This window comes from Myxine glutinosa, chromosome 3 (assembly GCF_964187855.1).
Source record: "Myxine glutinosa chromosome 3, kmMyxGlut1.1, whole genome shotgun sequence".
In the NCBI taxonomy this organism is placed as follows: Eukaryota; Metazoa; Chordata; class Myxini; order Myxiniformes; family Myxinidae; genus Myxine; species Myxine glutinosa.
Window position 1 is genome coordinate 142,503,009 of NC_136263.1, and position 71,644 is coordinate 142,574,652.

Sequence of the window (71,644 nt, forward strand, 5' to 3'; positions counted from 1 at the left end):
GTTTTTAAATCTGTGAACCCCAAACACAGAATCCCACAACTTTTTAGTTGGGGCTTAACTTTTGTGTGTGTATAATGGGGATACGTTTTTAAATCTGTGAACCCCAAACACAGAATCCCACAACTTTTTAGTTGGGGCTTAACTTTTGTGTGTGTGTGTATGTGCGAGTGAGTCATAATAATATACAAACCCATAACCCAACCCAAGCCCTAACCCAACCCCATCCCTAACCCAAACCCATCCCTAACCCAACCCATCCCTAACCCAACCCCATCCCTAACCCAACCCCATCCCTAACCCAACCCCATCCCTAACCCAACCCCATCCCTAACCCAACCCCAACCCTAACCCAACCCCATCCCTAACCCAACCCCATCCCTAACCCAACCCATCCCTAACCCTCACATTCAAAATCCCAACCCTAACCCAATCCCATCCCTAACCCAACCCCAACCCTAACCCTCACATTCAAAATCCCAACCCTAACCCAACCCATCCCTAACCCAACCCCATCCCTAACCCAACCCCATCCCTAACCCAACCCCAACCCTAACCCTCACATTCAAAATCCCAACCCTAACCCAACCCCATCCCTAACCCTCACATTCAAAATCCCACCCAAACCCTAACATAATCTTTCTTTTCTTCTTTTTTAAATACGTATTTCTTTTTTTTTTTTCCTCTTCCTCCAATTCTGTCTTTCAAGGCTTTTAAGTTTGAAGAAGTAGAAATGGGAAGAAAGAATTTTCCAGCATTTTCTTCCTCGAACTTTCTTGATATTGCTTAAATCAAGCGTCATTAAATAAAGAACATTGTTCATTGCTTTAGAATCCAAAGAGTCTCCAAGAGGAACCCCACAGGTAGAGTCTCCAAAATAAAACCAACTTTCCAAGTTCCCAAGGTATAACCACATTCCTGTTGAGCCTCCAAGATAGGTATCACATTCCGAGTCATCAAAACAAAACCCCCATTCCGAGTCTCCAAAAATATAACCATCTTTCCAAGTCCCCAAGGTAAAACCACAATTTTCAGAAATATTGGGGGTTTCCGTGATAAGTCTCACATAGTATAACTGCGGACCATCAGGGAAAACTTCCCTTTCCCAATTTTTTAGGGTTTCTATGATGTGTCTCACATAGTATAACTGCGGACCATCAGGGAGAATTCCCATTTCACAATTTTTTAGGGTTTCTATGATGTGTCTCACATAGTATAACTGCGGACCATCAGGGAGAACTCTCCTTGCCCAATTTTTTAGGGTTTCTATGATGTGTCTCACATAGTATAACTGCGGACCATCAGGGAGAACTCTCCTTGCCCAATTTTTTAGGGTTTCTATGATGTGTCTCACATAGTATAACTGCGGACCATCAGGGAGAACTCTCCTTGCCCAATTTTTTAGGGTTTCTATGATGTGTCTCACATAGTATAACTGCGGACCATCAGGGAGAACTCTCCTTGCCCAATTTTTTAGGGTTTCTATGATGTGTCTCACATAGTATAACTGCGGACCATCAGGGAGAACTCTCCTTTCCCAATTTTCAGAAATTTGTGGGTCTCCAATGTATGACTTGTATTCTGGCTCATCAAGGTAGAACTTGTTCAGTGGGTTTTGTTTTGATAACTCACAACAAGTATCATCATGGTAAAACTCTTTTTCAGGATTTTGTGGATCTCCAAGGTATAACTCTTTGGCTGGGTCATCAAGGTAGAACTCGTTCTGGGGGTCTTGGTTGTTCAAAATGTCTTCAAACAAAAAAATAACTTCATCCCAAGTTGTGTTAAAAGCAGAATTTTCATTTCGTATCTCAGATACAATTTCCTGTGAAAGAAAATAACAATGTATTAATTTAATACAATATTTTTTATTTGTATAAATCAAGCTCTATGAATATTAAAATAAACTTTGTTAACTCTTACACGAGTCTCATCTTAAAAAAAAAAAAAAAAAAAAAAAAAAAAAATTAAATAAATAAATAAATAAATAAACAAACTTACCTCCATTGATAAGAGGTTCGAGTCCAGTTCATCAATCTGAAGGTTGAGTTCTACACAGGTAGTAGGACTCCATGGAATAGCAAAGTTATCCCATTCCATTTCGGCATAGTAGTCCATTCTCAAGTGAAGCAGAAAGCGTGTTTGAAAAAGCCTGTGTGGTCGGTGCCTTTTATAAGGACTGGGTGTGTCTTCCTGTGGAAATTCCCTGGGCGTGTCTTAACTGGAAATGATGTGATGGAAATTCCCTGAAAATGATGTAATGTATTACCTGGAAATGATACAATGCTGAAGAGTTTATAAAGTGGGTGGGACTTAGCAAAAGTGGGAGGAGCTTAGCAAAAGTGGGCGGGGCTTAGTAAAAAGTGGGCGTGGCTTAACAAAAAGTGGGCGGGCTTAGTAAAAAATGGGCGTGGTTTACCAAAAAGTGGGCGGAGTTTACAAAAAATGGTATGTGGCACTGGAGGCGCTCAAACAAGAACATTGAGGGAGGTTTACCATTTTATCTTAGCTCAGTTAAAATATCTTAATAAAGAACCAAACTCAAACATATTTTTTGTTAATATATTAGATGGTGAAGAGAGTTGTAGGAGAATTAAATTATTTCCCACGCATAAACAAATATTTGTAGGGTCGTTGTTTGAGTGGGTTATATTCACCAGATGATATTAAGAGTAAAAGGTTAAAAGGTCCATGAGGTCAGAAGGATCACAGGTGTTTAAGTGGTCTAATGAATAAGGATAACATGTCAAAAGGTTAGAAGGTTCGTAAAGAACAGGGTGAGAGAAATATAGGTGTTTAGGGGCAATGAGGGAGGGAAAGAATTAATATGGAAGTGAATGGGTCAATGTTTGAGTGGGTCAAAGATTAATCTGCCAGATGATATGTAGAAGAAGGATGATAGGTCTATAAGAGAAAACAAATATTTGTAGTGTTTGAGTGGTCTAATGAACAACATTAAGGATAGGTACTACAGACAAAAGGTTCATAAAGATGAGGGTGGGAGAAATAGAGGTGTTTATGATTTTTGAAAAAGACAAGGGGGTAAATGACATTAGATAGGGATTTCCCATGTTAAACGGAGGTGTCCCAGAAGCAACATTATTACACTACTTCTGTCTGTGTGTCAAAAATGTTCATACCTTACATATGTTTGTCTGTTAACATAAGTGTAGATAAATGGACGAGAATGAGGACCTTTTCTCCAGTTCCTGTAGCCAAGTAAATGTCTCGTGGGATTACTTCCCCATTTTTGTTAATTTGATATTGGAGCCATTTTGTGTCATCCCCAGGAAATGTAGACTATAGTTTTTTTATTGTTTGTTTTTTTTCACTTTGTTAAAGTGTCATGATTTTTCTAATTTAAATATTACAATGTTCTTTTTAAGATGTGGAATGTTATTCTACCTCGAAGATTTACATTATAAATGCTATAATGTAAGTAAGATGCAAAAACTATTGATATCATTGGTAATTTTGTCTCCATGTTTGTGAGCATTGACTGTAAGTCGCAGTGTAATTTGTCTCGACTATGATGCAACTCTAAGGGAAGTGCCAGTATAAGTCATCCATTTGACGACAATTCCAGGCTCATCGAGCATATAGTCTCCCAACTTGTTTCAAATTATTCTACCTGTCCATGAGATGCCTTTAATGTAGACAACATGTTTGTAGTTACTTTTTGAGTAATATAACCAAGACTGCTGTTGATAATGTGTGTGTATGCTTACAGGACAGGGAAAATGAGTTGTTGGTGTTATCCCGCCAAAAGATGAAAATCACAGTCGGTGTATATGAGCGTCTAATACGTACTCTAACATATATTTTGTGTATAATGCTTGAAAATGGCTATACTTTGGAAAATGGATTTGAAAACATTTAGCTAAAACTTGGCATATGAGTAGTACATTTCCTTAGCTTTTCCAAAACGAGCATCTGTTGATCATATCTTCCTTTCATTTAATATTAATGTTTGCAATTTTTGTTTGTGGTGCATAAAAGAGGGAAACCTCCAGTTGTGCCTGGAACTGAAAGAAGATAGATTTGGATCACAGTGCTGCAGCAATAATTTGAACAAAAACACAGTACAAACACCATGTGTATCTTGAAAGGTGTTGACAGCTGTCTATGTTTGGCTCGAACTGCTAAACTCTTCATGTAGTTGCCGAACTTAACCGGTCATCATAACCAGATTCAGAATCAAAATAGCTTTTTTATGCAATCTGAATGGCCGAATAGTTTACGACCTTGGAGTTCAGGAATACATAACATACCTAGCTAAAATGGTTGCCCATTATATGACATTTACACTGCAATTAATATGAAGACCATCCATTTAATTGGCCACCTTGTATGATCAATCAAAATAACACATGTTTCACAAAATTGTATTGTTATACTATTAATTTCTAAGACAGTTGAAGCAAGTTTAGCACTAGTTTACCCTTATAAAAGTGCCCATGACTTTCTCCAAGTACAAGATGAACTCTATAATATGATTTCAAGTACCACGTGAGTATAATGTGCCATTGCTTTAACTATGTTTCAAAGGTTTCCAAAGTAGAGCCGTTTTCATGCTTTCAAAGTAGAGCCCTCCTAATGGCACATGTTGCAAAGTTGCATTATAGTTTGGTGATACAACTTGATCAAGAAAGAGTACTTGCAACTTGCTGTGTGTGAAAACACGACCGGTGATGGAGGGCCATCGTATTTGGATGAAAGATGCATAAAGTATTAAATATAATGTGACTTTTAGTTGAACCACCATTGTATCATTCATTGTTTTATCAGGTATGTTGACATGTTAGTTTCTTGGGCATGTAAAATGGAAATGCACACACATTTTGTTTTCCAGGGATTGATGTTGCATTGAAAGAATACAAATACATTTTTATTTTCCCCTTTGGCGAATGGAATGTTTTTCTCTTTTTACGGTGTAGCCCATAGGGCAAAGCCGTCTAGAACAGTGTTTGTCTGTTTGTATATCCCCTCAAACGTACACCAATCAGAGTTGAGGATCTGGTCACATGAAAGGAGTGATGTGATGTCATTACGGCAGTAAGGCCGCTGACTCCGCACACCGCCATTTTGATTCCAATTTCGTTTGATTCCATGCTGAACATATTGTCGCGTGATCCCCCTCGGTGAAGACCGGGAAATCACGGATAGCAATCGAGCGATACTTCGAGGCGTTGTTCGATAGCGGATTTAAAATCTACGCACGAGAGGAAGAGAGAAGAAGAAGCTGGAAGCTTTTACCTGACGTGATCCCCGAGCAGTCTTCAATCCTGCAAAAAGTAACTCAAACGAAAACGGAATTAAAATGTACAAAAATAAACAGGTTTATTAAACGGCACCCGAGAACAATGAAAACGCGACCCTCAAATAAATGTCCTAAATTGGGTTGTCCCCACACCAGACTTATAATACACACAAGGGAAGAATATATGAAAATAAAGCTGTGTGTGTGTGTGTGTGTGTGTGTGTGTGTGTGTGTGTGTGTGTGTGTGTGTGTGTGTGTGTGTGTGTGTGTGTGTGTGTGTGTGTGCGTGCGTGCGTGCGTGCGTGCGTGCGTGCGTGCGTGCGTGCGTGTGTGTGTGTGTGTGTGTGTGTGTGTGTGTGCGTGCGTGCGCGCGCGTGCTTAGCTCAACCACTCGGGTCTCATTGGGGATGGCGTAGGCCTTGTGTGCGCAGTCCGGATGCGGCTATGTGCACACCAAAACACCTTGGCGCCAAGAAGGCCTCGACTCGCCCTTGTTCACTCGGCCCCGATGAAGGCCTCCCGCGCGAAGCGAACGAGCGTGCAGCCCGCTTGCTTCACCGTGCAATGTCCTCATGAATTCAGCACGGAACTGCGATGCACCCAACGTCCGTATCAGAAGGGAGAGAGGGTTGGGGGTGAAGGAAGGATTGAGGGCAAGAGGTCGGAGTAGAGGAATCATGAGGGCAGTAGCCAACGAGGTCCAGGCACCAAGGGATCCAAAAAACGAGAGGGCAAAATGCCGGCCGGCCATGGTTTTTACGTCCTGTCTCTTGACATCATCGGTCCTCCCTTCCAATCAGGCCATCGCCTCTTGACCTCTAGAATGTTCTTCCCACGTCAGTCCTTCACCATTGGCCGAGCGCTTCGCGCCCTCCTCCTTATGCCATCGGTTGGTGGACAATCAGTCCGTCGTCGTCCATCCACCAATCAGCGGGTCGCTTCTCGCTCCACCCCTGGCCAATCACAAGTCCTTCCTTACTCTGGCCTTTCATTGGTGTGATCTCCCCATCAAACCCCCTCGACCAATCTGTCGCGAAGTGGGCATGGCCTCAGCCTGCCTGAACAATGTTTTATCGCCATGTTGGTGCAATGTGTGGGCACTTCCTGCCTGCACTTCCGGTGAGTTTTATTGTGGGGGAAATTAAATTAGTATGTGTGGTGCTATTGGGCCTGCCTAGTGTCTATTGGTGTAGTGCCATAAGGAACAATGGATATATCACAAGGTCTCACACACACAGGGGAATTAGCATAATCCCTATGATAATTTATTAGCACAAGGCCATCCTCGTATGAGCACAAATATACAAGCTTAAACCGACATCCGGACTAAACTTTCATCCGCAGCTCAATGGAATACTGTTCTCCCCTATGGGCCGGTGCTCCTGCCTCACACCTAGCTCGGCTTCACGCTGTTGAAACCAAAGCTTTCAGAATTATTGGAATCTCCCGCGATGAAGCTATCTCTGAGGGCCTTTCACTCACTCACCGCAGGCAGGTAGGTGGTCTTTGTCTTCTACCGACTCCTCTCCGGCCTTGCACCCCCAGCTCTCTCTGTGCTCTGTCCCCCAAATATTCCTACAGGTCGCACAAGATCTGCCAGCAACCCTCTGATGGTTAAACTGCCGAAATCTCGGCTCTCCGCTCACCTTCACTCTTTCATTCCTCTTTTCTCCCGCCTCTGGAACAAACTCCCTCACTCCCTTCAATCCCACTCCTCCCTCCAGGTCTTTAAAACAGCTGTTCACCACCATCTCTTATCTTCCCCCATCCAAAACCTTGATCTTTTCTACCCCCACTAATTCACCCCAGATCCACCTTGTTTGAAATTCCAACTTCTTTCCTGGAAGTCCTGGCAGTGTCCATATGTTTTATACCTCTCCCACTGCCCCCTTCCCACGCCCCCCCCCCAAAGCCCTCGCCCTCTCTCAGATCTCTCGATGTCTCCATGTCTCTCGGTCCCTGCTCTCAAATGTTGTGTTTGTGTCCTTCCCCCTCTCTCCCCATCTTGTCTACCGCTCCCTATGTTATATGTTTTATGTGTCGGTTTGTCTTTCTGTGTGATAAATGTTCGCTCTTTCACGAGCCTCGATATTGTATACAAAAAAAACAAAAAAAAACAGGTCCTCTACTTATTACATGGGGTGATTCTTCTTCTTCACGACAGTCGGCGCATGATACCTACACAGATCTACCTGATCTATATATCACTCTACCCCAAAATTCACAACAATATCGTCAAACCTGTCATATATCACAATCACCATGCTCTACCTTTACGTTTTTTCATTCAGTGTGAAACACAAACAAACCGATTGTTAAAATGATCAAATATCGAAAGCATAGGCGTTACGGTTTTTCCAACGACACAATACTTATAGGCCTTAGGCTTCATGGCTCACCTTCAGGCCACTTCGGACAAATTGGTCCACGTTTCTTAATAGAGTAGTATTGTTTTTGTATTAATAATAATAATAGCGTTAATACTAATAATATAGTAATTATAATCATAACACCGCAATCCCTTTGCCATTATTGCAAAGTTTCTAGATTTAAGCAGTGTATGGTTGGTTCATTGTAGACTTGATCTCAATGCAAAAAAAAATTATACTTGCATTATTTGCTAACTCTTATCCCCACCCAGGTCATACTATCCTCTTCAACTAAAGTATAAAACAAGCCGGGCTATGCTGATGTTAGACTTTCGGTCTTCTTTGGAATAGCTCGGGATCCAGATATTAGAATATCTTTCGTGATTGTTCACTATTGTGAGATAGGGCCAAAAACGATACATAGCATGATGTCAAACAGTTATGGATGGATTCGGACGAAATTTAGTTGGGTCGTGATAAGAACAAGTTGATTAGATTTTGGTTAACTCCAGACTATTAGTGCGACCAAGTACCACACTATACCAAATGCCGTTTTAGTTTATATATGCTTCAAAAACTAGAAAACGATTGAACCAAAACCAACCATATTTTCCATATTGCCTAAGGATACCCCAAGTATGGTTCATGTCAGGTGCAGGGAGTTCAAGGTGGGGAGAAGACCCCAATTGTCTCTCTGTAAATGTGTATCTTATAGTACCATTCGGTGGTATCCGGTATTGCAAATCATCTTATTGTATAAATAAAGTTTTAACAACATCATAATATGCATCACGGTGATGTTAACATCTGAGGAAGAACAATGCAAAATTTTCAAAATGTTTAATTTCACTCATTTTAAGCAGATGTTCAAACCAAAGCATCAAACACTGAGCTCTGTAGTGAAGTGGAAGTGATTTTTTTTTTCTAGCGCCATATACAAGCAGCAAGGTTGGTTGATGAAGGTGATGTTAGCTGAATTCTAAGATGGAAGGTGACCTCGGGCAAATTATAGTGTAATGTTTGTGAAGTACAACACGTTGTCTTTTCATTAAAGCCATCAGCAAAGCGACGGGTACTTTTGCTATCTTGTATATAATGGGTTGAAGTTTTAAACAAGATGGAAAAGGTTCCTCGTAATTTGGATGCAAAATACATTGTGCACTAGTTTAAAAGTTGTTCTTGATGACATGCTGTATATAGTCCAGTCATTATATGAGAAAAATGGGATCAACCCACCACAAATTGCAAAAGAATTTATTTTATCACCATATGTCCCAGAAATGTCCCTAGAATAACATATAAAAAGAACTCGTGAATCCAAGTAGTGGAAGAGTGCCTAATTTGCATAAATCCAAGATGGCTGCCATGATTTTAGAAATTCACCAAATTTGCCGAATTATCGCTTCTAATTAATCATTTTTCATTCTTGCAAGGTACAAGCACTTGTATTATCAAATATATATCCTATAGAAAGAAGATGTAGTGTAAATTCAAATATTTATTCCAAAAAAATCAAAATGGATGCCAAAATATCTCCATTTTATCAATTTCTGGTTATAAATTTAACATTATTCTGTTGTTTTTCACTTTTATGTTACATTATCCAATTTACTTTTCAGTACTGAAAGCAAATGACATCAAATCAATAGACTTTTTGTGATCATAGACTAAAAATAGACTAGAAAATAACATAATACTGTTGAAACTAATGAATGTTCATTTTGATTGTTCATTGATTCGTATTATTCGTCAAATGTCTTGTCATCTTCAATGCTTGTCGCATTGGTACAGACGCCTATACACTGTCCACACCTGGTTGAACAATCAAGCCCATGCTTCCTGCAGCTACACTGTCTGGTGCTGCATCCCATTTTACAATTACACCTAACCACATCTAGGCGTTCTGCTGGGGCTGCGTCCTTATCTGTGCGGACTGGCAGGTACTTCCCATCTTGCTCATACCAGCCCCAGTCCACTGGTTTTAGGTGATATTCGCGTCCTATCCACTGTTGCACGTGTCGGTAAACACGCATGCTGTGAAATTTGGAAGCTGCTGATGTTAGGGGAAGAACACGAGGCTGAACGCAAGATGTGCTCGCACCTACTTTCTGCTGAAAGCGTTGCAGTCTGAGGAAATCCAGATTGTCACCTGATTGACCGTTGTACAGTGCGACAATTGCCAGTTCTCCTGCAACTTTTTCTTCCTTACTCTTACTTACTGGTGTTGAGTTCCCTAAATACACCTGCCTGCTCCTGAAAAAATTGCTTGGTTGAGATCAGTTTACCCTTGCCCACTCCATAGGAAATATCAGCTTGGTTGAGACCCTTGCCCACTCCATAGGAAATATGAATATTAATATACAAGGTAAATGGTACACTCTACATAGAAAGCGAATATTGTACACCGCTCCTTTCCTATGCCTTCCCCAGGTGTTGCATAACGTCATTACCGGGCACCGAAGGGGGCAAGGCAATGACGCAGTTGACGCACGCTGAAAGGGAGTACTCAGTTTTCACTCTGGTTGTTTTCTTGTTTTCTTTATTGTTTGTTACTTGCCGGACAGATTTCGGCAAGTATGTTGATTGGTTGGTTTGTTACTTGCCGGAAAAGATTCCGGCAAGTATGTTGATCGGTTGGTTTGTCTGTTTGTCTGTGTGTCTGTGTGCAGTACTACGTCTACACCATTGCACGTACAATCGCCAAACTTTACACACATATTTGTCTTGACCTGGAATAGACTGTGCCCAATTTTTAACTCTCGGCCCAAGGCCTCCATTATGACATCATAATTCGATAATTCGATAAGTACAAAACTTCATCCAATCAAGATGCAATTTTTTGAGCGCCATGTCGGCACAAACTGGTGGAGAAAAAAATAATGATGACGTCCTCGGTCACGTGGTACAGCCGCCATCTTGGAAAAACCGAAAAACTTTGCACCTCTATATTTCCGAAAGTGCTGAATAGAAAAAATTGAGACGACTCATTGGAAAGAACTCTCCATGGGGAATAAAATATGTTAATGATGTCATAGGTGCCTCCATTATGACGTCATAATTCGACAAGCACAAAACTTCATCCGATCAAGATGAAATTTATTGAGCATAGTCTAGGAATAAATTAGTTTAGAAAATAAATAATGATGACGTCATCAGTCACGTGGTTCGGCCGCCATGTTTGTCCAAAATGGCCGATTAAAAAAAAAGTACATTTCGTCAAGTCTTTGGTTTCTGACCGATTTCTAGTTTTCTTGTTTGTTTGTCTGGGCGATATCTCGGCCATCCTTTGAGCTAGGAAGCTGAAATTTCGGCACAATAGTGAGCAAGTACTTAGTCAAAAACAGAATTTTTTGTTTTTTGATTAATCAATTAATTGAGTTATTTAATTATTAGCGATTAATTAAGTGCTTATACATTTCCTTTCTCTTCTGGCCATTATCTCAGGCACCTTTTGAGATGGGAAGCTGATATTTGGACATGACAATGACCAAGTGATTTGGCTGTCCAGGCTATTTTTGATTTATTGATTAATCGATTAATTATTTGTTATTTTATTAATGACTAATTTTTATTATTTTTTTAAGTTACAGATTCGGATGAAATGGTGGTGGTTTATGTGTTATATTAGGCAATTGATTAATTATTTAATTTTTTATGAATATTATTTCTTTATTTTCATTATTAATCATTTATTTATTTTCTTTCTCATCTGGCCAATATCTCAGGCACCTTTTGCACTAGGAAGCTGATATTTGGACATGACAATGACCAAGTGATTTGTCTGTAAAGGGTATTTTTGATTTATTGATTAATCAATTAATCGATTAATTATTTATTGATTGATAAATTAATTATTTAATTTTTTTATTAATGACTGATTTAATTAAATTTCTAAAAGATGCATCTTCGGATGAAGCACTAGTGGTTTAGTTATGCTATTAGCCAATTGATTAAGAAAATATTTTATGACGATCTTTTATCGATTTTAATTATGCAATTAATCAATCAATTATTGTACACCTCTCCTTCCCAATGCAGTCTCTATGATCTGCACTGTGGTATTGCCGGGTGCCGGAGGTGCCCTGGCAATGCCGTGCTGTCGGACATTTAATTATTTGGCATGGGGGCGGTGTACTTTGAATGCATCTGTACTTGTTATTCTTTCTTTTCGGTCAAACAGAGTTCTGTTCGAGTTTCATGGTAACAATTATAACAATAAATAATAATATATTTGTGTCAATTTGCCAAAAAAAATGCATGATTTTTAACAACATGAACAACGCGATACAATAAAATGAAGCAAAAATGAAATATTTGGGCAACCATTTTTAATTTATGCAAATGGGAAAATATCGATTGGGAGCCATAGTACATATATTGTGTTTTATTGTACTAATGATCAAGCATGAAACACACTTATATATTGAAAATAGTTTGATTTGAAGTGAATATTTGGTGAAAATCAGAACATTCATAATATCATGGCGGCCATTTGGATTTATGCAAATTAGACATTGTTCCACCAATTTGATTTTGGAGGATTTTTGATGTTTTTCTGGAAGCTTTCCTGAGATGACTGGTGAAGAAATAAATTATTTTGCAATTTGTGGTGGGTCTATCCATATAATGACTGGAGTAATATTGGTGTTTACACGACTCGACTTGAACATCAAAATAATTTGGTGGATCACATTTTGCTTTGTTCACAGACAATGTTTTGTATTTGAACTGAAGATTATCTTCCACCTTAAACCGAGAGAAGGAAACAGATGGAGATTAAGGGGGACAGGCATACAGTGCCTTCAGAAAGTATTCACACCCCTCGACTTTTTCATATTTTGTTGTGTTACAGCCTGAATTTAAAATGAATTTAAATGAGATTTTTTTTTGTCACTGATCTACAGTCACGTGAAAAAGTAAGTACACCCCACGTAAAGTTTTGACTTTTTCAACATATTTCAACTTGCAGCTATTTGATCTTCATTTCAACAATATTGATAGATAAAGGTGATATAAAAAAAAGAACCGCCTTTAGAGGCCATTTTTCCCCGCAAAGCGGGGGTTGGCCTTTTTCGGGCACCGTGGTTGTTGTTGTTTTTGTTGGTCCCCTTTTTGAAGCAATGTTTTACGGCCGGATGCCCTTCCTGCCGCCAACCCTGTTTGTTGCCTTTTATGACAAACAGGGAATTACCAGTGAACTGGTACTCAATTAGCCGACCTCGGAAGGATGATCAGGCTGAGTCAACCCCCCTGGCGTTAATTCAGCGATCGACCGGGATTCGAACCCAGGATCCTAGGATCCTAAGCTGGCACCCAAGCCGCTAAGCCAACAAGGTGATATAATATAACAAATATTATGAAACATTTACATTTTGTAGTCCATTGGATACTTTAAATAAACATAAATGCAAATTTTGCATGTGGAAAAAGTAAGTACACCCCTACATTTATCACGACTTCAAATACCTAAAATTAGAATCAGGTGCACCAGCTCAGGTGCAAATGATTAGAACATCGTTAGAGAGGATCTTGGAGGAACCCGTCTTATTTAAACCTCAGACATTTAGTTTGGTTTGCTCTTTGTTGTTGAAGTGTGCGGCGTCACCTTGCCTAGATCAAAAGAGCTCTCTGAGGCCTTCAGAAAGAAGGTTATAGATGCCTATGAGTCTGGGAAGGGATTTGAAAAGATCTCCAAACAATTTGAAATCAATCATTCGACTGTCCGGAGGATCATCTACAAGTGGAGAAGATTCCAAACAACTGCCAACTTGTACAGGCCAGGCCGCCCCAGCAAGTTCAGCCCGAGAGCAGAGACCGCAAGATGCTGAAAGAAGTCTCTAAGAACCCCAGAATATCATCACAGCACATACAGGTAGCTCTTGCCACTGTTGATGGCAAAGTGCACGAGTCTACCATTACAAAGAGGAGGCTGCACAAATTTGATCTACATGGGAGGTGTGCCAGGAGGAAACCTTTGCTGTCCAGAAAGAACATCAGGGCAAGACTAAAGTTTGCCAATGAACAACTAGACACAGACCAGCACTTCTGGAACAATGTGCAATGTGCAACAAACAATGAACAATCTGGAACAACTCATCTGGACAGATGAGTCAAAGGTAGAGCTATTTGGCCACAGTACCAGAAGCCATGTTTGGCGAAAACCAAAGACAGCAGTTGACCACAAGAACCTGATACTAACTGTAACGCATGGTGGTGGAAATATGTTTTGGGGCAGCTTTGCTGCATCAGGGCCTGGGCAGCTCACCATCATAGAATCCACTATGAATTCTTGTTTGTACCAGAGGGTGCTTGAGGATAATGTGAGGCCATCTGTAGGAAAGTTGAAGCTCAACCAAAGGTGGACCTTGCAACATGACAATGACCCTAAACTTAACAGTAAATCCACCAAGGAATGGATGTAAAGAAAGAAATGGAGGGTTCTGGAATGGCCAAGTCAAAGCCCGGATATAAATCCCATCGGGATGTTGTGGGGGGATTTGAAACGACCGTTGCATGCAAGAAACCCCTCAAACATCGCACAGCTGAAAGAATCCTGCATGGAAGAGTGGGAAAAAAATTCTCCCAGTCGATGTCAGAGACTGGTAGACAGTTATAAGAAACGCCTACTTGAGGTTGTTTCTGCCAAAGGGGGAAATACCTCCGATTAGAGCCAAGGGTGTACTTACTTTTTCCACATGCGAAATTTGCATTTATGTTTATTTAAATTATTCAATGGACTACAAAATGTAAATGTTTCATGATATTTGTTATATTATATCACCTTTATCTATCAATATTGTTGAAATGAAGATCAAATAGCTGTATGTTGAAATATGTTGAAAAAGTCAAAACTTTACATGGGTTGTACTTACTTTTTCCCGTGACTGTACATATTGTTGCGGATCCGTCGCCGGCCTTCTCCCCTTATCAAGGGGGGATTAACCCCTTGTCTTTACTAGCCTGGCGTGACCCGAGACCTATTACGTCCCTTCCGGACAGCGCCAAATAGGGTTTCGGGACCAAATTCGCTCGTACCTAAGTACTAGCGCTGCCCTGGAAGCAAGGAAATAAGCCTCGCACGAACCACGTGTGATGGTGATACGCCGAGCGTTTTGCATACACATGATCCGTGCCGTTATAGATAATGTAACCCCATTCAAGCGGTTTTACCCGTGCCACGCTTAGTCAATGGAGAAATCACAAAGATGATCGAATAAGAAGAAAAGGAGGAACAAATAGGTTTAATTATTATTGCACGTATTTACAGCTCAGGACGAAGAGACACAGGACAACTTAGACAGTCTTATGCTTAATACCCCAGGACAAATGGGCCCGTCTCACTCACACTCACATGCGGTATTGCAGATGGGCAGGATGATGTTCCCCAGCGCCGCGGTGGTCGTCCAGGATCGGCCCCGTCTCACTCTCCACGGTCCCTGGCACGTCCCACGAAGATGGAGGTCGGCAAAGGCAGGATCTCATATCGTGTCGCTCGAACAAACGGGTAATAATCTCGGGGCGAACGGTAGAGGGCGGACTTAGCGCGGCTGGCGGTTATTCAACCGTGTTCACTCGCTTTGGCCAAACCGCGCAAGATATCAACGCCCTGGCTGCGCCCACGTATTCCCTGTAACCAAGTTCATACAGTCCGAATGATTCTCTTCAAGCGCGTCTCCTTTCTCCGAACTCAGAACTCCTCGACTCAACTTGACGAGCGCCTGCCTCTCCCTTCTCATAACTCCGAACTCACGAGCTCTTCCAGCACCCCTCTCCCATCTTGACGAGCGCCTCTCCCTTCTTGACGAGCGCCTCTCCCTTAACTGGACTGAGGTGGGGGCTTTGCGCGATCGGTTTTATTGCCACGCTCTTAGCCCGATCGAATGTCCCAACCACGCCCTGTGAAGCTGTGCTGCAGCCACACGCTGTGAGCCCTGATTGGTGACTCATGCTTACCGTCCTCGCCTCGCCGCTGCGACTACCTCAACCCTCCTCCACCTGCCGAGGCCTACCTCGTGTTAACTCGCGCCCAGCACAACTAGGGCTTTTTATCCGCAATGGATCGAGCCTATGGACGTGGAATGGTTGGTAGAAGTAGGGCCTATCCTCCTGTCTTTACAACAATGCAGGATTAACACTGGAAGGGGCCTACTCTCACATATACTAAGACATAACTATACTACAAATGAGGCTACATGTTGCTTGTGTGACTATCTATGGGGGGCAAACCTTTAACCTTTATTAACCTTTACTGTACCAATCTCAAAACCGTAGCAATATAATACCCCATAATGTCAGTGGAATTTTATTTTTAGCATAAAAAAAATGAAAAGCTGAACTGTCTTAAGTCAATAAGTATTAAACCCCTTTCCTATGACATTCCAAATTGAGCTCAGGTGCATTCATTTTCTTTTGATCATCCTTGACATGTCTCCACAACTTGATTGGAGTCCACTGTGGCCAATTCAATTGCTTGGGCATGACTTTGAAAGAAACACACCTTTCTAAATAAGGTCCCAGCATTGACAGTGCGTGTTGGAGCTGAAATTGGACAATGAAGTCCAAGGAAATGTTTGTGGAACTCCGGGATAGAATTGTAAGTAGGCCTAGATCTGCGGAAGTGTATAATGCAATTTCTGGAATGTTGAAAATTCCCAAGAGCACAGTCAGCTCCATCATTAGGAAATGGAAAGAAAATATGGAGCCACACAAACTCTTCTTAGAGCTGGCCATCTGACTAAACTGAGCAACCGGGCAAGAAGGACTTTGGTCAGGAAGGTGACCAAGAACCCAATGACCACTCTGACAGAACTACAGAGTTCCTTGGCTCAGATGTGAGAACCTCCCGAAAGGACAACAGTCTCTGCAGAACTTCACAAATCTTGGCTTTATGGGGGAAAGGCCAGACAGAAGCCACTCATGAGAAATAGGCACATGAAAGCATGCCTGGAATTTACAAAAAGGCATGTGAAAGACTGAGAGCATCAGGCAAAATATACTGTGGTCTGATGAGATGAAAATTGAACTCTTTGGCTTGAATGCAAATCACTACGTCTGGCGGAAACCAAGCACAGTTCAGCACCCATCTAACACCGTCCCTAATGTGAAGCATGGTGGTGACAACATCATGCTATGGCGATGCTTTTCAGCAGCAATGACTACAAGACTTGTAAGCATAGAGGGAAGAATGAATGGAGCCAAATACAGGCAAGTCCTTGTGGAGAACCTGCTTCAGAGTGAAAAAGACCTTAGACTGTGGTGAAGATTACATTCCAACACGAAAAATGATCCCAAGCATTCAGCTAAAGCAACACTGGAATGGCTTCCGAACAAGAATGTGAAAGTCTTTGAGTGGCCCAGCCAAAGCCCAGACTTGAATCCCATTGAGCATCTGTGGAAAGACTTGAAGGTTGGTGTTCACTGATGCTTCCCATACAACTTGACAACCGGGCAAGAAGAAAAATCTGCAAGAAAGAATGGGAGAAACTCCCCAAATCTCGATGTGCAAAGCTTATACAGACATACCCAAGAACACTCAAAACTGTAATCGCTGCCAAAGGCTCTTCTACGAAGTATTGACTCGGGGCTAAATACTTATGTAAATTAGATGTTTTTGTATTTCATTTTCAATTAATTTTTTTAATATTCTATAAAAAAATATCATTTGTCATTATGGGTATTATGTGTAATAGCTCACCTGGAACGAAGAACAGGGGATTTTATGTGATGGCGCATTGTCCGTCCGGCAGTCCGTCCGTCCGTCAGTCCATAAACACTTGAAACTTCTCCAAAACCGCTGATGGGATTGCGACCAAATTTGGCACAAATTATACTTGTTGTGTTGTGACTAAAGTTTGTTCATGGCATTAAAAAATGTCGGGTCTAAGTGGGTCTACGGTGGGTCAAAGTAGGTCCAGGTTTGACCCCCCAAAATAGGTATTTCCTTTCTTTTCTGAAACTACACACACAATTTTGATTAAACTTGACCACAACCTTCACCACTCGTGATGTACCAAAGATTGTTCACGGCATTAAAAAAAATCTGCCCTTTTGGGAGTCTATGGGGACTTGCCCCCCAAAATAGGTATTTGCTTTCTTTTCTGAAACTACACACACAATTTCGATGAAATTGACCACAACCTTCACCACCCGTGATCTACCAAAGTATGTTCACGGCATTAAAAAAAAAATCTGCCCCTTTAGGGGTCTATGGGGGGGGGGGGGGCAGAGGGGTTGCCCCTGAAAATAGGTATTTGCTTTCTTCTCAGAAACTACACATGCAATTTCTATGAAACTTCACCACAACCTTAATCACCCATGATGTACCAATGTTTGTTCAAGGCATTTGAAAAATTGGGGTCTTAGGAGGTATATGGGGTTGGGGGAGGGGGAGTTGCCCCCCAAAATAGGTATTTGTTTGTTTGTTTGTTTGAAGTCTTATGATTATGTTAGTATGATTCTACATGCTGCCCTGTTTTCTAGCAACCATTGAAATTGCTTTAAAATAACTTTAGTCTGTGCAGTATACTGTTTATTCTACCAGGTGAGCGCCAGGGGTATTTCCCCTATGTTTAAATTCAGGCTGTAACACAACAAAATGTGAAAAAGTCAAGGGCTGCCAAAGGTAAGAAGCCAAAGGCAAATACTTTCTGAAGACTGTGTATTCAATAACTTTGACATAATGTAGTGATGACGAAGGAAACGCTGCAGCAATGCATGTTTTAGTGGAGGCGATATAGTATAACTAAAGTAAGGCCTCAGATTTCAAGTTGAGTCAATGAGTGAGCAGGAAGAAGACAGCGAGATTTCCTTCATACCAGTGGAAATTGAGCATTAGAGATATAGTTTGTCAGCGGGGCACCAAATAGCTTATAAGGTCTCATTTGTAATTGGTTCTGCAAGCTATTTTGTGTGGTATGCGGACATGCTTATCCACATTTAATTTCTCCTGAAACAAATCTCAGAAAATAATAATGAATCTTACACAAAAGCATTACAATAATTTTTTTCTTCCAGTCGCAATTGTGCTGATGGTCTAACAGTATAGCCAATAGAGGTATGCACACTCGCCTCTGAACTGTCGAGCCTGAGTTTGAATCTATATACAATAATATATATAAAGCATGGGCACAGCCGATCAATGTCGCAGGAGTGACCTCGAGATCCTGTAAATCCAGGATGGCGTACGCCCGCCTTCCCAAAGTCGGGACCACGACAGCATGAGAGAGAGAGATAGAGCCAGACACAAGAGGGAAAGGGCCGGTCCATGGGGACTGATCAGCGCTCTGACCATTTCCGCACTGCCGTGACAAATGGGCAGCAGGGAAGAATGGGAAAGTTTTGGCCCTCGACTTGCGTTAGGGGATACAACCACCAGGAGGCGTCCCCGATAGTTGTGTAAGAGAGCAGTTGAGGAATGGGGAGATACGCAAGGAGTTGCAAGGATTACAAAAATATTAAAGAGGCCAAGTTGTGGTGGTTTTGACCCGTGATGAGAAGAAAGGATGAGGAACCAATCAATAAAGTATGGAATGAGCCAATCAGAGGAAAAATATCAAATGGATGACAGATTATGGTGGAGGGATGTAGTGGAAAGAGATTTAAAGGATAAGCTATTGAAAGAAGAAGATACAGAAGACAGAGGAAAATTGAGCGCCTGATTCCAAAAGACAATCCCTAACTGTTCTGAAGAAGGCTGAATAAAAAGATCAAAAAGGAATTGACCATGGTGCATGCTGGGTATTATGGAGGCTTTTCGTACCAGAATAAAGTGTGGTGAAGCCACCATCAACAAAAGCAACTACACATCATCAAAATAGCCAGGCATGCTTTGCCAATCCATCTATAAGGGATGCATTACAAACAAAACTCAGGATCTCGACCCCTTTTTTCTTAGATCACCAAATAACTATTGTGCCATAATCAGCTAGCTTCCATATGAACACTACGTGAGCGTGACTCTCATTGCATCATCTACCCTCCACAGAAAAGGTAAATAAATCTGTTCACTTGTATTATTATTACTAGCAATGGTACCTGCCCTATGAGCGGGGCTTCAATTTGGAAGCCCAAATGAAAAGGCAAAATATCAGAAATTTAACGCTTTTTTTATTTTAAACGATTTATATAAACATCCGTTAAATCATATCACACACAAATCATCAAAATCTAAACAGTATTTGTAGAATTTTAATAAAAGCCACATCACTGTTCATATCGGTAAATATTATTCCATCGTGTTTGGAAAAATTGGAAAAATTGGAAAAACAATAGAGCCTATTTTACTCCATGGGGTCCCAGGATTACCCACCCAAAGTTTCGTTGCGATCGGTTCAGCCGTTTTTGCGGTACCTGGGAACAGACAGGCAGACATTTGGTGAGTTATACTGTAGTAAGATTTGCAAAATAAAAATGCATCATTTAAAAATGCATCATCATTGCATCATCATCATGCATCATCATCGGCATCATAAAAATGCATCATTTTTCTGATCAACCACACCCCTAATATAAAGTCTCAACATCACAACACACAGAGGATGTCGAGTTCTATCTCAAAAAACATTCTTTCATTAACATGGGATAATTTCAGTGTGTGGGGCTCTTGGCAGTTTCCTTTGGAGACTACTTCCTTCCTAATAGATGCCTATTTCAAGGATATGCTTGATTGGATCTGCAATGTGAATCTTTTTCAAGTTTGTACTTTGACCTTTATTTCTGTGCCTCAACAGGGTAATCTTTATGCCCTCTCAGTTGATACTTTTTGAGCAAATTAGCGAAGAGACAATTCTCAAGTGTACGTTCACTACACTTGGAAAATATTTCCTTTCATTACGCTGAGATGGCACTTGAACAAAGTGCGAAGGAATGCACTAATGTTTGGTGAAATCAGAATCCAATGAAAATCAGTTCAGGAAAACTAAGCATCAACAGCTCACCATCATCTTCTGCTAAATCCAGTCAACTTCTGAGATTTTTAGGCTATTTCTGGAGCCATAAGTCATTCCCTTTATTGTATGTCCTTTCATTTACATTGTGAGTCTGTGTGCTCCTGTATTCTCTCATTGAGCCTCGAACTTATGTATAACCAGCATTATATACATGGGGAAAAAGATGGGCTTAAAATCGCTTCTCATTTTTGCATCTTTAACCGTTTTTGCATTTGCAAAAAGTAGGCGAGCTATAGCTGGAACTATGGTCAAATTCCTTCCCTAACCTAGAGGGCATGGCATCAGCAGCACAGCTGCGCTCTTAGCCAATGATGCGAAACCACAGCATTGTGCTGCATAGGACAGAAAATAAGACTGCACATAACATCATGCTTTAATTGAGGACATGAAGTAGATGGACAGTTAGTTAAGGAATAGCTTTTGTTCCTGTGAGCTACAGAAGATGGCAAAAGCACTCCCAGGAGTTTCATTGTTTAGTCTTGGTGTCCCGCTTTTTGAAGAATTTTTTTGTATACATAGTCGAGGCCTATTAGTACACTGAACAGATCAGGAAACAGCAGGAGAAAAGGGACAGTTGGGAGAGGAGGCGGAATACCAACAACAGAGCTGAAGGCCAAGATGGAGGCCGACTGGGACAAACAATGGGTTTTGGGAGAAATGGGGGGCAAGAGAGGATGTATGGGGTGGACAATATGGATGCAGAAGGAAACTCTCAGAAGGGAAAACTGGAATTTTGGAAGGAGGGGTGGGGTGGTAAGGGAAATGTTAACGAGGGTAGAAAATATCATGGTTTTGGATTGTGGACGATCTGAGATGGTGGTGAATGGCTGTCGTGAAGACCTGGAGGGAAGAATGATATTGAAGAGAATGTGGAAGATAGTTCAACAGGTGGGAGAAAAGAGGAATGATTGAGTGGAGGTGAGCCGCTTCATCACGGAAGATTCCAATAATCTTATTGGTCTTGGTTTCTACGGCCTCACGCTGAGCAAGATGTGAGGCAGGGGCACCAGCCCAGAGGGGAGAGTAGTTCTCCAAACTGCAGATGAAGGCTTTGTAGCCTGTAGGTGGATACGAGTTCAGGTGTGCTGGCAGGATGGTCTTCAAGATACAGGATGGTCTTCCTACATTTCCGTAGCATCTCGATCAATCGCACTACCCCGTATAATCCCGAAGCGAATGGCCAGTGTGAACGTTACAACGATGTGACTTGGAAGAATATTACTCTGGTTCTCAAATCACAAGGCCTATCAACCCCTCAACGGGAGAACGCTCTATCAGACGCCTTGCATTCTATACGTTCACTACTCTCGACTGCTATAAATGTTGCTCCACACGAGCGTTTATTCAATTACCAACGTCGGTCTACAAGTGGCTTCTCAACTCCGACATGGCTTTCTTCACCTGGACCTGTTCTCTTGAAACGTCACGTGCGACATTTATGACCCAGTCATTGAGGAGGTGGAACTGCTTGAGGCAAACCCTCAGTATGCTCAGGTGCGTTTCTCTGGTGGTAAAGAGACAACTGTGGCTCTGCGTAACCTGACACCATGTGGTGACGTCCAAAACTCTGGTGACATACAGTAGATCCTCCTGTCCATGACGTCCAAAACATGCCTGGTCATGGACGCAACCCGGGGGGTTCTATCACACAATCAGCTCACGACTGGTAATGAAGATACTGCAGGTTTCTCAGATGTTGGAAGCACTCCTAAGAATGTCCCTGATGCTCCTCCACTGCGGAGGTCGGGGCATGATGGAAAACCACCTGATCACCTGAATCTGTAGGGTTTACTTACTAGTTTCTTCTTTTAAGAGAGGTAAAATATCATAGATTGTCACTGCAAGTCCTCTGTACTCTAATGCATCTGTGTTGTTATAGGTTGTCCTGGTCTTGCTGAATAAAGCCTACGTTGAATGATCTCCAACAAATCAAGCCTTTTCGATACACCCTTTGGCTTATTTCAATATGCCAATGGATTATTGATCACATGCTCTTAGGTCTTTATTTGTCAAGTTGTCCTGATGCTCTTTTTGCATCCACAGAGAAGGTGACTGGTCCTTTCTGTTTCCACTTTGTAGATCCTGCACTGGGGCTTGGAAACTGTGGGTGGTGGAGTGCATTCTTTCTTTGCACTTGACCGTTTGACTCGGACCTGCTGTTTGTGTCTACACTATAGTGTACTGGATCTTGGGCATTTATTATTACTAGTACACAATATCCCCTACAGAAAGGGTCATGTTATTATTCTCTCTGGGGTATATAGATTACAGTAGATCTTGGCTCTGGCCTGTTAGTCTGTGGTGAATGCAATAAGCATAGAATGCCTCAAGGATATCAGGATTCCTCTAAATTTCTTTACGTTTCGTGTTAACCAGCAGTAGTGACTGTTTAGAAAAGGTAATCATACGTGTTTGTGGTTTATAATATTTTTTTACTTCTGGTAGGCTTGCCCCATGCATGAGAAGCTTTTTATTCATGTCCACATTTTGTCCAAGGAGGAAAAAACCCTTTGGGAGAGGGGATATTATTCGTATTAATATTGTTTTGTAATAACATTAATATTATGCTATCATTTGTGTTGTTATTATGTTATTAAAAGTGTCCTTGGAAAGCCGCCATGATTAGCTATCTTAACACGGATCATGTTGCAGGTCTACAAGATCTCCTCATGGTTGCTGTTCTTGTTGGGGTCGATTTTTTTTTTTAATGTGCACCCATTGATTGGATAGCTGCCAGACCCCACCCACATTGGTCGCTGGACTCCACCCACCATGGCTCCTAACCAAACATTTTGGTGGGCCTAAGACATCAGACCTGTAGACCTCTGCTCATTATACACTTCCCGGGTTTGTAGCATCAGATTTACATTTGCTTTGGTTGGGTCGAATGATACTCAAGATGAGGGACCCCGAAAAATCTAATCATTTGTGGAATAAATTATTAGTAAGGTTTAATCAAGCCCATGAGCAAGCACGGTACATGCGTCCCTAAAGTAATTCCTGTGGTAATTTAGTGTTCAATATCATCCGATTCCCATCGGCTTTGTTACTTATGATGCGGTCCGCATGCGTCTTTTGTTACTTCTTCCACAACTGTGTAAAATGCACTTCACTCGTGATTAAAACTGTGCAAAATGTTCTCGGTCTTCAAACAGGTCTTTTTCCATTTTCACGAGTTATGTCAGAGTGTAGATGGAGCGGACGTGAAATGATCCTGTATGCCGAGAGTTAATAAATTCACGACAATTGATCATTGTCGATTCTGTTGAGTTGCATTACCTTCCATTTTGAATGGCCCCAAATTGGGGTTAAACAATCCGTGACCGTACGATGAATTATCTCATTCTAATATAACCTTGGGAGGGATGTCATGGATGTCATGGATGAGATGTGTTGAGTTCATCTTTTAAACAGTGCATTAAATGTGTTTCCCAATGGTGCTGTTCGTCTTTCAATAACATATATAACGTGTTTCCAAATCGCACTGTTCATCTTTTAATAGTGCATTAAACGTGTGTTTCCCAATCGTGGTGTTCCTCTTTAATAGAACATTAAACGTGTGTTTCCCAATCGCGCTGTTCATCTTTATTAGCACATTAAATGTGTGTTTCCCGATCGCGCCATTCATCTTTAATAGCACATTAAATGTGTGTTTCCCAATCGCACTGTTCATCTTTATTAGCACATTAAATGTGTTTTCCTGATCACGCTATTCATCTTTAATAGCGCATTAAACGTGTGTTTCCCAGTTGTGCTGTTCATCTTTAATGGTGCATTAAACGTGTTTTTCCCAAGTGTGCTGTTCATCTTTAATAGCACATTAAACGTGTGTTTCCCGGTTGTGCTATTCGTCTTTAATAGCACATTAAACGTGTTTTCCGATCGTGTTGTTCATGTTTAATAGTGCATTAAACGTGTTTCCCAATCGTGCTGTTCATCTTTAATAGCACATTAAATATGTGGTTCCCAATCACGGTGTTCATCTTTAATAGTGCATTAAACATGTTTCCTGATCGTGCTGTTCATCTTTTATAGTGCATTAAATATGTGTTTCCCAATCGCGTTGTTCATCTCTTAATAGCACATTAAACATGCTTTCCAATCAAATTTTTCATCTTTAATAGCACATTAATATGTGGTTCCCAATCGTGTTGTTCATCTTTAATAATGCATTAAATGTGTGTTTCCCAATTGTGCTGTTCATCTTTTAATAGCGCATTAAAGGTGTGTTTCCCAATTGTGCTGTTCATCTTTTAATAGCGCATTAAACGTGTGTTTCCCAATTGTGCTGTTAATCTTTTAATAGAGCATTAAATGTGTGTTTCCCAATTGTACTGTTAATCTTTTAATAGCGCATTAAACGTGTTTCGCAATTGTACTATTCATCTATTAATAGCGCATTAAATGTGTGTTTCCCAATTGTACTGTAATCTTTTAATCGCGCATTAAACGTGTGTTTCCCAATTGTGCTGTTCATCTTTTAATAGCGCATTAAACATGTGTTTCCCAATTGTGCTGTTCATCTTTTAATAGCGCATTAAACGTGTGCTTCCCAATTGTGCTGTTCATCTTTTAATAGCGCATTAAATGTGTTTCCCAATTGTGCTGTTCATCTTTTAATAGCGCATTAAACGTGTGTTTCCCAATCTACCCGTTACCGGATTTTGCCATATGTTGTGAACACAGTGCTGTCATTCTCGTTTTAACAGTGATATGAGGCTCACTCTTGAGGTTGTACTTGTCTGGTCCTGAATGTGACATAAGTATTATCAGTTTATGTTTATGGATGGGGTTCCGATGCAAATACCAACAAGAAAGAGCAATCGGAGATTGAAAACCCTCGCCAGTATGTATTTTCAGTGTTTTTTTCCTCGTTTTATTATACAGATGAAGTTGCACCTACGGTGAAAATTTCCTGTTATTCGGACCAACGGTTGCAGAGAAAATCATATTTATTCTGTGCGGACAAACAGACAGACAAACGGACTCAAATGCAATACCCTCTCCTCAGGCGAGGGTAATAATGATCAGTGATGTGCTGTATTACCTGCATATACACCATACTCTTTGCAGTGTTAGTGCAGCCAAAGCTGTTTCTTGGGAAGGGGTATGGTTATCCTGGGTGGTTTGCAATTGCCTTCACAGCAGTCAGTTAGGGTAGGAATTTTTGAAGTTGTTGAGGTTGCTGGGGATATCTCCACCTCACATACTCTTCGTGTGGGACACCATGGGATATTTAACGTCCACCAACTAATGTTGGCAGTTATTAAAACTGCGAAGCTCAAATCCGACAGTTTCTGGATGGATCTGGATTTTAACACACTGAGCCATCCTACCAACCAATTCCATCTTTAATAGGCTTTGACTGTGTTAACATGTTGCAGGAATTATATACGAGAGCACTATTATAACCTGTGATGTAATGAAAGACAAATTGTATTAAAAGAACAAAAACGCATTGTGCATTATATTTGTGGTTCACTCACACAGGACAATCGTTGTCATTATAGAGGTACGTCATGTCGGCCCTCTTCGCCTCGCCACGCCCCATCTCGCCGCGCCACGCCCCGTATCGCAGCGGCACGCCCCTTATCGCTGCGCCACGCCCCATCCCGTTCCGCCTCGCCCCACGTGGCGCACGCCCGAACTCGGCAGATCACACGGATTCTCCAGGAGTTATCTGGAAACGACCGGAGCTTTAGGTTGTAACAAGCCCAAATCTTCGTACTTCCATCCTGAACTTCGGTTAGTGGCACGACACACAAGGAGCGGTATATTTTGGCTGGTAGAGCGAAGATTGGCTTGAACTTTGCTCGTCACATTGCCTGTTAAACTTTGTTGTTTATAATTCTTGCTAACCTGTTGACTTTTACATTGAAGTGCAGTTGCTGGGTCGTGTCCAATTTGGTCTCGTACAGAATGACTCTTTCCTAGCTCCGGTTTAATCATTCTTATGCTGTGCTCACTTTTTATAGCTCCACCCTTTGAAGTTCGAGCCCCTTTTAACAGTATGCGTTTGGGAAAGTGTATGTTCTGGAATTGGATAGGTACCTAGAAGCAGTGGGTGGATAAGGGGGGGATAAATGAGTGTTGGCAGGATTATTCAGGCTCGATGGGATTTATTCTTGCGTGGAAGTTCCTTCTGTGAATTCCCGTCGTTTCCATCCTCCACTGCTCTTGCTCACCTTTGTCCTGGTAATAAGCCAAACAAAATATGGCCTTTGTCCTCACACCTCATTCATAAACTAAAGCTGTACCTGGTCCTTTCGATTGAAAGGTCTTCTTCAAAAGCACCTTTAAAGGCACTCTTACGGGTTGTTTTTGCTCTTACAGGTTGAGTGCTAGTGAAAAGATTGTTTTATAAATGGAACCATTTGCATCAAACATTGATGATTGAAAGTAATGGTTGACCTCCAGCCATTTCTTCCAAGCTCCACCCCCTCCCACCGAGCCCCACCTCCTCCCGCCCAGCTCCTCCTCCTCCCGCCCAGCTCCACCCCCTCCCGTCCAGTTCCACCCCCTCCTGCCCAGCTCCACCCCTTCCTGCCCAGCTCCACCCCTTCCTGCCCCGCTCCACCTCCCCCTGCCCAGCTCCACCCCCTCCTGCCCAGCTCCACTCCCTCCTGTCCAGGCAAAGAGCATTGGAGTTGTGCTGTATAGATGGTTCAGTTGATGTGTTGCTCCTAAAATGTGATGATTCTGATTGTTCCTGTTCTTCTTGTAGTGCCAAAATGCCGTTTTTTAATGTGGATGAGATGCCAACAGGCAACGGCATTTTCAAGCATGTCATTGGGATTTTGGCGTGCCTTGAATTGGTAAGCAAACACCCACCCAAGTGTGTAATTTATGTAAAAGTGTTCAACATATGCATGCAATCAAGTTATGATTGCCATAAAAAACAACAAAAATTAAATATAACTGCCACTTTGTCAGCTATTTCAATAGGCTTTCAAAACTTCTTTGGGAGGTGTTGGGAGGGAGGTGTTGGGAGGATGTCTTGCTTCAGGTAGAATAGGATATGTGAGCAGGCCACTGCACATGCCCCATAGAGTAAATGGCACCAGTAGTTTTCTTGAAGTGTTCAAAATGGAATTAAAGGAGACCGATAAATGGAAGGCATTGCAAATCACACATTATCCCCAAAAGACTTAGCGGGTGCCAGATTACGTTGTCTTGTCATGTAACCGAGTGTTGTCTTGTCACGTATGTTTTTTTGTTTTTTTTTATGTTGAAGACTCCATTCACCGACTAAATAATCCTTAAATGAAATAACTGCATAATAAGAAATAAAAAAGAGAGAATGTAAAGGTGAGGAGTGAAAATGAGTAAGAAAAGTGTACATGATGAAAAGTGTATCATGTTTGTTTGCAAGAAAGAGAGATTGAAGCTAGCCAGGTAACTGTAGTTTGAGGAAGACTGAAAGTAAGACCAGCAATCCTGACACGGAGAGTGTAAGATGGTTCCGGGCACCATTTTAACGCTCCTAAGTCCGAACGGTAGTACTACCCTGGGCGGTTGCTGTCTACAACCTACTACCTAAAATTCATTCGAATTCATTTTTGTGATAAAATTCATTTTGCACAACAGATTAACTTACCTCCAACCATTTTTTTCCAGTGAATAAGCATCTTGGTGAGATCGCAAGCTTTCGCTTCCAACCCGCAGCGAGGAAAGGTCGCTCATTAAAGAAAAGCGAATAAACAAAGTGTAATGTAAACGAAGGAAAGGAAATTGGTGTTTCAGACTGCATGTGTAGGTTGCTTCTCTGTTTGCAATGAATTACTGTTGCCAGATTTTTGGATGATTGTGTATATAAACATACTGTTGTGGATTTGGTGATTATTCAAATCCAGATCCGGATCAGAGAATTTTTAAAAGGTGATTCTTCACCATTGAGTGACAGGGCCAAAAACGATACATAACATATTTCAAAAATTTGTTGATGACTTCTGACAAAACCAGGTCGATGAGTTGGTTAGGTAACAAGAGCAAGCTGATTCGATTTTAATTCAGGTCCGAATCCAGATCTGGCCTATCAGTGGGATACAAAACGTAAACTGTTCAGCTTGGTAGAGGTATGCGCTCTACCAAGTGCCGTTCTAGTCATTTATGTATTCACAGGGCTCTGGTTTTTCACAAAAACCATGCTTACCAGCTACCACACCACCTGTCTTTGCGATTATGGACGTAGCTTCTGGATGATCCTTATTGGTGACAAGCTTTCGGCCAAATAGGCCTTCTTCTTGGTCTTCCTCAACGTGAGTGTACACTCACTCAAATAAATGTTTAGTACTTTATAGGTGGGCTATAAGGTTGAAATTTGCCAAACTGATGTAAATCGAAGCCACAATTCAAGAAAAAAATATCACAAAACTGTCCATAAATGGAAATATCTAAATGAAAGTCAGCTGATGGAGCTTTGCTCCCACTCACAAATGGTCACATGACCAATGACTGGCTTGCTTACAGTGGATCATCAAGCCTGGTGTTGGTTGATGGTTATGGTGGCTGGCTTAAAATCTTACGGTCTTGAGTTTGAGCCCCTGTTGTGCCGTATAAATAACACCAGGTAGGTTGACTCAGCCTGTAATCCTTCCGAGGTCTGCAAAATAAGTACCAGCTTACTGGTAACAGTGGTACTGCATAAGCAGCACAGCCGCGCTTTCAGAAAATGATGCAATCAGCATCCATAGCCTGCATCGAAACAACAACAAAATTGGAACATCGATATGAAAGTTTATCGTCGGGTCAGGAAATTGCACCCAGACCAGACATACAATTACTATCTCTTTAACAGCCTATTGCACTATCATTACTAATATAAGTTAATAATGAAAATATCACAAACGTAAAGATGCTATCTTAACATGTTAACTGGAATTGACTTAATTGTAGAAAACCTGCAATGTGGGAACTGCTCCAAGAATATCACAATCGCTGTTTGTTTTCAACTTGCTTTCTCCCCTACTACACTCATCGTTACCTGCACCCCCTGGTTGTCCGTCTCCGTCTACCTTCTTTCTCCACTCTGCTGGTGGTGTTTCCCCTTTTCTCCTGCTGTTCCATTTGTCATGTTGTGTCCTCATTTGTTCTGTGTCCTAGCTCTTCCATGAGCCTACACCGTGTATTAATTTTTTTTTTTCCATCAACAAGCTCTACTTCTTAACATTTGTCATTGACTTCCTGATATTAAATATTACTTTCCCCTTTTTAGCGGATTTATTCAATATCTTACTATAATTCACCAAATGTCTGTCCGTCTGTTCGAAGGTACCGCAAAAACGGCTCAACAGATGGAAACGATATTTTGTGTGGGTAATCCTGGGATCTCCAGGAGTAAAATAGGCTATTTAGTTTTTCCAATTTCAGCTTTGGTCTCCAGTATTCTCAGGTTTGGACTCCCGCATAACATTCACGTTCACATAACGTTCATTGTGACGATGTTCTCATTGTGACGATCTTACTATAATCTATATTATAATAGGCTATGGTGATTCTGTCTGTCTGTCTGTCTGTCTGGGGGTGTGGCTTACTCCGTTTACAGAGCAGCATCACCCATTCTTGGAGAGGCTTCATGTAAACAAATATCCACCATTTTATTAACTCGAATAGCTGTGAGACCTGTTTAGTTAGGCCCGTGCTGTCTTTCTCTCTCACACAGGTTTATTTCAACTCTAATTCGATATATCATTTCATTTTTAACAGTCGCTAACATCGTTTTAGACTCGGTTGAAAAAAAACGGGAAGAGAATCCCATGAAAGTTTCCGTTTATAGAACGAAATGATTTCTCAAAGGCCTGTAACATAAAGCCCATTCATTGAGTCACCCTCACGATATTATCTCGAATTCACCATCTGATTTAATTTTTATCGATGGTTTTAGACTCGGTGTCAGAAATAATTGAGAACATTCACGCACACACATGCAGAGATATATATTTAAAAATCGCGCCACGATGAAACACGAAAATACACCACCTAAAATAACAGTCGGGGAAAATGTTGACATATATTAAAAATTCGCTTTTTCTTTTCCGTTAAGATATATTACTTTTACTTTTGATGACAGTCGTCACAAAACGACATATATTTCTTCGTTCTTATTTCATTCAACATTATTATCTGGAAGTAAAATATGTTTCAGGAAATTACCGAGAGATATTTCTTCGTTTTTTTATATTAGTAATAGTTATGTGCACATACACTTTAAATAGGTTTATTTGAAATCTTTAATTTTCACAATGTAATTTACTTGCCATTTGATGATTACGAGATACTTCCTCTTGAGGATCGTGACAATTCATGCGTTGCGTGGAAACCTCCATTTCCAAAATGAATGAGAGGGTCGATGAAGAACACAGACTTGAACAGGATGCAGCAAGAAAACGAATGAGACGGGCAAACGAGTCCCTCGACGAACGTGAACACAGACTCGCACAGGATGCTGCTGCAACAACGATGAGGAGGGTTGTAGAGGAGTGAGGGGTTGGAGAGGAGTTAGGGGTTGGAGAGTGAGGAGTTGGGGGTTGGAGAGTGAGGAGCTAGGGGTTGGAGAGTAAGGCGCTAGGGGTTGGAGAGTGAGGGGCTGGGGGTTGGAGAGGAGCTAGAAGTTGGAGAGGCATGAGGGGTTGGAGAGTGAGGAAGGAGGGGTTGGAGAGTGAGGTGTGAGGGGTTGGAGAGTGAGGGGTGAGGGGTTGGAGAGTGAGGAGCGAGGGGTTGGACAGGAGCTAGGGGTTGGAGAGAAGCGAGGGGTTGGAGAGGAGCGAGGGGTTGGAGAGGAGCGAGGTGTTGGAGAGGAGCGAGGGGTTGGAGAGGAGCGAGGGGTTGGAGAGTGAGGAGCTAGGGGTTGGAGAGTGAGGAGCTAGGGGTTGGAGAGTGAGGAGCTAGGGGTTGGAGAGTGAGGGGCTAGGGGTTGGAGAGTGAGGAAGGAGGGGTTGGAGAGTGAGGAGCTAGGGGTTGGAGAGTGAGGAGCTAGGGGTTGGAGAGTGAGGAGTGAGGGGTTGGAGAGGAGTGAGGGGTTGGAGGGGAGTTGGGGTTGGAGAGGAGCGAGGGGTTGGAGAGGAGCGAAGGATTGGATAGGAGCGAGGGGTTGGAGAGGAGCGAGGGGTTGGAGTGGAGCGAGGGGTTGGAGAGGGGCGAGGAGTTGGAGAGGAGCGAGGGGTTGGAGAGGAGCGAGGGTTGGAGAGGAGCGTGGGGTTGGAGGTTGGAGAGGAGCGAGGGGATGGAGAGGAGCGAGGGGTTGGAGAGGAGCGAGGGGTTGGAGAGGAGCGGGGGGTTGGAGAGGAGTGGGGGGTTGGAGAGGAGCGAGGGGTTGGAGAGGAGTGAGGGGTTGGAAAGGAGCTAGGGGTTGGAGAGGAGCTAGGGGTTGGAGAGGAGCGAGGGGTTGGAAAGGAGCAATGGGTTGGAGAGGAGCTCGGGGTATGGAGAGGAGTGAGGGGTTGGAGAGGAACGAGGGGTTGGAGAGGAACGAGGGGTTGGAGAGGAGCTAGGGGTTGGAGAGTGAGGAGCTAGGGGTTGGAGAGGGCGAGGGGTTGGAGAGGAGCGGGGGGTTGGAGAGGAGCGAGGGGTTGGAGAGGAGCGAGGTGTTGGAGAGGAGTGAGGGGTTGGAAAGGAGCTAGGGGTTGGAGAGGAGTGAGGGGTTGGAAAGGAGCTAGGGGTTGGAGAGGAGCGAGGAGTTGGAAAGGATCTAGGGGTTGGAGAGGAGCTAGGGGTATGGAGAGGAACGAGGGGTTGGAGAGGAACGAGGGGTTGGAGAGGAGCTAGGGGTTGGAGAGTGAGGAGCTAGGGGTTGGAGAGGGCGAGGGGTTGGAGAAGAGCGAGGGATTGGAGAGGAGTGAGGGATTGGAGAGGAGTGAGGAGTTGGAGAGGAGCGAGGAGTTGGAGAGGAGCGAGGGATTGGAGGGGAGTGTGAGGGATTGGAGGGGAGTGTGAGGGATTGCAGGGGAGTGTGAGGGATTGGAGGGGAGTGTGAGGGATTGGAGAGGAGTGTGAGGGATTGGAGAGGAATGTGAGGGATTGGAGAGGAGTGTGAGGGATTGGAGAGGAGTGTGAGGGATTGGAGAGGAGTGTGAGGTATTGGAGAGGAGTGTGAGGAGGTATTGGAGAGGAGTGTGAGGAGGTATTGGAGAGGAGTGTGAGGAGGTATTGGAGAGGAGTGTGAGGAGGTATTGGAGAGGAGTGTGAGGAGGTATTGGAGAGGAGTGTGAGGAGGTATTGGAGAGGAGTGTGAGGAGGTATTGGAGAGGAGTGTGAGGAGGTATTGGAGAGGAGTGTGAGGAGGTATTGGAGAGGAGTGTGAGGGGCTATTGGAGAGGAGTGTGAGGAGGTATTGGAGAGGAGTGTGGGGAGGTATTGGAGAGGAGTGTGAGGAGGTATTGGAGAGGAGTGTGCGGAGGAGTGGGATTGGAGAGGCGTGAGAGTGGAGAGGTGTGAGGGTGGAGAGAGGAGAGTGATAGGTGGAGAGGAGTGAGGGGTCACATATTATGTGAAAAAAATAAATTGTGTTCATTACACCATTTCTGGATCTGATGAATTGCCAGTAACCATTTTGTAAAATTGAACGTGCAGCATCTAACTCAATATGTCGAAATGTCACACACGTCCATGCCCGTGGGATTCCCACGGGTGACCCCACTAGTCTTTACTATAATTCACCAAATGTCCATCTGTCTGTTTGAAGGTACCGTAAAAACTGCTGAACCGATCGCAAAGATATTTTGGGTGGGTAATCCTGGGACCCCTGGGAGTAAAATAGGCTATTTAGTTTTCCCAATTTCAGCTTTGGTCTCCAGCATTCTCAGGTTTGGACTCCCGCATAACATTCGCGTTCGCATAACGTTCATTGTGACGATGTTCTCATTGTGACGATCGTACTATAATTCACCAAATGTCCGTCCGTCTGTCTGTCTGTTCGAAGGTACCGTAAAAACTGCTGAACCGATCGCAAAGATATTTTGGGTGGGTAATCCTGGGATCTCCAGGAGTAAAATAGGCTATTTAGTTTTCCCAATTTCAGCTTTGGTCTCCAGCATTCTCAGGTTTGGTTTCTCGCATAACATTCGCGTTCGCATAACGTTCATTGTGACGATGTATGTGTTCACGGTAGTGTTTGACGTGACGGTGTGAACGTAATTTCGTAATGTTTTTCGTTTCGTAATCCTTTAATGAACGTTTAATGTTTAATGAACGTTTAATGTTTAATGAACGTTTAATGCCCTTCGATGTCCGGGGCCGCATGTGCGCTACACAGGATGGGCCAGCGTGTACCTTGCCCTTCGCCGTCAGGCTCGGGTAAACCACTGAGCCCCATCCGTGATGGGGACTGGGGCTTGAGACAGTATCCCACGAACGAGGAATTCCCAGTAAGCGTGAGTCATCAGCTCGCATTGATTAAGTCCCTGCCCTTTGTACACACCGCCCGTCGCTACTACCGATCGGACGGTTTGATGAGATCCTCGGTTCAGCCCCTGCATGGGCCGTTCACGGCTCGTGTCGGTGCACAGAAAAGATGAGCGAACTTGACTGTCTAGAGGAAGTAAAAGTCGTAACAAGGTTTCCGTCGGTGAACCTGCGGAAGGATCATTATCGAGACAACATGAGAGCGAGCGAGATGTGAGACGTACGTGGTACGTGATCGTCCATGTACTGTTTAGCCATGTACTGTTTAGATTTTGATGATTTGCATGTGATATGATTCAACAGATGTTTATATGAATCGTTTAAAATAAAAATGCCTTCAATTTCTGATATGTTACCTTTTAATTTGGGCTACCAAATTGAAGCCCCGCCCTTAGGGCAGGTACTGTTGCTAGTTCACCAAATGTCCGTCTGTCTGTCTGTTCTAAGGTACTGTAAAAACTGCTGAACCGATCGCAAAGATATTTTGGGTGGATAATCCTGAGATCTCCAGGAGTAAAATAGGCTATTTAGTTTTCCCAATTTCAGCTTTGGTCTCCAGCATTCTCAGGTTTGGACTCCTGCATAACATTCGCGTTCGCATAACGTTCATTGTGACGATGTTCTCATTGTGACGATGTATCTGTTCACGGTAGTTTTTGACGTGACGGTGTGAACGTAATTTCGTAATGTTTTTCGTTTCGTAATCCTTTAATGAGCGTTTAATGTTTAATGAACGTTTGATGTTTAATGAACGTTTAATGCCCTTCGATGTCCGGGGCCGCACGCGCGCTACACTGGACGGGCCAGCATGTACCTTGCCCTTCGCCGTCAGGTTCGGGTAAACCGCTGAGCTCCATCCGTGATGGGGACTGGGGCTTGAGACAGTGTCCTTCATTAAAAGTATAATAAACGCTGTCTCCATCGATCTGCCAAGGCCGTAACAGCCGTAACGTTTAATCTCTACATGAGAGAATTCCACATAGCTATTTGGGCGGTGAATATGCTAACAGATCGCTGTCTCCATCGATCTTGCCAAGGCCGTAACAGCTATCGGCTCAAAATCATTTTAACTGTTGATTTGGTACAGTTACACGTATCGGGAATTTGGTACACGTATCGGGAGTACATACGACATAGCGATTGTGAACACGATTATCGATCACGATTCATGATCACGATCATCACGATCATAGTGTATCGATCACGATTTGAAACATGATGGAATAATATTTACCGATATGAACAGTGATGTGGCTTTTATTGAAATTCCAAAGATACTGTTTAGATTTTGATGATTTCGTGTGATATGATTCAACGGATGTTTATATGAATCGTTTAAAATAAAAAAAACCTTCAATTTCTGATATTTTGCCTTTTCATTTGGGCTTCACAATTGGAGCCCCGCCCATAGGGTGGGTACCCTTGCTAGTTACTATAAATTGCTCATTCTGATCACTGATTTACTTGAATAATTTAGCTTCTTGTAGAAGGCAAGCACAACCCTCTTCATTAAACATATTATGATTATATTTAGTGTGTGTGTGTGTGTGTGTGTGTGTGTGTGTGTGTGTGTGTGTGTGTGTGTGTGTGTGTGTGTGTGTGTGTGTGTGTGTGTGTGTCAGTGTGTGTGTGTGTCAGTGTGTGTCATTTGAGAGTTTTTGTCATCAAATTTTCAACAAGCCATATGAGAATATGTAAAAGACTATTCAATAATTGGGTCAAAATTAGAGCAACCACACACAGCTCTGAACTTGTCAATAGATTACAACAACCAGTCAGATGTATGCTAGCACAGGGAGCTACAGTTGGTAGATTAAAACAAGTTTTCTTGAATATCACAAAACGACACTAAATCGAATTAGTAAAATACAATACGAATAGTAAAAATATTATTCACGAGATCTGTATGTAAATACAGTACAATATAATAATTAAATATACGACAAATCAATGTCGCTAGGAATCGGTGGTTGCCAGGATACGGCAGCATGCCAAAAACCGTTATAGGTGGCAGTTTGAACATTCGAAAAACAGTTTGATCCAGAGGTGGTGTGGTCATGCTGGCTGGTAGATATGGTTTATTTAAGGTAAGATGTGCATGATTTAGTGTATTATCATATTATAGAGTGTGTAAGGAAAGTTATAAATATATGATAATACATTAAATCCTCTAGCGAGTAAAGTTGGAATAAATGATGTTGCATTGATGAGTTGACTGACTGCCTGGACGCAACTGAGGTTGTGGATCATTTGATGTACCATCTATTGATGTACCATTTGAGTACCATCTATTGAAGTGGATCCATGATCGAGGTTGTGGATCCGCCATTTGGAGAGGTCCTGGGCTGAAAGGATCGAAACCTCGAGGAAGAACGATGTCCAGATGATGATCCATGCAGTCGGGAAACTATTCAATTGCTTACAGGTTAAGGTTCTTGCTTTAGGTAGAGAAACTATGTTTTGAGGTTTACAATTTAAATAAAGTTGAATATGGGATGTTGTGAAATTAACATCATTTACAGCAATATTTTAAATTATTTATATTTAAGCTTAGGAACAACCAATACTATACAATTAATTAAATGCATTTTAAAATAATAATTGAAAAGGAGAAATAAGAATTGAAAATCATAAGAGACAGAATTGTGAGGAACAAAAATAAAAAACAAGATATGTGTGTGTGTGTGTGTGTGTGTGTGTGTGTGTCAGTATTTCAATGGCAATGGAGTAGGGGGGAGGGATTGGGAGGGTAGGGGGTTTATCGATGATGATGATGATGATGGAGGGCAGAAACTCGATTAGCTCCACACTTTGGTCACTCACTCCTTCCCCTCTGAAATGCGGTGCTGATATGGCAAACACAGGCTTCAATAGGCCTAATTGATGCTACAGATCTCTGTGCATGGGTGGATGCAATATGAGTTGCTGTCTCATTGGGTGGCCCACACAAGCCAGTGCATATGTTATTTGCAACACTATTCCTTGCTCCCAAGAAACCGTTTAGCTTTGTATTTGTTATGCCTCCGTCGACGAATTTGGTACAGGTATGTATAATGATGTAAAGATGAACTGATTAGATTTTGGGATCAAGAGGTCAAAGGTCAGAGGTCATGTCAGGTAAAATGTGATAACTTGAGAACAGCTGAAGGAAGTTAAATGAAAACTTGGTACAAGTATTATAATGATGTAAAAATGTGAGCGGAGGCATATCGGTCGACGTTCTGATGTTGAAGAGTGACGTTCTAGTCATCCATGTGTTTTTTGTTTTTTTTAGTTATTTCTCCGCGTCACTTTCTTAACTCTTCACTCTCTGTTCTACTCTCCCATGATTCGACATCTGTATTTAACCAAAAACCTTTCGATTGTTTGTTGTTTTTGCAAAAGTAGTTTTATCTCGGTTCAAATTGTTTGAATTACTGTATTTCTAGTTTTGCACTTTGTGTTTACATTTGTAGTTAATTTTGTGCTGCCATTTGAACCAATAAATTTGGGTTTCTCTCTGTGCTTCCTCACAGGTGTGTGGCGCTCTTGTGTGGATCCTGGTTGCATCCACCAATCTTACAATGACTGTGATCTCACAGGGCTATATAATGTTTGTGTCCGTTTCCTTTTTTGTCATCACCTTATTATGGCTGGGCATGTACCTCTTCACTTCACCTCGAGAAACCAACACATCCATTACCTTCGTAAGTTTGAGTTTTGTTTTTCACCACAATTTCTCAGGATTTTGATATCCAAATCTAGTAACCAATAACCAAGGCTTTATTTTTCCTCTGTTTTCCAAACTTCCGTATTACCTTTCTGCCCATCATTTCCCCGATTACCGTCCCTCCCCAGGAAGCGTTTCTCATAACTGCTGCATTTGTGTTGTACTTGTCAGCATCAGTTCTGCAGGCCAACTTAACCATTTGTGCTGTCCACAATTGTAACTTTTCAACCAATAATAACACCTCTACAGAAAGCAACGTCCCAACTACCAATTCCTCTTCAACCTCTCCCACAACACGATTAACATTAAATACGACACCAGCCAACTTGCACCATACACCTTTGGAACCCCTTGCCACACCTTCAGTGAAGACAACTGCCTTGAGTGCTCCGTCTCGAACCAAACGTGGTTTGGAGCTCGATGAAACAGCTTTGACGGGTCGAGAGATTTCAAAGATTCCCTCTTTATTATCAAGGTTCATGAGATCTACCAAAATACTCAAGGAAGGGGGAATATCATCAAACACTTGTCTCATGAGCAGCAATGATTACCGCATCAACATTGCAGCGACGGTAAGAATTTATATAATCTAATATGCTTCCATCACGTACCTTTATTTTTCTTTTCAGTTGATCGTAGCATATATAGTTTTATTTTCCAAGTTTAATGATAGAAGGTTTTGGGAATTACAATAATTTATTATCCCCATGCTTTTTATATGAAACAGAGGGATATTGTAATCGGCTGTCTGTCTGTCCGTCCGTCCGTCAAACTATCTCCTCCTAAGTGGTTGTGCAGATATTCACCAAACTTGGTAGTTATGATCACCACATGGCAAGAGGTTTCAAGGGTGGTATCTAGCATTTTGGCCCAACACCATAGGGTGGAACGAAAACAATCAATTATGGGCACGTTTTTGAATGAAACTTTGTATGTGCAATTAGTACATTGCAACACAATTAAATATGTGATGATTTTTTGGATGTGACCCCTGGTTCATGCCCAAAGGGTGGGGATTTAGGATCACTGGAGTCAAACATTTGAACTCAAAATTTGTTATTGGGTCATTCCTGGTGGAACTTTTTGCCATCTTTCAACTTTGCTTTAGATGGGAAGCGTGGGGATTTGCGATGGCATGCCATAGACTTCGTCCCAGTTTTTATTCTATTTTTATATTGAATTTTATTTATTTATCTTTTTAATCCTGTTCCGTCGTGGACAGGACCAAAGGGCATAAGAGTAGAAAGATGTATTTTGCACAAACAAATCTGTGTTGGAACAATATTTCAGCAAGAGTAATGAAAATATGGATTGAAGAACATTTCAAATGAGGTGTGATTGGCCTCTGGATGCAGATTAAATTGAAGGATACATGAGGATGGAACAATCAGTCACTTACAGTACTAGTACACTGGGAGTGTGTTGTGTTATTTGATGACAAACCCACTTCCTGACATGAATCTGTGACATGTCCTGATAGACTGCACCCCCAAATTGTCTGACCTACTTCTTCTCAATATGAGGCTTCAGGATGCTTAGGTATTTAAATAAATGTGCTCCTGCTATTGCCAGTTTTGAAGTCTTTAGCATAGGGAGCACCTATTAAGGTGAAGGCAGGAAGGGACATGAAATTCTAAAGTGGATTGTATTTTGTCTCCACCAAAACAGAATATCGTGTAGTATTTGAATTTTTGTCATAAGGAGTACTAATCTGTTGCTTTATTGGTATGCATTGTAAAAGTTGGATGCTTTTTGTATGCAAAATCTACATCCATGGAAGAATAAGATGGGCGGGGAGGGGGTTGGTGGGTGGAAGGGAGGGAAATGGCGGCAATGTACTGACAGTGCGGCAGACGGATCACAAAATAGCTGTCATCCTGGATTCACGTATATAAAGAATCTTCTGTCCTGGTGATTCCACCATGGACATGGTAACCCATTTATGCCCCAAGTGTTTTGAATTGGAAATATTTATGTAAAACTCTTTAGGATTAATTAAACACAAGTACAATGAAAATGATATTTATTTTGGAACCAATGCATAAATAATTAAAATTAATGGTGTCCAACATATAGGACACAAGGCGATACAAACATGAACAAAATCTTACTTTTACCTGCGATGTGTCGCAGGTCTACAAGAGCTCTGCATGGTGGTTGTTGTTGTTGTGGTTCTTGTTGAGGGTCTATTTTTGAAATGAACACCCATTGGTCAGACAACTGCCGGAAGCCACCACATTTGTCGCTCGACAGCACCCACCATGGCATCTAGTCAAAATAATATGACCACCATCTTGGTTTTCTGGTTGGCCTAAGAGATCAGGCCTGTAGGCCTCTGCTGATTATACACTGCCTGGGTTTGTTGTGTCAGATTTCCATTGACTCTATTTGGATCGAGTGTTACTCATGATGGGGGACCCAAAAAAATCGAATCGATGTCGAATATAAATTGTTAGTAAATTTTAATCAGGCCCGTCAGCAAGCACGTTATGCACCTCCCTAAAAAATAGTGTTGCATAATTTTTGAACGGCCCCATATTGGGGCTAAATAATCTATAACAATGTGACGAATCAGCTCATTCTGATATAACCGTGGGGAGGATGACATGGATTACAGGTGTCCAGTTAATATTTTAATAGCGCATTAAATGTGTGTTCCTAATCACGCTGTTCATCTTTTAAGTGATTTAAATGCGTGTTTCCCAATTTGCTCATTACCGGATTTTGTTGCAGATTGTGACCACAGTGCGGACATTCTTATTACTATCATAATCTTTCTTTGTGATACTCTGTGTGATATTCTTTGAAGCATTTCACATGGACTCCTTTCTGGCAATTTTCACATCTTCCCGTGGTTTTTTGATGGCAGTGTGTACATCGGGTTTGCTTTTCTTGGGGTACCACCCAATGTGCAGACTTGTCATACTGTGTGTGGAGCTGCACACAACCTCTCACCAGTATCGTCCTGATACCACTGGCAAATGAAATTTGGAAATCTCTGTAATCAGACCCATTAGCCATCCGTTTTCTGTCACGCGAATTACCAGGAGACAATTTTCTTTAGGCAAATTGTATGTAGGACACCGAGCACAAAAGGGTTATTTCTTTAAACCCAACAACAGATCTACTCATCTAGTTCTGTCAAGTCATGGCTAACTTCTGGTTCCATTTATGATCAGATTTCTCCAAACATCCCTCTCCTGCACTACTCCCTGATGCTCTGGCAGCGACACTTTGTTTTCAGCCTTTACCCATCCATCCTTGCACATACACGGTCTGACTCTTCTTCTTCTTCTCTCCTCAACGATACCCAGCATGGTTGATTCTCCAGACTTTTGTGTTTCTGCACACATGATGTGTCCAAAGTATAACAGTTTCTGTTTTAGCATCAGTGCTTCTAATGTGCATGGTGATCTAATTTATTCAAGCATTGATTTGTTTGTTCTTCTTGCTATCCATGGAATTTTTAACATTCGGCTCCAACACCACATTCAAAACTGTCAATCTTCTTCCTTCCTTTCTTTCTCACTGTCCCTGCCTCACATCCATGCATTATTACAATTGGAAATACCAGCATTCACAAACCTCCACTCTGATTGTTTTGCCACATCCTTGTCATTCCAGATCTTTGTCAATCCTGACATTTCTTTTCTCCCCAAAGCTAGCTGTCTATTAATTTCTCCTCCACATTCTCCACTCACTCCAATCTTAGAACCCAGGAAGATGAAACTTTCCACTATTTCCATATGACCATCTCGCAATTTCCATTCTCCACATGATATTTCCACATGTACAATAGATGGGCGAACTAAATCTCAAGTTTAGAGATTCTAAACTCTGAAGGCCCTATCAATGTTTTTATAGTATGTGGCCACCCAGTCTAACTTTCTGGCCTCCCAGTCTAACTTTCTTTCCACCCAGTCTAACTTTCTGGCCACCCAGTCTAACTTTCTGGCCACCCAGTCTAACTTTCTGGCCACCCAGTCTAACTTTCTGGCCGCCCAGTCTAACTTTCTGGCAACCCAGTCTAACTTTCTGGCCACCCAGTCTAACTTTCTGGCCACCCAGTCTAACTTTCTGGCCACCCAGTCTAACTTTCTGGCCACCCAGTCTAACTTTCTGGCCACCCAGTCTAACTTTCTGGTCACACAGTCTAACTTTCTGGCCACCCAGTCTAACTTTCTGGCCACCCAGTCTAACTTTCTGGCCACCCAGTTTAACTTTCTGGCCACCCAGTCTAACTTTCTGGCCACCCAGTCTAACTTTCTGGCCACCCAGTCTAACTTTCTGGCCACCCAGTCTAACTTTCTGGCCACCCAGTCTAACTTTCTGGCCACCCAGCCTAACTTTCTGGCCACTCAGTCTAACTTTCTGGCCAGCCAGCCTAACTTTCTGGCCAGCCAGCCTAACTTTCTGGCCAGCCAGCCTAACTTTCTGGCCAGCCAGTCTAACTTTCTGGCCAGCCAGTCTAACTTTCTGGCCACCCAGTCTAACTTTCTGGCCACCCAGTCTAACTTTCTGGCCACCCAGTCTAACTTTCTGGCCACCCAATCTAACTTTCTGGCCACCCAGTCTAACTTTCTGGCCACCCAGTCTAACTTTCTGGCCACCCAGTCTAACTTTCTGGCCACCCAGTCTAACTTTCTGGCCACCCAATCTAACTTTCTGGCCACCCAGTCTAACTTTCTGGCCACCCAGTCTGTACCAGTCCTCTCTCCCGACCTGCAAAAAAGTCGTCGTTGCTCTGATACCTGGTGAGCTAATCATCGACCAATGTTTCAGCACCAACCTGCACACAATAGACTGAGGTCAAAGCGCAGATACTTGCACTCCACTTTATCCCTCTACTCTCCCAGCCACCCAACGTTTTCCCTTCCTGACTCTACCATCAAGCAGCACAGAATAGCTGACTTAAAATGTTGCCTTAAACAGAGTAGATGAAACTCTCCATAGGTGCAGAAGACTCATGGCCTACTTTATAGTGTCTTAAATGCTTGAGAACTGATGTTTGCCAATGCCTGGTGCTGTTGCAGAAGTGGGGCTTCAATGACAGTGCTAGTACCACATTACCACAATATGTGACTGTTGCATAGGCTCAGAAACAACGGAACATCTCTGTTGACTCCTACCTGAATCATGTAATCTTGCTGAACTCCAAACCAACAACAGTAAAGCTAAGGAATACATAGGACTATGGAATAAAAATGTGTGAAGTTAAGAAACATCGTAATCAGGAAGAAGTCTTTCTTTGCATGAAAATGAAACCTTCTCACCAAGTCCCTCCACAAGGATCGGCTTTTGAATACCCCAGTCTACCTCCAAAGCCAACACCTGGAAATTGTTCAGTTCCTGGGGCTCTTAGACCTCTCAATGTATCGCAACCTGTCTTGGGCAAACAACATGATGATGGCCGACCATACAGGTCGGTGTGGCCTCGGTATTCTCCACAGAGATAACTATATTCTGAGCTGCTCAAAGCTCATTACAGTGCATAAGGCCTTCGTCTGAAGTATCATGGAATACAGATCCCTGGTTTGGGATACTGCAGCGGCTTTCCATCTTGCTTTCCTGAAAGACATAGAGTGCAAGGCTGTCATTGCTATTGGCATATCTTAGCAGGAGGCTGCATCCCAAGCTGCTTTCCATCTTGCATCCCAAGAGGACAATAGAATACAAGGCTGTCATTATTATTGGAATATGTATTGGCATTATTGGCCATCCCGAGCTCCTCCAGAATGCCTCCATTCCTCCTGTAACCATTGGTTCTCAGCCACCACATTCAAGTTGGTATACTATTTTCTATCACCTCACTTCTGGCCTTGCTCCTATCCAACCATCTATCCCCAGCCTGCCATGGACATTCTTCCACAATCTCACACCTGGTGAACATTGTAGCTTCCAGGTCAATGAGAGGTGGTCATGTCACATTATTCCCTCCGGGGCTTCAATTAGGTGGTTCACTGCCATCTCATGTGATCCCAGCCATACTTACCCACAATCTTTATTAACCCTTCCTAATGCAACCCTCTTATTTCCAGGTTACAGTGTTTCCTTTGAAGGGAAATCCTATGAGTTACTAATTTCCACTTACCAAATGTGGCTGAAAGCTTAGGCACAAATTTTCGTAGCTCAGTGCTCATTGGTCAACAAAGATAATGTGTGCTCATCTTGAGCACATGAGTGGTAAACAACCAAAACATGTGTGGTGGTATATATGAAGAAGGTTCTTATCATTTCACATGTGCAAGATGTGCCCAAGATGAGAAAGGAAGTACATATCCAAAAAAGAAAAAAAGAAAAAGGAATCACTACACCTTCTTTCCCTTCTCGCTCTCTTTTCCTGTTCATTCATTCCTTTGCTTATTTTATCCAAAGGTTATGCCTCTACCCAGCTATGTCAGTTCATACCCTCCATCACCTTGCTCTTCTGTGAGCATCAATGTTGTTGAGTATTTTTTTTTTCATCAGCAGGAACTACCACTGCCATCTCAAGTCACGAAAGGTCCTTAAGTTCCAACTCTCCTGATATCAATACTGCTTTGGAATCCTCCCACACAAGCTTGCTTTCTCTTATGTAGAGATATATATCCATCTCTTCTGCAGCTGTCATTACCTATCCTTTCGTCATCAGTACACAGCATCTTGTGATGAGGTCGTTGCCTTCAAACAACTATCCTTCTCTACCTGGAAGGCAAATCTGACCAAAGGCAACCTCTGATCATTCCAGAACAAGTGTGTCCACTCTCAGGAAAGCCAGAAAACAACATCTAGCCAAACACAAAGCTGAACTCTGAAACCTACCTCCCTCTTTAATGACCTGGTGGCACCTTGCCAAGTCTGTCTCTGGAGTATACTCCCTCTCCATCCCCTCCCTCACTCCAAGTGACACTACAGTCGGCTGCTTGTGAGAAGGCTGAATGCTTCACCTCTGTGTTTACTTCCAAATCTTGTGTAACCAACCCCTCTCTCCAGACCCTTACCCTACCCTCTTGCACCCAACTGCTCCTGGATACTGTGTTTTTCTTACTGGAGAAGGTGTAGAGTTTTCTGGTGAACCTCGACTGAAATTCTGTGACATGCCCAAATGGCATCAATGCACGTGTCCTAAAAATCTGCTCTGCTGCTCTTGCTCATCCTCTTTTTGCTGTGTTCATTCGATCATTCTATCTGTGTCAGTTTCCCACTGCCTGGAAGTTATCCAACATCACTGCAATACACAAACATGGTGCATAAATGGATCCTCTTAACTATAGGCCTATAGGCTTGCTTCTGATTATAAGCAAGGTGATGGAATCTATGATTGCAGCTGACATCAAATCCTTCTTTTTCTCCAAATGCTTGATTTCAGATCATCAGTTCAGTTTCAGACTTGGTCATTCTGCATTGGACATGTTGCCTCTACTCTCCCAACAATGGATGGAAACCCTCAATCTCAGACATGAGATCAGGGCTGTCTCTCTGGACATATCTCGAGCATTTGATACAGACTGGCACCCCGCCTTGATCTCCAAACTCTCTGCTTATGTCATCCATGGCTCTCTCCACTCAAAGATAACTGACTTCTCCACTCCCGTATTCAGGGTGTAGGTCTTAACGGGATCTTCTCATCTCCTCTTCCTGTCAAGGCTGGATTGCTCCATGGCAGTATCTTGGGGCCAATCTTGTTCCTCATCTTCAGATCAGTGATCTTTCTGATTACCTGGAAAATCCTGCCTCCCTCTTTACTGATGACTCCCCCTTTGATGTATAATATATCATCCTCCACACAGGCAGGGAGCAGCCTCTTCCCTCACTACAGACTTTGATAGAATCAGGAGCTGGTCCAACACTTGGAATATGTCTTTCAACTCTTACAAATGTCTCTCCAAAGAAAAGCCCATCTGGCAAAGCCTCCCATCGACTTTCTAAACAAACCACTTGAAGAGGTTGTCACTCAAACCTTTGGGCCTCACCATTAGTCATGATCTTTCTTGGGAAGATCATATTTCCAAGATGGCCTCCAAAGACAGCCACCGACTTGGCATCCATCCATTGTCATGCAATGACTCTCCTTGGTCAGTCTGAACCTTTGACAATCTACAAGGCCTTGATTCGCAGCTTGATGGAGTATTGCTCTCCCCTTTGGGCTGACAACCCTGCCTCACACCTTGCCCTTTCTGATGCCGTGGAAAGCAAGGTCCTCAAAATCATTGGATTCTCCCATGACAAAGCTGAGTGTCTAGGCCTGTTACTCTCACATTGCAGACAGGTTGGTATCCTCTGTATTTAACCACCTCCTTTTCCATCTTGCACCCTCTGCCCTCTCTTGGCACTGTCCCTAACAGGTTTCTGCAGGGTGCACACCTGCAGGGGGGACACAGTTTGCAACTAACCCTCTTCTTGTTAAACACTCAAAGTCCAGGCTCACTACCCACCTCCACTCATTTGTTCCTCTTTTCTCTCACCTGCACAAGTAACTTCCCCAGTCTGTTCAGTCCCATTCTTCCCTCCAGGGCTTCAAGGCAGCTGTTCACCACTACCTCAGGTCATCTCCCATCCATACTCGTTATCTCTTCTACCGCAAATGTCCCCATTCCCATGCACTTCTTCATTCCAGGTTATATTGATCCCCACTGCCCCCTCTCTGATCCCTTTTTGTTTGTTATTTGTTCCTTTTCTGTTTCAACCCTGCTATCCCCTTCATCTTATTGCTGTGTTTCAGCGTGTTTGTTGCTTCTTCGGATCCTTGCTTCCCTCTCCCCCTTTCCTTGGTCTCACTGTCACTTTTATTCTGTTGTTGGTGTTTCCTCCTTTCTATTTTCTTCCCTAACTTCTGCTCTAGCTCCTTCTTATACAAAAATAATAATAATATGCAATTTGGTGTCTAAAATATGTATATACAGACTTGGCATTTAATATGGAATTTTTTTTTTTCTTGACTTGGGTTTACTTTCTTAACTCAGTATATCAATCTAGTGAGTTTCTTTTACACTTTGGTGATTTAATTGTTAAAAGAACCATGTCACTGATTGTCTGTCGCAGCAAGAAGTCAACAACAGGATTATATCACAGGTGGCGTGGCAAAATGTACGGACAGGTGCATTTGATGATTGGCTTCACAGTCGGGTATACAAGGGTTGTTGCGTTCTGTATTAGTGGAAAACAACTGCTGCACGTCTCCAAAGGTTATCGCCGCTTCCTCTGGAGATGGTCCGTCAACTCGACAATGCTGTTTGTCATGGAGTGGTGGCTTTACGAAATTACGGCATGAAACAGCATGCTATTGCTCGGCAGTATGGCATCACTCAAGGTCGGGTGTCAAAGATCCTGAAACGAAATGCTCAGAGGGGTGTCCCTACTCCAATACCGAGGCCAGGACGTTTCCGCAGAACCACAAGGAGGGATGATCGCCAGCTGCACCGACCGGTTAGTCCGCAATGGCCGTACCAAGTCAGCTAATCGGCTTAGGGCTGAGTGGCAGCAACTGACAAATGTGCCTGTATCCAGAAGGCTAGTCAACCAACGACTGGTTCAAGCAGGCTATCGTGCCAGGCGTCCCCTGAGAAAGCCACGCCTGATCAGACAACACCGCCAGCGCCGATTGCAGTTGGCCAGAGAGCACCGTCAAATGGCAGCCAGGACACTGGAATCACGTGATCTTCAGTGACGAGTCTAGATTTCTGGCCTACCGTCAAGATGGCCGCGTCCGTGTGCACAGACAAGTGCATGAAGCCTTCAACAAAGATTGTATAGTGCCAAGAGTCCAAGCTGGAGGTGGTGGGGTGACCGTTTTGGCTGCTTTTCATGCAGGCGGCAAAACTGACCTGGTTGTTCTGAATGGAAACCTGAACCAGTTCAAGTACAGGGCCATTCTGGAAGAAATATTGCTTCCATTTGCTCGTGCAGCCTTTCGAGGAAACTTTGTCTTCCAAGATGACAATGCATGGCCTCATCGTGCTCGCATGATCCAATACTTTCTTGCTGACCGTGGTGTAGAGCATATGGAGTGGCCTGCCATGTCCCCGCATATGAATCCGATTGAGAACTTGTGGGCAGAATTAACGCATCAAATCGACCACTTGGACCAGCAGCCGACCTCTGTGCGTGAAATGCAGCAGGCCGTTGTCACTGCATGGCAAGCGATTCTTGTCCAAACTTTGGCAAATCTCGTGAACAGCATGCTTCAACGTGTACGTGCTCTCCTGATTGCTCGTGGGGGTTACACGAAGTACTGAACTGTAATTTTACTGTCTGTAATCCCAGTCGTAATTTAACTTTTGTTTTTGTTAAAAAAAAAATTGGCTAATGTGCAAAATAAAGAGATACTTCTGGAAAACGTACAGAAGTTTAACACAGTATTGTCCATGAATTGAGTTCGATATCAGTTTACATCACTTTCAAGGATCAATTTATTTGTTTCGAAATGTCAAATGTGGTTTTTCTTTCTTTTAAAGGTCACATTAACAAAATCTAGAATAATTTCAACATAATTCCAATGAACTTTTGGTTGTAAGACATCTTGAAAAGTAAGTTCACAGCCAGAAAAAACAAATTTCATATTAAATGCCAAGTCTGTATATATATATATATATATATGTATGTATGTATGTCTGCGGTCGATGCATTCGTTCGTTACTTATCCAATCTCAACCAAACTTACCAGGTGTACTAAGGGTCATAAGACAACGGTTGTAGCTACTTTAGTTACCCTGGTGGTTCTGAAGATGGGGATGACGCAAATTCTCTACGTACATGTGTTCACCACTACCTCAGGTTGGCTAGATATTGTTTTCTGGTCGCACCTCTCCTGGTGGTGGTGGGAGAGGGTATTACATGCGATGCTTCAGAGGCCCTAATTTGTATCAGGAGTAAGATGCCTTCGCGTTATTTCACACTTGCTTAGCCTATGTTACTTTGGTCTCTCCTGCAAATATTTCGGAGGAATTCCCATCTTTTATTGCCATTTTCCAGCTTGGAAAAACGCCATGTTAAGGTATATAGATAGCAGCTTGAGCATCGTTACATATTATGGGGTTTTTAAGCCACTTCTAATAACAAAAGTAACAACAACAACAACAGCACAATTATTTACTTTCCCTTTGTGGAGCCCTTTGTGGAGTGGAGTCCTTTGTGCCCTTTGTGGAGCTCACAGGATGGCTTAGAGGTGTACACACACACCTCTGATCTGTCCAGCTTGGGTTCAAATCCAGACCCGGAAATAAACGGTAATCCCAATGTTTCACAGGCAGGACGATTCATCAATGTGTGTGGTTTCCCTTGGATGGATGTTAAACTGGCGTCCCATCTGCTGGTATTAGTTTGTGTATGTTAAAGTTCCCACGGTGTCCTTGGCATAGAATAGGCAAGCCCGGGAGTGGCTGTTTGCTTTCTATGAAATGGAGTACAGTATTGTTACATTCCCCGTTCATCCAATATTTCAAGGGAGATGCCCATTGTTACATTGTGCTTTATCCGATCCACACTCGTGCTCTCTTTTATACCCGCTGACCTCTCCCCCCCTCCCCCGCCCCCTCTACCCCTCTTCCTTTTAGCCACTCATCCACTCATGTGCAATATCTCAATTTTTGATCTGGATGAGATGCCCACATGCAGATGCCCATTTGCTCAGTGATATTCTGTCAATCTCTGAGCCCCCTGTATTTTATATGCTCAATAATCCTGGAATCCTCTTTCTAATTATTTAAAGTAGCTTGGACGATGAAAAACAAGTTGGTGAATGGCAAAACAATATATCAGACGGTGTGAAACCTCAGTAAGGCATCAACAATATCCATTCAGTAAAATATGCGTGGCTATCAAGTCGTTTCTAGAAATGTAACCTTTGTGTCGTTTGAACTGCCAGGTGTTTGCGTTCATCACTTCAGCTGCTTACTGCTTGCACGCCATACTCCTCTTGCAGCATTGGAAAGGCCTGTAAATCTTCAGGTACTACCTTTTCAGTGAAGAATTCATGAGCACTGGTGCTATACATCCTTTCGACATAATAATTCCACTTGTCTAGATTTCCCTTATGTCTTTCTGGAATGGTCAATTCCACTTGTCTAACTGCAAACTTGAAGGGTAGATGTCATGCTAATTTTGTATATTGTTTTTTTTTTTGGTTGTTTGTAAGATTTTCTTGGTATAAAAAAAGAAGAATAATGGTATGTACATGATTTTTTTTTTTTTTTGGTGATCGACATTCTACAATATAGATGAAACAATAAAATTGTTTGCTTTTGCTGGTTTTGCGCACTAGCCAAGGCTTGTTGTTTAAATATTTTTTTTCAATATTCATATATTTTTTTTCAAACGGTTTTAAGTTATACCTGTACAACTAAGGTAGGAAACAACTAGCTAAAGCTTCATCGATACCTGTACAATGGACTTGTGGAAATATGTGTTGTCTTCACCTTTGAAGTTGGTCCCGTGACAGGTTCCAAGGTTTACTTTTCTGGGTGTGAGTTTCAAGCAAATTGTGGTGTGTTCATGAGCTAGCACCTGATATTTCTTGTATTCACCAGAAATATGTGCCCTTGGAACAAAGTGAAATCCCATGGCACTCATCAAGGTTAGATTCCATGGAAAGATATTTTTCATGTTTGTGAGGTTTTGTTTATCTTTGTTATTTTGAATCTTACCTCGGTGTGTTTATTCTTTTTTATTAAGCTGTATAGACTTCATGAAAACGAACATCAGCTTTAAATGAGAAAGTCCCATGACACTGTTGTTTGACAAGCTGTTTAATTTGCTGTTGTTGTTGTTTTTGCAACACTTAAGTTGATTTAGTCTTGTAAAAAGTCATACCTCAGCTGTGCAGTTGAAAAGGTTTAGATTCAACTTTTCTCCGAGTTGAATTGTGTAAGTTATCACTTTTCCTCGAAGCTTCGTTGCTTGCCATAAATTAGCATTTGTTTGGGATTAACTACAACTGTGGAAAAACAGTAATATGACTCGGATAATGTTAAAGCGGCTATTAAATTCGTCAATTGGTGGAGTGCAAATTGTTGATATAAATGGCCGTCTAAATATGATTGATACATGAGGGAAAGTAAAGTGGAGAGAAAATAACTATAAGGGAATGGAAGAAGATAGGTGAGAAAAAGGAAAGTAGGCTTGGAGGGGATTGAACTCGCAGGTGTAAAGGGAAGTAGTAGTTTGGGAACGTGGCTGATGTGCGGAATTTGTGTTGGTGTTCTATTTGAAGGTAAATTCTGAACTTTGGTGTTGCTAATATTATCGTACTTCGTCGCATAAAGTGTAAATGAAAACCCTTGTACAGCATATGTCATGTGAAACACGTTCAGGACGATGTTTGTTTGTCAAATTTGTCACTCTTCACGGATGAGAAAGATGTACATCTTGTACCCAACATGGAAACCAGGCTCAAGCATTTACAAACAATTTCCTCCACCTTCTACTAAAGCTGTGGGAGGTAAAAGTGCAAATAATGTACTGTACTGTGTTTGGTGTTTTGTAAACTCTTCCTAAATTGATGAATAAAAAGTCTCAAAATCTTAATGCGCTTTGCTTTATTTTTCTTCCTGGAGTTACCATCGAAACACACTGGAGCCTCGTTAACCACACTTGTAATGTTTTGCTGAAGTGGAGGAAATATTTCCTGTACTGAGCTTGTTTATATGATCTACTGGCCTTCATGCATGGCAGACGATGCAAATTAGGGAAGGGTGGAGCACAGTGAGACGAGTGTTACACCGAGACTGAGAGTAAAATATTATCAAACTGAAACGAAGGTGTGTGTACGTATGTTTGAATACATGTATGTATGTTTTCATGTATGAGCGTTATAGAATCAAACACGGGGTATCTAGGATCAGGTCATGGGCAGAAACTAACTTCCCCCTCTCTTCCCGAAAAGTATGAGTTAAAACAAAGACAGCCTCAGACTGCTCGACAACATGACACAGCAGAAACAGGCCTCAACCTAGAATGGCGCTCGGTAGAGAGCATACCTCCACCAGGCTGATTCGTTTACGTTTTGTATCCACTGACAGGTCGGAGTTGGATCTGGATCCGGACATGAACCAAAATCGAATCGCTTGTTCTTGTCACTTACCCAACTCATCCACCAAGGTTTGTCATAACCAGTCCACAACCTTTTGAAATATCACGCTATATATCGTTTTTGTCCCAATCACTCAATGGTGAAGAATCGCAAGAATAATTTAAAAAATCTCGTATCCAGATCCGGATTCAGATCTTCGCCAAAATTGAATCGATTAGTCCTTGTTATGCTCCCAACCTGTCCGCCACGTTTAGTCCGAATCCGTCTGTAACCTTTGGAGATATCTTGCTATGTATCGGTGTTATCCCGATCACTCAATGGTGAAGAATTATTGAAAAATTATTTGATCCAGATCCGGATTTGAATCTTCATGAAAATTGCAACAGTTCTTGTTTGACACACATCTAACCTGTAGACCAAGTTTCGTGTGAATCCATCCACAACCTTTTCAAATGTCATGCGACATACCGTTTTTTGCCCTACATCTCAATGGTGAAGAATCACTTTTAAATTTCTGGTATCTTGATCGAGATTTTCACCAAAATCTAATAATTTAGTCCTTGTTGTACCCAACTTCTCCAAATTTCGTCCGAATTCATCCACAACCTTTTGAGATATCCTGGTCATAGACAGACAGACAGACTAGAAATCACTCAGAGCGATACTTGGCAAAACAGAATGAATCAAACACTGTTGCAGCGAATCATCCACTGTCAGACTTGGAAAAGAGGCAAAGAGGGACTCAGGTTACCTGTGAATTGCATGTTGAACAAAATCAGATGAAAACTGGGTTCCCATTCCCCAGGCTACGGTTTAAACGAGTACAAAAAGTTTTAATTAAAACAAAAGCCGCGTCGATGTTACACAATGCCTAGATGCAGCTGTGCCTATAACGTCGATGTTATAGGCACAGGACATTCCTATTGATTCGATTACTTGATGTTATTTTTGTGCAAAGTGAAAATATATCTCGGCAATTTACCGTGTGTGGCGACGAATTTTTAATATATCTCGGCATTTCCCCGTCTGTTATTTCAGGCGGTGTATGACTGACCATGCCGCGATTTAAAAACAAGTACAAAAAGTTTTAATTAAAACAAAAGCGGCGTCGATGTTACACAATGCCTAGATGCAGCTGTGCCTATAACGTCGATGTTATAGGCACAGGACATTCCTATTGATTCGATTACTTGATGTTATTTTTGTGCAAAGTGAAAATATATCTCGGCAATTTCCCGTGTGTGGCGACGAATTTTTAATATATCTCGGCATTTTCCCCGTCTGTTATTTCAGGCGGTGTATGACTGACCATGCCGCGATTTTAAAAAAATATATCTCGGCAATTTCCCGTGTGTGGCGACACGTGAACGAAGCTATGCTCCTCTCTCCACATTATTGTGACGACGTATAAATTAAATATATCATCGTGACGATTGTCATCAAATGGACGAATTTTTAATATATCTCGGCATTTTCCCGTCTGTTATTTCGGGCGGTGTATGACTGAGCATGCCGCGATTTAAACAAAATATATATATCTCGGCATTTTCCCGTCTGTTATTTCGGGCGGTGTATGACTGACCATGCCGCGATTAAAAAAAAAAAATCTCAATGGACTTGAAGTTACAGGCCTTTGAGAATTCATTTCGTTCTATAAAGGGCAACTTTCATCGGATTTTCTTCCCGTTTTTTTTCAACCGAGTCTAAAACTATGTTAGCGACTGTGAAAAATGAAATGATATATCGAATTTGATTTGAAATAAAACTGTGTGAGAGAGGAAGACACCACGGGCCTACAAAACAGGCCTCAAAGCTATGCGAGTTAATAAAATGGTGGATATTTGTTTATATGAAGGCTCTCCCAGAATGGGTGGAGCTATGGTTCCCAGAATGGGTGGAGCTTTGAGGTTTTGCCTTCTCAACAAGAAGAACAAGAAGAAGAAGAACAACAACAACAACAGCAGAGGGCACTCTATGAGCAGCGTCTGCGATGCGGCTAAAAATAAAATGACGACGGACTTCCGATTCCGTAGTTATCTTCCAAAACGTGTTTTACGTTTTTGCAATGTCGCGTCGTAACGCATAGACCGATTCTTACAAAACTTAATTAAGTGCCGTGGCAGGGACGGTACCTAAAATCTGTGAAAAATTCAGAACGATCGGCTGAGTGGTTTTGTCTGTAGGCAAGTGGACAGACATTTTTTTATTTCTGCAGCCACTGGGTTTGGTTGTCACGACGGGATTAGGAATGATGTGGAATGGATGTAAAGGAGAATGAGGTGATGAGAAACTGGAACAATTTTTTTTCGTGATCATGATTGTTTGCATGGTGTGAAGTGTGTGAAAGTGTGGATGAGGAAGAGGAAGGCCAACCTCCTGATCCATGCTCTGGTTAGATATATACATATATATATACACACACACACACATATACACACACATATATATATATATATATATATATATATATATATATATATATATATATATATATGTGTATATATATATATATATATATATATATATATATATATATATATATATATAAATAATCTATAAAACACAATTTGTGTGTGTGTGTGTGTGTGTGTGTGTGTGTGTGTGTAATGTTACCGATAGACTCCTAAACGGAGAGGCTCACGTACTTGATATTTGGCATAGACATAGCCATTGAGCCTGGGACGAACATGGCCGAGACCATATTTGACGAGATCCATATTTTTAATTCATATTTACCTCGGCGCATTTCAGCGAAGTACCCGCTAATCTCAGCCGGTTCCAGAGCAGCTCGCTGATTCGCTCAGAGTGATCACGTGATGTTCCATCCCATCACACGTCACACGTTTTTTCACCTTTTATGCGATCGTGTTTTGTATCGATTTTGTGCGATATGAATTAAATGTCTTTGAAACAGCCGTGAAACGTCTTTCCACAACCCTTCCGTAACCGATTGGAGCAGTTTATTGCCGCACAAAACGAGATCCGCGAGGCGAGTTGGTCAAGTCGTGCTGACCAAGATGGCGACACGGCGGCTTCACTTTTCACGGAGTATGAGCGTTCTATATATTTTCAATTCAGTGCGCCCATGATTTGTGGCAAAGACATGACCATTGGGCCTTCACGGTGTAATTTGTGCGAGGCTTTTCTCCGAGTGAGCTTGAGTCGAGAGGGCGAATGTACGGGTTGGGAATGTACAGGTCTCCCTTCCCCCGCCCGGCAACGCCGGTACTGGAGGACGTCACAGGATCGGTGAGTCTCCAAATCCGCTTCGTGCTGTTGCGAATATGCAGGACCATTGTTGTGCTGCTCTCCGACCATGAGAACTGCAACGTCATTGTTGACTGGCCCTCCCCTTCCCTCCCCCCTCCGTCCTCCCCCTCCTTCCCCCTCCCCCTCCCCTTCTCCCCTCCCCCTCCCTTTTCCCCCTCCCCCTCCCCCTCCCCCTCCCTTTTCCCCCTCCACCCTCCCCCTCCCTTTTCCCCCTCCACCCTCCCCCTCCCTTTCCCCCTCCCCCTCCCTTTCCCCCTCCCCCCTCCCCATCCCTTTCCCCCTCCCCCCTCCCCATCCCTTTCCCCCTCCCCCCTCCCCATCCCTTTCCCCCTTCGCCCTCCCCCATCCCCTTCCCCCTCCGCCCCCCATCCCCTTCCCCCATCCCCTTCTCCCCTCCCCCTCCCTTTCCCCCCTCCCCTTCCCCTCCCCCTCCCCCTCCCCTCCCCCTCCCCCTCCCCCCTGCCCCTCCCCCTCCCCCTCCCCTCCCCTCCCCTCCCCCTCCCCTCCCCCTCCCCTCCCCTCCCCCTCCCCCTCCCCTCCCCTCCCCTCCCCCTCCCCCTCCCCTCCCCCTCCCCTCCATCCTCCCCTCCCTTCCCCCTCCACCCTACCCCTCCACCCAACCCCCTCCCCTTCTCCCCTCCCCCTCCTCTCCCCCACCCTTCTCCCCTCCCCCCTCTCCCCCACCCTTCTCCCCTCCCCCCCTCCCCCGCAATGCCGGGTACTTCTGCCGGGTCCCGCCCCCTTCCCCTCCCCCTCCCCCCTTCCCTCCCCCTCCCCCCTTCCCGCTCCCCCCTCCCTCCCCCTCCCCCTCCCCCTCCCTCCCCCTCCCCCACCCCCTCTTCTCCCCTCCCCCCCCATTCCCCCTCCCCCCCATTCCCCTCCCCCCCGTTCCCCTCCCCTCCCCCCCCGTTCCTCTCCCCTCGCCCCTCCCCTCCCCCGCCCGGCAATGCCGGGTACTTCTGCGAGTGTGTATATATATATATATATATATATATATATATATATATATATATATATATATATATATATATATATATATATATATACACATATATATATATATACTGTATCTATATATATATATATTAGGGTGGTGCTCAAAATATATATTTTTTAATATTTACTGGGACATGGCTTTATGTTCCTTTTGTTCCAAAATGAAAAGATACCAAATATGAAAGCAATCTGATTTTATTTAGGGGTGCCACATCAGCCTTCAAACTAAAGGTGTCTACAAAACTTTTCTATATATGGATCGAAAGCAAAACCAGAAGTTTGTTTTATGAAAATCCACCCTCCACTCACTTTCTTTGTATTATCTCAAACACAAGTTACAATAGCTGCACAAATAGCACTATATTGCTATGAAAACTCAAATTCAATGATAACAATCCAAATGTTCAGTCATAAAATGAAGAGACACCATATCACATAATATTAAAAAACCCAAATATAATGAGAAATGTAACTCCTATTTCTGGGCCTGTTTCACCACTGTTGCCTTCTTGGCATCGGGGTACATCTTCCTGTGAGCAGCAACAACTTGGAGCAGAGCTTGCTTTTGCTCTTCATCCTTTGTAAGGAGCTTATTGTAGTCTTGTATCAATGCAACACCCCTTTCTGCCCTGTCGTTCACCACGACTAAGCCACTGGCGGCTTTCTTTGCTTCCTGAAAGCTGGTTTCTTGCTCCCATGAACCAGGATCCTTATCCATCCAATCAGTTGGGGTACCTAGGATGCTGAAGAAATGCTTGGTGTGTTTTGTTATGAGGCCAGCGATTGACAGGGCGGTTCCTCGTTTGATAGCTGGTCTCTTTGGAGAGGGGTTTTCACCGTCATTTTTCAATGCTTCAATCATATTGATCTTGCTTTCTTTGTCAATTCTGGTGTCAAAGAATGCAAATGCCACTAGTACTGGGCTCATGTACCACGTGTGGCGGCCAAGTGCCTTCAAGGCTGCCTGAGCCATCTTCTGATTGATTTGTTCAAACTTTTCCAACTTCTTGAAGAGGTTAATGTCATTCAGGGGAGCCTCAATAGCTTGTGGAGCCCGAAACCAAGCCTGTACATACAGAAGGCAGACAAAAATGTTGAAGGCTCGGAGTTCTCTCGCCTCTCGAAGTGTCAAGTGGAACTCTGACCGAAACATGAACACCTGTAGTGAATATAGTGCTTTTGCCATCCATCTGGCTCTGTGCATTGCTCCTGGAGCCATGATCCGGATTCCACGAGGTGGGATTCCTCCCATGTAGATGACAGTCAGTTCTAGGAGTTCACGATAATCATCTCGTGGCTGCTGATCTTTCAAACACACAAGAACGTTTTGCTTCCAACACAGTGTCTACAGATCCCATTGAAGCCTTCCTCTCTGAGAATTGATCGTGAAGAAACTTCCTGTCCTCGGGGTTGGTGATTATGGCCTCCGAATCTGCATGCCGAAGATCAAACGTCTTCTCCAAGGAGGCCTTGAAGGATGCTTCCTTTTTCTCTTGGGTCGCACCACCCCCGCTTTGCACCTTTTTGGAGGCTCCTCCATTCTTCATATAGCCTCTCCAAACGATGGATGCAGTGCTGCTTCGTCGTTGTAGGTAGGTGAGCTTTTTCCCAGAACTTCACAACCTCTTCAATGGTGAGGGTTGCACTCTCCCGGGCAGTGCGATTCTCCTTCTTCAGGTGATGGAAAAACAGGACAAGAGATTGATGCAACAGTCGGGAGCTTGGCACCTTTGATGGCATCTCCAGAAGTGGACCCAATGAGATACACATTATCCTGAGCCCGAGTTTTCAATGAAACACTGGTACTAGCACATGCCATATCTGCAAAATAAGCAAGAATGTGGGTAAAATCCTGTTAATTCTTACTCCACAGGGTCACTCTCTACAAAAGAGCCACAGTCAATAAGTTAGGCCTACATATTACACACTAAAAAAGCGTACCCCTGACCCCGGGAACCTGTACAAAACATGCATGAAAATTGCCCAGATAGTGATCATAGGAAGTCTCAAAACTGTATGTATAATATATTGTATATAACTATATATATAATGTATAATGTGTATTTATGTATATTTATTATTTAATGTATATTTACTATATATTTATTTTTAATATTATATTTAGTGTATATATATAATTATGTATTTATTTTGTGTATATACAGCCCAAAAAATGGGAATTCCTATTTTTGCATGGGGGAAAATTCATCACTGATGTGGCACCCCTACATATTATTGGATTCCATTCAAATTTGGTGAGGTTTCCTATGACACCAAAAGGAACAAAAATAGACCATGTCCCGGAGATCATCTGCATTTTGATTTTTTGAAGCCCACCCTAATATATATATATATATATATATATATATATATATATATATATATATATATATATATATATATATATATATATATATCTATATATATATATATATATATATATATATATATATATATATCTATATATATATATATCTATATATATATATATCTATATCTATATATATATATATCTATCTATCTATATATATATATATCTATATATATATATATATCTATATATATATCTATATATATATATATATCTATATATATATATCTATATATATATATATCTTTATATATATATATCTATATATATCTATATCTATATATATATCTATATATATCTATATATATATCTATATATATCTGTATATATATCTATATACAGTAATCCCTCGCTATATCGCGCTTCACTTTTCGCGGCTTCGGTACATCGCGGGTTTTTCTCGCTAGTATATGTAAAATTATATATCGGATTTTTCATTATATCGCGGGATTCTGCGGCCTATAGGTATTTTTATTTTTTTAGATTTTAATTATTTTTGCGGTAAAATAAGCATTTTCTAGCCTAAAAAATTAATAATAATATAAATAAAAATATAACACATTAATTAAAACCTATATTAAAAGAATATTACAGTAAATCGAAATAAAATACGCATTATAAATGAGTAGACAAAGAATCGCGCATTTTGAAAGTCCCGTATTCTGGGGGTAATTAACTTGTCCATGATTCTGGGGGTAATTAACCCATCCGTAAGGAGGGTTCTTGGACGGTTCTTCGCTACTTTAAGTAATTTGCAAGGTTGATGCCAAACTGTGTCCTGCAGTTTAATGATCAATATGGTTTTAAGAGTCATCATACTTTGGGTAACCTCTAATTTACAATAACTTATGTTTCCAACTTAGAGACACATGATCATGATGACGATTTCGATGATGTTGTCTTAAGCTGCAATTAAATTAAGTCGCTGAGTAACATGAATGACCGAGGTTGTGGAGGATGGGATTTTTCGGTCATTACCTTTTGATACAGATGAGATATCTGCTTCATCACTGCATCAGATCAGGAATAACCACCCTCACCTCCTCTCCACCCCCCACTGCTTCCTACAAATTAACCATCAGGAAGCTGCTGCATATGCAAGAGGAAGCTAATGCATTTCTTATTAATTTTCAAAATTAATCATCATCTCTATTTTGAATAGCTCATGAAGACTTCTTTATGCTTAGGCCTCAGGTTTGATTAAAGACACTTTTGTCAATTATTGCCTTTTGCTTTCAAAAACACAATTTGCATCAATGTAAATACTTTGTTGTACTGTACTTGTGTAGTTCCATGATCATATGTGTATGTTTGTTTGTTAATTAATTGCAATTATAAAAGAACTTGCATCAATGTACTGTCCAGCTATATATACACGTACAAATATTTTTCTAATAGGTAAGGACTAAGGATGGGTCTCAAAAGTGTGTTTAAGAGTGTAGAAAGGGTTCATAAGAGCGTGGGAAAGGTTTATAAGAGTATGGGGAGGGTTTTTAAAAGGCTTAAAATATATAAAAATAATGAAATAAATATATGGTTTCTACTTCGCGGATTTTCACCTATCGCGGGGGGTTCTGGAACGTAACCCCCGCGATAAACGAGGGATGACTGTATATCTATATATATCTATATATATATATATATATATATATATATATATATATATATATATATCTATATTATAATAGCCGTAGATGATTCTGTCTGTTGGGCGTCTGTCCGGGGTGTGGCTTACTCGGTTTGCAGAGTAGCTCCACCCATAGCTCCACCCATTCTGGGAGTGGCTTCATATAATTATAAACAAATATCCACCATTTTATTAACTCGCATAGCTTTGAGGCCTGTTTTGTAGGCCCGTGGTGTCTTGCTCTCTCTCCCAGTTTTATTTCAAATCAAATTCGATATATCATTTCATTTTTCACAGTCGCTAACATAGTTTTAGACTCGGTTGAAAAAAAACGGGAAGAAAATCCAATGAAAGTTGCCCTTTATAGAACGAAATGAATTCTCAAACGCCTGTAACTTCAAGGCCATGAGTCTCTCTCACGCCTTTATCTCCAATCTAACTCACCATATGATTTCATTTTTATCGATGGTTTTAGACTCGGTGTCAGCAATAATTGAGAACATTCCACACACGCGGGAAAATGCAGAGATATATTTTAAAAAATCGCGTCATGGTGTATCATACACAGCCCAACATGACACCGACGGCAACGTGTCGATACATATTAAAAATTCGATATATCATTTCATTTTTCACAGTCGCTAACATAGTTTGCGACTCGGTTGAAAAAAAACGGGAAGAAAATCCGATGAAAGTTGCCGTTTATAGAACGAAATGAATTCTCAAAGGCCTGTAACTTCAAGGCCATTGAGTCTCTCTCACGCCTTTATCTCCAATCTAACTCACCATATGATTTCATTTTTATCGATGGTTTTGGACTCGGTGCCAGCAATAATTGAGAAAATTCCACACACGTGGGAAAATGCAGAGATATATTTTTAAAAATCGCGTCATGGTTTATGTTACGTGGTCCCCTCGGTGAATACCTGGTCTCGGTGACCCCCGGACCGTGAGAGGAACTTCGCCAGAAAGCTGTATTATATCTGCGCTTTCGCCACGCAATCCATATGAATTTCACCCAAGAGACAACTGATGTTCAAGGATATATTTCCAATGGTAATGATACCATACAATTTCAATGATACAACCGCGGAGATTTTCCCCGAGCAATCAACAATACACAACCATCAACCATTCCCACTCCACAATCAATTCCCTATGATTAAGATGGCCATCTTATCTATGTGTGTCCCGGTGAGTACTCACGACCCCCTTTTGGTCTCGGTCCCGCACAATGTCTCTGGGCCCCTCCTGACCAAGATGATGGTCGGCGTCGCCGCACTCGGGCGGTTGAACGAACCCCGGGTGGACGTGTTTCCACCGGGCAGGTATCGTACCAGGCACCCCGGCTACAGCCCCTCATGGCCACGCGAAGCGGGTACGGGAAAGCAAGCCAAAAGCCCCACGCCGCTTGCCAGGCGTGTTAGGCCCCAACGGGCGACCCGTACGCGTCTTTGTAGACGGTGTCGCGAACGGGGCCAAACGCTGGGTCGGGGCATGGCCACACGACAGTTTGACGTCCACCGGGCAGGTATCCGTCCCGGTAACTCCTCTCGCCAGACAGGCTCGGGAACGCCGCTTTTCCACACGGCTCAATCAATCCCACCTTTTCGTCGGAGCCGGGCGAGGAAAGAGAAGAATACTCGTCCCTTTTCTTCCTCGTGTCCCTTCCTCTTCCGTTTCCGGTCACTTCCGTTTCCGGCCACTTTTCAGCAGGGCTCCTGACCCTCCAACCACAACAACCCTTAATCTACTAAACATGGATAAGCAAAGACCTGAAGGGTAATTCACATACATTCACATAAATATGTAACAGTTTATCATACACCGCCCAACATGACACCGACGGCAACGTGTCGATATATATAAAAAATTCGCTTTTGCTTTTCCGTTAAGATATATTACTTTTTCGTTTGATGACAGTCGTCACAAAAACGTCAACAATTATGCCGACATATATTTCTTCGTTTTTATTTCATTCAACATTATTAGCCGGAAGTAAAATGTTTCAAGAAATTACCGAGAGATATTTCTTCGTTTTTTAAAATTAGTTATGTGCGCATACACTTTAAATAGGTTTATTTGAAATCTTTAATTTTCCACAATATAATTTACTTGCCATTTATCATTTGATGATTACGAGACAAATTCCTCTTGAGGATCGTGACAATTCATGCGCTGCGTGGAAACTTCTATTTCCAAAATGAATGAGACGATCGATGAAGAACGCAGACTTGAACAGGATGTAGCAAGAAAGCGAATGAGACGGGCGAACGAGTCCATCGACGAACGTCAATGCAAACTTGCGGGGTCACCCGTGGGAATCCCACGGGCATGGATGTGTGTGACATTTCGACATATTGAGTTAGATGCTGCACATTCATTTTCACAAAATGGTTTCTGGCAAGTCATCAGATCCAGAAATGGTGTAGTAGTAGTACCACCTTTAGAGGCCATTTTTCCCCGCAAGCGGGGGTTGGCCTTTTTCGGGGACCGTGGTTGTTGTTGTTTTTTGGTCCCCTTTTTGAAGTAATGTTTTATGGCCGGATGCCCTTCCTGCCGCCAACCCTTTTTGTCGCCTTTTTACGACAAACAGGGAATTACCAGTGAACTGGTACTCAATTAGCCGACCTCGGAAGGATGACAGGCTGAATCAACCCCCCTGGCGTTAATTCAGCGATCGACCGGGATTCGAACCCAGGATCCTAGGGTGTAATCCAGAAATGGTGTAATGAACACAATTTATTTACGCGCAAGCACGAAAGCAAGATGGGCCGATTTCCGATTCCGACGGGCGAGACGGGCCGATTTGGAGCAAGAAAAAGAACGAGACAGGAGAAAAACGAGAGAAACGAGACGGGGAAAGCCGATTGGAGAGGCGAGTGAGGAGCGATTGGAGAGGCGAGTGAGGAGCGATTGGAGAGGCGAGTGAGGAGCGATTGGAGAATAGAGTGAGGAGCGATTGGAGGGGAGTGTGAGGCGTGATTGGAGAGGAGTGTGATGCGCGATTGGAGAGGAGTGTGAGGCGCGATTGGAGAGGAGTGTGAGGCGCGATTGGAGAGGAGTGTGAGGCACGATTGGAGAGGAGTGTGAGGCGCGATTGGAGAGGTGTGTGAGGCACGATTGGAGAGGAGTGTGAGGCGCGATTGGAGAGGAGTGTGAGGCGCGATTGGAGAGGAGTGTGAGGCGCGATTGGAGAGGAGTGTGAGGCGCAATTGGAGAGGAGTGTGAGGCGCGATTGGAGGGGAGTGTGAGGCGCGATTGGAGAGGAGTGTGAGGCACGATTGGAGAGGCGTGTGAGGGATTGGAGAGGTGAGGAATTGGAAAGGAGAGGAATGTGAGGGATTGGAGAGGAGAGGAGTGCTAGGTGGAGAGAGGAGAGTGTCAGGTGGAGACAGGAGAGTGTCAGGTGGAGAGGAGTGAGGGGTCACATATTATGTGAAATAAATAAATTGTGTTCATCACACCATTTCTGGATCTGATGACTTGCCAGTAACCATTTTGTAAAAATGAATGTGCAGCATCTAACTCAATATGTCGAAATGTCACACACATCCATGCCCGTGGGATTCCCATGGGTTACCCCGCTAGTGTGTGTGTGTGTGTGTGTGTGTGTGTGTGTGTGTGTGTATATATATGTATATATATATATATATATATATATATATATATATATATATATATATATAAATATATATAAATAAATATATAACACACACACACATATATATATATACACATATACATTAACAGTCATGGCCAAACATATTGGCCCACTCTCATTGTGCAAACTGCTCCAGTTCTCCCAGATTTGAAGGGTGCCTTCTCCCAACTGCTGTTTTCAGATTTCCCCACAGGTGTTCAATGGGATTTAGATCTGGACTCAATGTTGGCCACTTCAGAACAGTCCAGCATTTTGTCTTGAACCATTCCTGGGTGCTTTATGAAGTGTGTTTGAGGTCATTGTCCTGCTGCAAGACCCATGACCTTCGTCGTTGACCCAGCTTTCTGACACTGGGTCTGACTCCTCTCCGCTTCTGGTTTCGCGATTGAGGTGCCGACTTTTGTTCTCTATCGGCATCCAAAGTTAAGTTATTTTTCCATTTGTGTGTTTGTCAAATTTCCACTCGTTATTTTATCGTCTTTGCGTTATTGTTTGTTTCTAGTTCATTTCGGTTTGAATTACCTGTAACTCGTAATAAATTATTCGTTTCTGTTTGCCCCGTGTGTGCGGCCTTGTAGCCTGAGGCTTTCCCCGTCGAAGTTGGGTCACTTAAGTTCCTTTCTTCGCTGTTTTTGCTTGGTTCTTAGATTTTTCCCTTCTCCCCCAAACTTCCCCGAACATCAACTCTTTGTCTAACGTTTTAAACCCCCCCCCCCAAAAACAAACAAACAAACAAAAAAAAACACTTATATTTCCCTTTCTCCATGTGTGCTGTTGTCTCATCGTGTGCTTCTGTCCACGTGCGCTGTGTCGCCCCGCCCCCATTATCTCCTTGCCTTCCACCTTTTGCCCTGTTCACGTGACTCGTGGTTGTCCTTCTCGGCCCGTGGTTCCCAAACTGGGGGCCATGGTGTATTTCTCGGGGGGCCATGGGGTAATTTGCCAGAGGCAATGCAAAATGAATTCCTGGATCTCCGAAATGATTCATTTGCCAAAGACACATTCGAAGAGAAGAGCTTGACGGAGTTTTGGGTGGGAATGGGTCGCTACCCTAATATCAGCCAGATAGCTATTCAGGTGCTTCTGCCATTCTCGTCTACCTATCTCTGCGAAGCGGGGTTTTCCATGCTGTTGAATATCAAATCGAAACAGCGTAATCGGCTCCAGGTGGAAGATGGCCTCCGCTATGCCCTGACTGTGACTCAACCACGGATACCCCAATTGGTAGCTAAAATGCAGTTTCAGCCATCCCACTGAGTTTTTAATCCACCTTTATGGTGCATGCACCACGTCCCTAGTTTTGATTACCTGAGTTGTTGTCGAATTGAGTTTCTTTTTGTGAGATTATAACACACTGTGGTAAATACAGACACAACAGAGGTTTTTAGTTTTCACATATTCTTGACTTGGAACCTTTTCATACTGTTTTCTTGTGTGACAGTTCTATTTTATGCTGTGCATAGTGTTGCTACTGATAATATTAAAATCTCATATCAAACATGCATCATTCGAGCGACATTGCTTTGTTTGCTTCTTCCAAAAACGATGTAGTTGGGAGCCAGTAAGGAACAGAAAAAAACCATGGAACTAAATGTTCATGTTGGCTACTTGGAATTCCTCATTTTCTGTGTAATAATTTACCAATTCTCATACAAACAAAATAGCCAATTAAAGGAAAAAAACACCTCTCAGAATGCACCACAGAGCATCTAGAAATCAAAAAATTTCTGGGTGGGATGCCCCAGACCCCCCTAGCCTGCTTACACGTGCTCCGCCGCTCGACCCTCGCGAAAGGGAGGGGGGTGCTGGGGATGTGCTCTGGGAGCCAAGGGGGCCATAACACAAAAAAGGTTGGAAACCGCTGTTTTAGGCCCTCTCCCCGTTGGTATTTTTGTGAATATAAGATTGTTCTTCATGGTTCTGTTTAAATATGTTTAAACTTTCCCCTGCAGTGTTTTATTCAGTGGTATATTACAACACGCTGTTTTTCTTCCTATTTAAAAGGATCTTTTCAATTTCATCTTCAACTCATTCCACTTCAAAAAAAAAAATTCAATCTCTTATAATTCTTCCTCACTACATGCTCTAAACTCACCTTCATTCCACCCCTCCTCTATCGTTTTAAAATGGATCTCGAACTTGAAAATCACAATAAACCCAATTTGTTATAAATGTTCATCTTTCATTAATCATCCACTTTCTAAACTCCCCCCTTGCCCCTCCCCTCCAAATCTCCCCCTTGCCCCTCCCATCCTAAACTCCCCCCTTGCCCCTCCCCTCCTAAACTCCCCCCTCACCCCTCCCCTCCAAAACTCCCCCCTCACCTCTCCACTTCAAAACTCCCCCCCAACCCCTCCCCTTCAAATCCCCCCCAACCACCCCTCTCCAATTCTCCCCCTCCCCCCTCCTCATCAGAGCTGCAGCCTCCCCACTTCGTCTCCCTTCTATCTCATACCTCCAACTCCCCCAACCTTCGACTTTCCTCTGCCCCCCCCTCAAACAACTCCTCACTGTGCCTCATCCAATCACCATCAAACCTTTCGTCCTCCTCATCCCTCCCTTTCTTGTAACTCTTCTGTAATCTCTGACACACTATCAACTGCTCTCCCTACCTCCCCCTCTCATCCTTCATCTGACCCGACCCCTCCCCTCCCCTCCGCTGTCCTGCACCCGATGCTCCCCCTCTCTCCTCATTAACGGTATGGACCTCAAATCCGAGGCCTTCGCTCAAACCTGATTGATCTCTCCATTCAGGTTGCTTCTGACAATCCAGACTTGATCTGCTTAACAGAAACTTTCCTCCTTCAAGATGTCTGTGATTCCTTAATATCTCTTCCTGGTTACTCCCTCCTCTGGTATGATAGACCTGAGCCTCGTCCTGGTGAGGGAGTTGCTCTCTTTATCAAAAACTCTCTTCCTCACTCTACTTGCACTGCCCTCTCTCCACCACACCCCAGGAGTACCTCTGGCTACGGCTTCCTCTCCACTCCCACCTTTTGTTCATATGTGTTCTGTGCCGTCCTCCAAACAGTGATGACTCCATTTACATTTTGCTGTCTGACAACATGGACCAACTTCTATCAACTCATCCAAACTCTCTCTTCCTCATTTATGGTGACTTCAACTGTCATCATGCCATCTGGCTGGGTGCAGGTTCCTCTCTCACCAGCCATGGCACCTCAGCGAAGGACTTCTGCGACTCATTGGGACTGACACAATCTGTCAATTTCCTAACCCGGATCTCAGTGAATGGAGTAGCTTCTCTTCTAGACTTGGTTATGACAAACTTCCCTGTAAATGTCTGCTGCTCTTCTTCTGCTTCAATCGGTTTTTCTGATCATGTGCTTGTTAAAGTGGACATCTCTCTGGCCATTCTCAGAGAGCCTCCTCAGCGCCGATGAGTCTGGCATTTCACTCAGGCTGACTGGCACGGTCTGCAAGCAGCCATCAATCTTCTGGACTGGTCTCCCATCTCTACTGCCTCTGACATCAATTCTTCCTGGGAATTCTTCCAAAGCAAACTGCTCTCTCTCATGCACAGCTTTATCCCATCTCGTCTTCAGTTGTCTTACCCTTCCTCCCATCCATGGTACACTGAATCTTGTGGTGAGGCAGTTGCCTTGAATCAACTTGCCTTTGCCTCTGGGAAGGCAAATCCAACTGAAGGTAATCTCAGTTCCTTCCACAAAGCTCGGAACAAGTGTGTCTACCCTCAGGAGTGCCAGGAAGCACTTTCTCTCCACACTCAAGAATGAACTCTCAAACGTGTGTCCTCCTCCAAATCCTGGTGGGTCTGGTCAATTCCGTTTCTGGTGTTTGTTCCCCCTCTATCCCCTCCCTTACCTCAAATGGCTACACAGTTGACACCGCACGTGACAAAGCCGAATGCCTCAACTCTGTGTTTTCCTCAAAATCTTGTGTCCCAAACCCATCTCTCTTTGTTCCCACCTTACCCAGTCGAACCCAACTGCTCCTGGACTCTGTGTCCTTCTCTCCTGACAAGGTGGAGAAGGTTTTGTCAAACCTCGACTCTGATTCTGCAACTGGACCAGATGGCATCAGCCCACGGGTCCTAAAATCCTGCTCTGCCGCTTTATCTCACCCTCTCTCTGTTCTTTTCACCCTCTCTTTTGCTCAAGGTCATCTGCCAGCATCTTGGAAATCAGCAAACATTGCCGCTTTGCACAAAAAGGTGCAAAAACAGATCCTTTCAACGACAGACCAATCAGCCTGCTCCCAATTATCAGCAAAGTCATGGAATCCATCATTGCTTCGGATATCAAATCCTTCCTCTTCTCCAATGGCTTGATCTCCGATCATCAATTTGAATTCAGACCAGGTCATTCTACTCTGGACATGTTGCTTCTGCTGTCTCAACAATGGATGGAGGTCCTCAATGCCAAACAGGAAATCAGAGCTGTCTCCCTTGACATATATCACATGCCTTCAATACGGTCTGGCACCCAGCTCTGCTTACCAAACTCTCCTCCTATGGTATCCATGGAAATCTTCTTGCATGGCTTGCGGACTTCCTCTCTGGTCATAGTCAACATGTGGCCCTGAATGGATTTCTCTCATCTCCCCTTCCTGTTCTGGCTGGAGTTCCCCAAGGTAGTGTTCTGGGCCCTGTGCTTTTTCTGGTCTTCATCAATGATCTCTCCGACTCTCTAGAAAATCCTCTCTATCTCTTTGCTGATGACTCCACTCCCTGCCGCTCCATTCCTCATCCCTCTGATCGTCAGTCTGCAGCCTCCTCACTCTCTGCAGACCTGGACAAAATCACAGACTGGTCAAACAAGTGGAACATGTTTTTCAATCCTGACAAATCTCACACACTAACTACAGACTTGGCATTTAATATGGAATATTTTTTTTGTGTGGGTGAACTTACTTTTCAAGATGTCTTAGAACCAAAAGTTCATTGGAATTATGTTGAAATTATTCTAGATTTTGTTAATGTGACCTTTAAAAGAAACAAAAACCACATTTGATATTTCGAAACAAATAAATTGATCCTTGAAAGTGATGTTAACTGATATCGAACTCAATTCATGGACAGTACTGTGTTATACTGCTGTGCGTTTTCCAGAAGTATCTCTTTATTTTGCACATTAACCAAATTTTTTTTTAACAAAAACAAAAGTTAAATTACGACTGGGATTACGGACAGTAAAATTACAGTTCAGTACTTCGTGTAACCCCCATGAGCATTCAGGAGAGCACGTACACGTCGAGGCATGCTGTTCACGAGATTTCCCAAGGTTTGGACAGGAATCGCTTGCCATGCAGTGACAATAGCCTGCTGCAATTCACGCACAGAGGTAGGCTGCTGGTCCAAGTTGTCGATTTGACACGTTAATTCTGCCCACAAGTTCTCAATCGGATTCATATCTGGGGACATGGCAGGCCACTCCATATGCTCTACATCACGGTCAGCAAGAAAGTGTTGGATCATGCGAGCACGATGAGGCCGTGCATTGTCATCTTGGAAGACAAAGTTTCCTCGAAAGGCTGCACCAGCAAATGGAAGCAATGTTTCTTCCAGAATGGCCCTGTACTTGAACTGGTTCAGGTTTCCATTCAGAACAACCAGGTCAGTTTTGCCCCCTGCATGAAAAGCAGCCCAATCGATCACCCCACCACCTCCAGCTTGGACTCTTGGCACTATACAATCTTTGTTGTAGGCTTCATGCACTTGTCTGCGCACTCGGACGTGGCCATCTTGACGATAGACCAGAAATCTAGACTTGTCACTGAAGATCACGTGATTCCAGTGTCCTGGCTGCCATTGACGGTGCTCTCTGGCCCACTGCAATTGGCGCTGGCGGTGTTGTCTGGTCAGGCGTGGCTTTCTCAGGGGACGCCTGGCACGATAGCCTGCTTGAACCAGTCATTGGTTGACTAGCCTTCTGGATACAGGCACATTTGTCAGTTGCTGCCACTCAGCCCTAAGCCGATTAGCTGACTTGGTACGGCCATTGCGGACTAACCGGTGCCGCTGGCGATCATCCCTCCTTGTGGTTCTGCGGGGACGTCCTGGCCTCGTTATTGGAGTAGGGACACCCCTCTGAGCATTTCGTTTCAGGATCTTTGACACCTGACCTTGAGTGATGCCATACTGCCGAGCAATAGCACGCTGTTTCATGCCGTAATTTCGTAAATCCACCACTCCATGACAAACAGCATTGTCGAGTTGACGGACCATCTCCAGAGGAAGCGGCAATAACTTTTGGAGACGTGCAGCAGTTGTTTTCCACTAATACAGAACGCAACAACCCTTGTATACCCGACTGTGAAGCCAATCATCAAATGCAACTGTCCGTACATTTTGCCACGCCACCTGTGATATAATCCTGTTGTTGACTTCTAGCTGCGACAGACAATTAGTGACATGGTTCTTTTAACAAATAAATCACCAAAGTGTAAAAGAAACTCACCAGATTGATATACTGAGTTAAGAAAGTAAACCCAAGTCAAGAAAAAAAAAATATTCCATATTAAATGCCAAGTCTGTATGTCTCTCCGAAAAGACCGACTGGAAAACCCTCCCATCTACTTTCTCAACAATGCTCTCCAAGAATTTCTGTCACTCAAGCTTTTGGGTCGCACTATCTGCCATGATCTTTCTTGGAAAAACCACATTTCCAAGCTGGCCTCCAAAGCCAGTCGCCGACTGGGCATCCTCCGTCGTGCGAAGTCTTTCCTTGGCACACCTGAGCTCCTCACCACATACAATAATTAATCTGCAGAATACATCTGCAGAATTCATCTACAGCTCAATGGAATACTGTTCCCAACTCTGGGCCGGTGCTCCTGCCTCACACCTAGCTCGGCTTTACGCTGTTGAAACCTAAGCTTTCAGAATCAATGGAATCTCCTGCGATGAAGCTAAATCCGAGTGCCTTTCACTCACTCACCGCAGGCAGGTTGGTGGTCTTTTTGTCTTCTACCGACACCTCTCCTGCCTTGCTCCCCCAGCTCTCTCTGTGCTCTGTCCCCCAAATATTCCTACAGGTCGCACAAAATCTGCCAGCATCCCTCTTATGGTTAAACTGCCAAAATCTAGGCTCTCAGCTCATCTTCACTCTTTCATTCCCCTTTTCTCCTGCCTCTGGAACAAACTCCCCCACTCCCTTCTATCCCACTCCTCCCTCCACGTCTTTAAAACAGCTGTTCACCATCATCTCTTATCTTCCCCCATCCAAAACCTTGAACTTTTCTACCCCTGCTAATTCACCCCAGATACCCTTTTTTGAAATTCCAACTTCATTCCTGGAAGTCCTTGCAGTGTCCATATGTTTTATACCTCTCCCACCTCCCCCCGAGCCCTCTCCCTCTCACAGTTCTCTCGATGTCCCTGCTCTCAAATGTTGTGTTTGTGTCCTTCCCCCTCTCTCCCCATCTTGTCTACCGCTCCCCCTTTTTGTGTTTTTTTGTGTCGGTTTGACTTTTTTGTGTGATTAATGTTAGCTCTTTCATGAGCCTCGATCTTATATACAACCCCCCCCCCCCGCCCACCCCCCAAAAAAAACAAAAAAACCCATTGTGTTCCAAAATGCCTTGGTAATCTCCTGATTTCATGATGCCATGCACACATTCAAGGCATCCAGTGCCAGAGGCAGCACAGCAACCCCAAAACACCACTGAATCTCCTCCATGTTTGACTGTAGGGAAGGTGTTCTTTTTTTTTTGTAGGCTTCATTTTGTTTTCTGTAAATATAGAGATGATGTGCTTTTCCAAAAAGCTCTAACTTGGTGTCATCTGTCCACAGGACATTCTCCCAGAAGGATTTTGGCTTGTTTAGGTGTGTTTTGGCAAACTCCGTTCAGGCTTTCTTCGCAGTGGGGTCCTCCTGGGTCTCCTGCCATAGAACCCCCTTTCATTGAGTTGGCAACGGATGTTGTGAGTTGAAACTGTCGTACCTTGTGCTGAAGGTCACCTTGAATCTGTTTGGCAGTTGATCGAGGTGCTTCTCCACCATTCGAACAATCCTTCGCTGCAATATTTGATGAAATGTTCTCTTGCGGCCA

General features: G+C 42.9%; 1 protein-coding gene across 1 annotated transcript; it reads left to right on the forward strand.

Moving 5' to 3' along the window:
• Positions 1 to 26,197: 26,197 nt before the first annotated feature.
• Positions 26,198 to 51,180, forward strand: LOC137424154 (uncharacterized). The gene is made up of 5 exons (XM_068111618.2): positions 26,198 to 26,318; positions 27,298 to 27,388; positions 37,487 to 37,657; positions 37,809 to 38,252; positions 49,523 to 51,180. The coding sequence occupies exons 2-5, from the start codon at positions 27,305 to 27,307 to the stop codon at positions 49,595 to 49,597; spliced, it is 774 nt and encodes a 257-aa protein (XP_067967719.2). The 5' UTR covers positions 26,198 to 26,318; positions 27,298 to 27,304; the 3' UTR covers positions 49,598 to 51,180.
• Positions 51,181 to 71,644: the final 20,464 nt, after the last annotated feature.

What these genes read in the sequence shown, in the direction of transcription:
- LOC137424154 (XM_068111618.2), top strand. Translation starts at nt 27,305, where the DNA reads ATGCCGTTTTTTAATGTGGATGAGATGCCAACAGGCAACGGCATTTTC. An exon ending in CCAACACATCCATTACCTTC is followed by an intron (nt 37,658 to 37,808) that starts GTAAGTTTGAGT and finishes GTCCCTCCCCAG; the next exon opens with GAAGCGTTTCTCATAACTGC. An exon ending in GCATCAACATTGCAGCGACG is followed by an intron (nt 38,253 to 49,522) that starts GTAAGAATTTAT and finishes TTGAACTGCCAG; the next exon opens with GTGTTTGCGTTCATCACTTC.